The sequence below is a fragment of the Bidens hawaiensis genome, unplaced genomic scaffold (assembly GCF_021521415.1).
Source record: "Bidens hawaiensis isolate Kalapana, Puna unplaced genomic scaffold, B.hawaiensis_p1.1 tig00031864_1, whole genome shotgun sequence".
NCBI lineage: Eukaryota > Viridiplantae > Streptophyta > Magnoliopsida > Asterales > Asteraceae > Bidens > Bidens hawaiensis.
In genome coordinates, this window is record NW_027495398.1 from 56,365 (window position 1) to 128,453 (window position 72,089).

A 72,089-nucleotide genomic window follows, 5' to 3' on the forward strand; every position below is an offset into this window, starting at 1 on the left:
CTCTCATAATAATTCAGTAATGTCACCTGAAGAAGGAATGAGCAAAGCCGGGAACTCTCCCGCACAAAGCCGGGAGAACTCCCGCCCAAATGAGCCAGTCCGTACGATACTGGAGGATCTTTTGTACCGTACCTGATGAGGTATGGACAAAAGATCTGACCAAGGATACGACAGCTCACTGACAACACTATGACGAGCAGCACGCTCTTGTATAGTATCACTATTAGCCGCTGCCTACTCACCAACCTGTCGGAGGACGTGCATAGCCTGCAGTTGGTGGAACAGGAATAGTACACAGCCGGCCTGGTCACTATCAGCCGCTGCCTACCCACCAACTACCAGCATGGCATGTGCGTAGCCCACAGTTGGCAGAACAGGAACACTATTCAGCCGGCTGTACCTTCTTGGAAACCTACCTTCGGCTATAAATACTCCAACACCTTGGAATGGTATATCATCTTATCTCATCTTATCTTATATCATATACCTGATATCTGCTCTAGTCATTCTCTTAATATACACTTATATTCAAGAGCAATCTAGTCTGATTCTCACGCCGGAGGGTGGTCACAAGGAGGTACCCCCCCTTCTCAGTGACGAGCTCACGGTGTCTGTTTTGCAGGTTATCAGAAGAACCATCTTTTCCGGATCTAACCCCTCGTGGGAAACATCTATTTAACCCCCAGATTACCCGTAATCTGCCCGGGGTCCATTAGTGTTTCTTCATTAGCGCCATCCGTGCATAAAAGCTAGAACTTATTCTTTTTTCAGTTTTTTTTTCAAACTTCTGGAAAGATGATTAAAGAAACCCCGGTAACCACAACCCCAGCTACTGGGGGGAATACCGGCGACTACACAGTTTTTACGAACACTACCCCGGTTACCCAAGCCGGGGCAAGTGCAGTAAATTTTACGAACACTACCCCAGTTACCCGAGTTGGGGCAAGTGCAGTAAATAATCGCTCACTGGGATTCACCGATACCCAGTTAGAGAGACAGCGAACGAGGCTCCCCCGCCAAACACTCGATGAAGTTAAAGCGTGGGCGGAATCACGTCAAAAAGAATTCCAAGCTGAGTTGGATGAACGCTTACGTTCACTCCAACAGGCTGATGAATTCGTAGAGTACTCGGACGATGATTCGGAGGAATCCGATAGTGACGCAAACCCTCGTTATAGGGCGAAAGGAAAGCGTAAGGAAACGGACTCCCAACCGAGAAGGCATTTTAGAGAAACCTTCAAACCAAAAAACGCAGGTGGAAACCCACGTGACTTCTCCAAAACATTTACACCAACTGCTGCAAAGGCGGGAACGCCCAAATTTGCAAGGGACATTGCGGAAGCAATCGCCCCGAAAAGTGCCAAACAGATGTCCAACATCGGCACTTACGATGGTATATCTGATCCAGACGATTATTTGAACAGGTTCATTGCGGGGGCAACCGTCAGTAGTTGGACGGAACCTACGTGGTGTTACATGTTCCAAATGACGCTTATTGGGGCAGCTAGAGCGTGGTTCGATCGTCTACCGGTCCACAACATTTACGATTGGGCAGACTTCCAGCAGAAGTTTAGCCAACACTTCAGCTAACAAAGAAAGTATACCGAAGAGCAATGGACAATCCTCAATTGCATTCGAGAGGAAGATGAATCTTTGCCAGACTTCATCACTCGCTTCAACTCAAAGAAGCTAAGTCTGGGTAATATTAGCGAAGATCTTGTTCGCGCTGCTTTCATCCAAGCGCGAATGACCCAGAGCTCATCCGCACCTTAACGGGTAAAGATGGCATGCCATCCACATGGGATGCCATCATGACAGCAGCTAAACGCTTTGCGGAAACGGAGAAGCAACTGGGTAGAGATCTCCCCCAGAGCACAAACCTCTACACCCAGAAAACAATAGAAGACAACGTCCTTACCGCCCGACTAAACAAAAAGCGGAAGCTAGGCATTTGGCAGTCAAGGGTAAACTTTGACACCTCATCCGGCTTGCAACATCGGTTAGGCGAAAGGGATAACGTACAGTCGAACCAGAACTCCAGATGGACGCCACTCAACAAAAGCGTCACCGAGATATTCGCCACTGAGGAGCTCCCATGGCCAAAGGCTCCAATAATCCGACATCGTCACAATGCTGATCGGAGCAAATACTGTGACTTTCACAGGACAAAAGGCCACAACACTGAAGAATGAACAGACGTGAAGGACATCGTCGAAGCATTTGTCAGAGATGGGACGCTCGTGCACCTCGTGGTGTAACGAACGCTGAGCACGCTGATGCGTGTAGAACCCCAGTTGGGGAAAACACGAATAAAATTGCAGCTTCAATGTTGGAGACTACATACTGCGTAAACAACGAGATCCCGAACCAGGTGCATATCGGATCGATGGCACTCCCATCCAAACAACATGGAAGGGAGCTCAATTACACAGTTTGCATGTAGATCAATTCCAAACTTGTAAAGAAAAGGCCCAGAGCCACTTCTAATGGAAATGATTCTCCTTAGAACATTGATGCTGATGATCATACATTTATACTTATAAACTTTCCACACTGATATGCCGGTCTTCACCGCATACATAAGTGGGGAAGTCGTTGCTTGTGGAAGGCGGCAAAACCCGCATAAACACAAAAAACGGTAGACCTTCACGCAGGTCAGTCATAGGTAAAGTTTGGTGATCCCACTAAATGAAAGTGACGGTCCTACCCGCACAATAATGATAGAGGAAACTGAACACTAACCTATTGACAACCACGCGTCGAACGGTTAACCTATTCAAAATACTTAGAAAATTCCTAACGGAAGGATGAGGAAAACCTCCACGCAGGTCAGATATAGGTGAAGTTTAGCCATCCTACCAAGTGCAAGTGACGGTTTTACCTGCACAATCACGAAGGAGGAAGCAAAACTTCAACCTATTATCTACCACGTTCAAAGGTTAACTTATTCTAAACCCTTAGAAAATTTCTAACGAAAAGATGAGGAAAACCTCCACGCAGGTCAGATATAGGTAAAGTTTAGCCATCCTACTAAGTGCAAGTGACGGTCTTACCCGCACAATCACGAAGGAGAAAGCAAAACTTCAACCTATTATCTACCACGTTCAAAGGTTAACATATTCTAAACACTTGGAAAGTTGCTAATTTAAACTAAAGAATGCATGAGCAAGTCATCCAGTGAAAAAAAGATTTATATTTCATAATAATTCAAGTATTACAAGAATGGCCGGGTAACTACCCGCCTACAAGAATAAAAATCTATACAATGTAAACCTAGCCTAACAGTGGGAAGGGATCTTAAGGTTCAAGCTTCAGGACCACTCCCCCCAAACCCACTTGTACACGCACCATCAGTTGGCTGTGGCGGTTCAAGGAAGGTCTTTAGAATGGCTAGCCCATCATCAGCAGCAGCAACTTCGTTCACCTTCTCCACCACCGGATGCGGGAAGGCGGCATACTGGTTCACTGCTTGGTCATATAAAGCTTCAGTATCCACATCAAATAAAGGGAAGTTGGAAGGCGGGATGCCTTTCTCAACGAACCCTAGACCAAGCAGGAAGCCGGCCTTTTCCCCATCCTCATGAGAAGCGTTGAGGGCTGCGCTCATGGCATCGTCGTATGATGTGTCCGTGAAGACTCGATGCACAACCTACAAGAAAAAATACAAGTATCAAAACCTTTTCTATGTACAAAGAAAAGCGTAAAGATATTATGAAATTAAACATACCTGAGACAACGCTTCTCGAAGAAGCCATTCCTTGGCAACCAGAGCCTCCTGGAGGGCGGCTTGAGCTTCGTTACGGGCGCGTTCGGCTTCACTTTTGTTAAGGTTGGCGAGCAACACTTCCTTAGCAGCAGCCGCTTCAACGGCCGTTAGCTTCCGCTCAGTATGGTCAAGCATGCCCCTCTGGTCCAAGATCTCTTGGAGCTTCTTGGCGTCTTCCATAGCCAAGGCATCATGAGCCTGCTGGAGCCTCTCTAGCTTGGCTTTAAGCTCCTCGTTCTCAATGCATAGAGGCTCAACAACAGCTTCAGCCTTGGTGGCCCTCTCAGTTGCGTTCCGTGCAGTTTCCTTAGCCAGCCGAAGCTGTTCGTTAACAGCTTGGGCAGCCTTGGAACGGGCCTCGAGCCGGGCCTGAACTTCAACCTCGAGGGCCTTGAAGGCCTTCTCCTTTTCCGCAGCCACTGCGGTAAGCCTCTTGTTCTCCTCCCGGACAGCCCGCGCCTGAGCTACTTCTTGAATACGAGCTGTTTTTAACTTGTCGTTTTCACGACAAAGCAGCTCGACGCGCGGCTGCATCCGGGCTAGGAGAATCCGAAGCTCATTGGTAGCCTACCCTTCTAGTAGCTAGCCATTGCTTCCCCCAACGCACCACTAGGAGCTGCGTGACGAGCCCACTCCACGCACTCCACAAGCGTGCGAAGGGTTGTTCCTCGGCGGATGTTCCATCGTGGAACATACACTTCATTGGAATCCGACACTGCAAAAAACAAAAAGCAGTTAGGAAAAGATGATATATAAAAAAAAGGCCAAAAGAACCCTACGCACCTGTAGGGTCGACAACAGGCCGATAGCCGCCAAACCCATCACCTGAACCCAAGGGAAATCCATCCAAGAGGTCAGGCAGATGGGAAGGAGGCAGAGGTTGGCGAGAAGCCCCAAGCATACCTGACGGATCGGCCGTAGTTGCCGACGACGGAGGAGGCATGGTGGAGGCCACCGCGGTAGAAACCAACGTAGGTGAACTCACCGTAGGTGAACTCACAACCGTGGTCGCCGCTGCGGAGGTGCCCGCAGAAATAGTCACCGCCGGCTCAGTGAAAGATTCAGTAAATATGGCACTGACAGCCGGCGGAAAGGTTATCACAGTTAGAACAGTTGGCTCAACTGGGTGAGCAACTGAACCAACTGAAGCAGGCGCAGTCGCCTGGGTCATCGCCTCAGGTAGGTTGACCAAGCCTACCGTCATGGGTCCGGAGGTGCTCCTCCCCGCTCCACCCTGGAATGCGGTAGCATCCACGCCTGCACGAAGACGATATATAATAAGTATAATGGCGAAAAGATATGAAGTTAAAAGTAAAGGAAGTTTGTACTTACGGGTTTTCTTGAGCCTAAAGGTGCGAACAGGCGGGGACGAACCCGATGGAGCCGGCCTCTTCACGCCGCTCACCGTCGTCCTGGGCTGCTCGGAGGTGACAGTCTCAGCCTCCGGAGCAGTGGTCTTATCACCACCAGGGTTCCCCGCCACCTCCTCGCTTTCGGCCTCTGAATCAGACTGATTCACCGGATCGGCAGTAGAGGCAACCTTCGCCTTCCCCTTCCCGCCGGCAGCCGCAGCCTTCTTTTTCCGCACCAACGGAGGACCATCTGCGGATTCCTCATCAGAAGATGACAAGATTAGAGGAATTCCAGCAGAGGTTTCAGCATTTAGAGGTCGAGGGTTGAATAACTCCTTACCTGGCCGCGTGGCGCTCAGAATAGGGTGGCCTGGCTGGTAGACCTCCACAAACCGATCCCTCGTTTGCTCCAAGATGGGCAACTCGTTCTCATCGAGAGCACGAGTACCCATCCGAGCGGGACCATCAGCCTCCCGCAGCTGCAGGAGCGACTGCAAGTCATTCCCCTCTGAAATAAAAAAATAAACAGTTAGAAGAAAAACCTATATCAACAAAGAAGACAGAGCATACCATAAGGGACAGAGTTCAAACCGTATTAAAGGACGATGGGAACCTGTGACGCCTCCTTCCACACCCGGCTCATCCCAAGCATCACCATCCCAGACTCCGCAAAGCGGTACACCGGAGTCTGGATCCGGGAGATCTTGGCGAACCACTCCGCCTCCTGGTGGTTAAGGGCGTGAAGGACGGGGAGTGCTCTCCCATTCTTAAAGGTCATCGCAAGGGGGACGACGCGAGCGGAAATATAGAAAAATTCCCGCTTCCACGCCCGAAGACTGCGCTCGGTAGCGCAGATCTTCAACCCCTTGATCCGATTGACCAAGGTGTACCACCCCTGGATACACCTCCAGGAGTAGAAGGTCATCAACCGATCTACGTGGGGCTCCACGCCCAGAATGAGGCACACCCACTCAAAGTGGCGGATCTTGGCGATCGCCATCGGGTGTACCTCCGTCAGATGCACACCATGCCTCTCCAAGACACGGTATACAAACTTCGTCAATGGGAACCTGAGATTCCCATAAACGAAGAATGCAGCATACACCCCTATTTTGCCCTTGGGGGCATCGTACACCGTCTGGTGTGGTTCCGGAAACTCAGGCTCGAACGGCTCGAGCATGAACTTCCGGACGATGTACTGAAAAAGCTCGGCAGGAAGAGCGCACTGGCACTCGCCAGCAGTGCTCTTGTCATCCTTATCGGAAGTGGACGACGGATTCTCGACGAACACGTCAGACACCTCGGCAAAAGAAGACATTCTGGAAGGAAGAAAGGCAACGATTTCAAAGAATATTCGCCGGAAATCGCTTAGAAGGAGAAGATAGAAGTGAAAGTGTGGATTACAAAGGACCCTCTCCCCCTTTATATACTCATCGCAATTAATGCGATGAATTTAATGCGGAAGAGAGAGAAATCGCAGGTGCAATGAAACTATGACACGTGGCAAAGAGCAAGCTGGAAACAGCTGTTGAAAGGACGTGTGCCATTAATTTCGCGGCCACGCGCCCGAAAAATCGCGCCCACGCGCCTGAAAAAGCGCCTGGAATGACCATATACTGTCACGTCGCCATAACTTCCTGCACGTCCTGACACTGTCAGAAGAAACCGTCGGACGACGTTTCAACAGTTTGGACTGTTCTTATCCTTTCACCAACTCTTCGAATTTCAAAAAGATTCAAAAGTAAGCGGGAAAATACCCCTTACCTTGGCAACCAAGAAACTATAAGACAGGTGTGAGTACAGTGTTAAGGCAAAACCCTTCACATACTTAGCACCTGCAGGGAATTGAAGCCAAGAATACCTCGGCAACCAAGTAACCATAAGACGGGTGCGAGTACAGTGTCAAGGCAAAACCCTTCACATACTTAGCACCCGCAGGGAATTGAAGCCAGGAATACCTTGGAAGTAAAGTAACTATAAGACGAGTGCGGGTACAGTGTCAAGGCGAAACCCTTCACATACCTAGCACTCCGCTGGGAATTGAAACCAAGAAGGATCTTCTGGGCAGTGCTTGCGGAAACGTGAATAACATCCCCGCATAGCGGGAACATCGAGAACTAGATTGTTTGAACCTCCAAGATGGAATTGGTTGTTTAAGCATAATTGATCACTATGTTCAAAACTACCAAAACCTCATGGAGAATCTACACAAGTGGAACTCAACGTTCCTGACTTGCGAGGAGGTTACAGACCTACCCGCATCACACCCAAAGATCAAGCAGAAAAGTCGGGAATTTCTGCACGTGACATTAGGACTTCCCCGGGAAGAATCCCCATGGAAAACCTTAAAACTAAAACCTTTTCAAAACCCCTTGTTTAAGTCCAAAAGTTCACCTCACTTATTAACAATTCATGAGAAGAACATTGGACTGGGGGGACTTGAAGAGGTAGGTCCCAGCAGAGCCCAGTTGGACCCGCAAGACTCACCTTGAAAAGGGACGTCTGCGCAGTTGAACCCGCATGACTCCTTAACGGACGTCTGCGCGGTTGAACCCGCAAGACTTAACTTAAAAGGGACGTCTGCGCAGAGACCAACTGGATCCGCAGGACCCACCATGCTCAGAGACGTGACGTCCTTACGCGCAGTACGCAAGCTGTTCCCGCAGGAAAAGCCTCCCAATGGTGAAGTACTCTGCCTGTTCCCGCAGCTGCGGATACAAGCCATCAGGGAAGGCTACCTGCGCAGCAAAGCTACACGCACAAGGCACTTAGCTCTCATAATAATTCAGTAATGTCACCTGAAGAAGGAATGACCAAAGCCGGGAACTCTCCCGCACAAAGCCGGGAGAACTCCTACCCAAATGAGCCAGTCCGTACGATACTGGAGGATCTTTTGTACTGTACCTGACGAGGTATGGACAAAAGATGTGACCAAGGATACGACAGCTCACTGACAACAGTATGACGAGCAGCACGCTCTTGTACTGTATCACTATTAGCCGCTGCCTACTCACCAACCTGTCGGAGGACGTGCATAGCCTGCAGTTGGTGGAACAGGAATAGTACACAGCCGGCCTGGTCACTATCAGCCGCTTCCTACCCACCAACTACCAGCATGGCATGTGCGTAGCCCACAGTTGGCAGAACAGGAACACTATTCAGCCGGCTGTACCTTCTTGGAAACCTACCTTCGGCTATAAATACTCCAACACCTTGGAATGGTATATCATCTTATCTCATCTTATCTTATATCATATACCTGATATCTGCTCTAGTCATTCTCTTAATATACACTTATATTCAAGAGCAATCTAGTCTGATTCTCACGCCGGAGGGTGGTCACAAGGAGGTACCCCCCCCCTTCTCAGTGACGAGCTCACGGTGTCTGTTTTGCAGGTTATCAGAAGAACCATCTTTGCCGGATCTAACCCCTCGTGGGAAACATCTATTTAACCCCCAGATTACCCGTAATCTGCCCGGGGTCCATTAGTGTTTCTTCAATCAATGCCAAGATTCAAGCACACCTGCAAGATTCATGTAAGTACTAAACTAATATACCATCACCATAGATGGCAACACACAACTAATAATATGAGCATGATTCATGATCTTTCCCAAAGAAACATGGGGGTTTTATTTAAACACTCCTAACATCAAATAGGCTAACTTTCATTTTTAATCCTATGTACTTAAGTAGTAGTATGCATAGCTATTGGTGTTCACTTGGTTACATTTGATTTAACCAAACTGAACTCACACCGACTAAACTGAACCAAATTTTTTCTGTTTGGTTTCGAACCGTGATCTAAATTTGCTCAAACCGGTTAAATTGTAAATCGAATCGAACACGATAAAAATTGAACTACATTACAAATTTTGTTTTCGGGTTTGGTTTTGAACCGTAACCAGATTGGTAATTTAGTTTTGGGTTTAGTTTTCAGATTAATAACTCATGAATCTGTTCAAACAGAATAACTCGAATACGGTGAATAACTGAATAACTACAATTCCCTAAGGAAGTTCCTTGCCGTCACTCAAGTTTTGTCATGTAATCCAATCCAATTACAATTAAAATCTAATCGTATTTGTTTTAAACAAATTGACTGAAAGTAAAAACAAAGTAGACCGCGAAACCAAACCTGTGACCATTTTGGGCGGTTTCATGGTTTAAATTGAAGCGTGAACACTCCTATTTGTTGGAAAGAGCTAAATTTTTAAAACTTTATCAAACGATTGCGTTCATCTAATTAACTAATGAATTGATCTTCTTTGTAGGCTTTTAGGGTAGTGGTTGTTACAGTGGGTTTGTGTTGAAATAATGAAGCACAAATATGTGATGGTTCTGTTGTGTTTCAGTGGTGATCAGTTAAAAGTTTGTTTATTAAAACCGGTTCAATAAACGTTGTCAATAATAATTAATCTTATTAATTATAGTTATACGTAGTGGAATGTATTCAATTAATCAGCACCGAAACTAAACCAGACAGGATCCGGTTACAGACAATACGAGTATGGGTCAAAAACATTAAATACATAATTATAAACTAACAATCTATTTAAGTTTACCTCGGTTAATAAATAACCACTTGAGACACCGAAGGCTAACGAACCGAGCTAGGTGACACAACGAGATCAAAGACCAACGCTGGCGATGCACGACAGCAACGGCAGCGGACAGCGGCAGGCGGCGGACAGGCAGCGGTGGCACCGGAAGACGGTGGTGGACAGGCGGCGGTGGCTGGTCAGGCGCCGGCGGTGATGGCGGCGGTGAAGCAGGTGGCCGGCTACTATAATGGAGGAAGAGAGAAGATGAACTTGTTAATTGGCTTAGGGTTAAGGTTATGTCAATAACATCATGTATTTATATAATCTTTAGAGTTAAGTGCCATTTTGGTACTTGTGTTTTGATCAACTATGCAACTTTAGTACCTATATTTTATTTTATGCAAATGACTACCCCAGTTTCAAAAAACTTGCATTTTTAGTACTTTTTTTAACTCCGTCTATTTTATCAGCTAAGTCAAGGGTACTTTGGTAATTTTGTAATTTTCATAATTTTTTCTTTTCTTTAAATGCTTTACCCCAGTCCCCTCTTTTAAATGCCGGCGACATTCACCCCCACCGGAAGTCCACTACCGGAAACTACATCAGCTCGTCAGTGAATGCACCACGTTTGCGGAAATGTTCGTGAACTCCATCGTCGTCGTCGATTCGTACTGAACCATCATAAGCCTAATCCGTCGCTGCTCGTTCTTCTCCACCATTGTCGGATTGTCACACCCCGACTAGCACAATGCGGAAGCGTAAAACGGGAATGTAACAGACACCTCTGGTATCAACACATTGTTTATAAAGAAACATTACAAACTAATTTACAATATATTACATTTCATTGTTCTACCATTGTTTTACAGTCTAGGTGATACAAACCAAATTAGTTCGTTAACTATACGATCTTACTACTCATATCTTTGCTTCTATTCACATAGCATCAACCACACACCTTTGGGCAAGTAACAGATCACCAAATCATTCCGATTTAGGTATACCTGAAAAGCAGTTTAAAATGGGTCAACTACTAGAGTTGGTGAGTTTCACGAGTTTCAAGAAAACAGTAATGAGTATTCACAAGTTAACACTTGTAATCATGAAATAAGTATGTATGTATGTAAATGATGTAATTATGCTAAGCTACAGTGAAGCCTTGACTGTATGTGCTGCGTGAGTCCATTTCCCACGCTCAATCAACCACTGTGGCCCCTTTCCGTCCACAACATGCCCCAAGTAGCTATGTCTAACACTACATAGCCTGTTGTATTGTTGGTACATGATGTCAGTAGTTCAGTGTCTAGTGTCTGTAATCGAGTTAGTTGGATTTGTATTTTGTATTAAGCAAAGTTCTCACAAGTTCGCTGATATAGGCGAACTTGTGGAACAAGCGAAGTTAGGGACAACTTCGCCTAAACATGCTAGGCGAAGTTGTCGTGCTTTATAAGCGGCTAGGTTACGGCTTAGTTGTTTAACGAGTTATCATTAGTTTACAAGTTGTTCAGAGCTGTGTGTAATCGGTGATCAGTGAATCACGTGTTTCAAGTTGCAATACAACGTGTCTTTGTTTATTGTAACGTGTGTTTGATCGTGTTAACGTGTATCGTCTTCTACGCTCGTATCGTCTTACGTAGGGATTCCGCACCTACGTAGAACGAGATATTCCGTGTAGATCCGGCTGAGAACCTACAATTGGTATCAGAGCTTTTGCTCGTGATTGTGTGGTTCGGGATTATCACGCGGGTGTAGAAATCGTTCCGTTCGACTATTCGCGGGACGAGTTTACCGAGTTTTTGTGTCCTACTCACCTCCCACCATCAAAAACAACCCATTACACCTTCGCATACATCGCAAAACATCAAAATTAAACCTGAAAAATCATCGTGTTCATCAGGCGAAGTTGCCGCTACTGTTTGTAGGGTTTAGGCGAAGATATAAGGTTAAGCGAAGTTATCCACAACTTCGCCTACCTCTCAAGTTCGCTTATCTCAAGCGAAGTTATCCACAACTTCACCTACCTCTCAAGTTCACTTAACTTAAGCGAAGTTATCCACAACTTCACCAAATCAGGCGAATTTAAAAAGGGAGAGCGAAGTTACGAATTCAAGCAAAGATAAGACTTAAGCGAAGTTAACTTTAACTTCGCCTACAGTACTGTTAAGAATAAAATTTTTATTTTTCGGGTTTCTTTGTCTTTTCGTTTCGTAAAAGATGACTTCTATAAATATTACGGAACTGGTGAAGATGGAAGTGGAAGCGGGTTCAGCTACTAAGGCACCGAAAATGCTTAAGGGTACCGATTTCGTGGCGTGGAAAGATCGGTTTGAGCAGTATGTTAAATATCAAGATGCTAAGATGTGGGTGTGCATTCAAGATGGATACATTCCACCAACTACTTTGTATGAGGGTCGTGAACAGATTAAGAAATACAACAAGATGGAAGAGGAAGAAAAGAAGATGTATGAGGCTGAAAGCAAAGCTCATGCTGCGATAACAATGGCTCTTCCACAAGAGATTCTTCACACCTTCAGGAAGTATAAAACCGCCAGAGAGCTATGGGAAGCACTTGAAAACCGATTTGAAGGTAATGTGGGGATACGTGCATCCAAGATTAAACTACTCAAAACCCAATTCTCGGTGTTCAAGTACTTGAAGAATGAATCACTTGATGATATCATCACGAGATATTATCATCTGATGACCGAACTCAGCAATTATTCCATTGCTTACAAAGAAGAGGAAATCGTAGAAAAGCCTCTTGATGCTCTCCCACCGAAATGGGAGATGTACACTGTCTTGATGAGAGAAGATAAAGAGTTTGCCGACTATGACTTGGAAACAGCAGTCAACAAACTACAAACTTTTGAACTTAACATGGTTCGAAAAGAGACACCAACTGATCAGGTTCAGGATCCGGGAATGTATGGTGCGAAAGTTAATTCAAGTTCAAGTTCGAAGTTTGAATCATCTGCTTACTACTCAAAGGGAGACTCGGGCGCTAACTCAACACATGAAGGTCATGTAACTCTCAACATGGATGGTGATGTGTGTTTTGTAGCTGGTGGAACAAATGCTTCTAAACCTCAAGCAACCAAGGGTAGTTTTTCCTCAAGTGTTCCGAACAACAACTACTTTAAGATGCCCATGAGTTTTTAATCTGCTGAACAGCAGTTTGCTCTCTATGCATCTTTCATTGCTTCGTACGAAAATTACATTAAAGGTAAGATTGTTGACCCTGCAACTTTAGACGAAGACTATGATCAGATCGATGCTGATGATCTGGAAGAGATGGATCTGCAGTGGCAGATGGCGATGATTGTAAGAAGGGTTAAAAGGTTTATGAAGAAGACTGGTTGAAAGTTTGTTGGTGAAAGACCAGGTTTTGATAAGTCAAAGGTGCGGTGTTATAACTATCAACAGAATGGACACTTTGCTAAAGAGTGCACAAATGAACGTGTAGAACGCAGTCAAAACAGGTCTACACAACAGAGTGGGGGTGGTAATGAGAATAGGGCCATGATATCCAGACAGAACGGGGAATACAATTGGAATCTGCATGTTTAGGAAGTGTTCGAACAGGCCAATTTGGCGAACATCGAAACTGCAGAAACTGAGAAACTAACTGGAGAAAATCAAGCTTACATGGCAGAAGTGACAGATCAGCTCTCCGAGGTAAGTACTAAACTCCCTTGTACGAAATGTGAAAATCTGTCTGAACAATTGTCAACAATAACTGATCAGTTTGTTAGTTTGGATGCTCAATTTAAAACATTAAAAGAGGATCATCATTACACTAAAGCTAGAGAAAATAGTCACAAGGTAAAAATAAAAGCTAGTGAGAAAGATATCAGAAGTCTTAAAGCCAGTCTAGCTGAAAAAATACAAGTAATTGATCTTAGCTATGAAGTGTTAGAAGAGAAAACCAAACTAATAGCTGAAAGGGATAAACAGATAGCTGATCACCAGGTAAAAGTGGTGGAACTAAACAGAAAACTTGAGCAATTTAGAAATTCCTCTGCTATACTTGATCACCTCGTTAGTGATCAACGTTCCCCAGTTAGAAGGGGAGGAATTGGATATAATGAAGTTCCACCACCTTATAATCATAATTATACTTATGATCCTAGTAATCAGAAATCTGTTGATGTTGAAATTGGTCAGACAGTTCCTGTTAAGGTTACGATTAAAGATCCAGAAGTTAGTAAAGGCGAAACGAGTAAGCCTGTTTCTAATGTTAAGATTTCTGTTCCTAGTCCTGTCTCATCAAATTCGGACAAGACATCCGAGTCGAGTGAAACAAAAGTAGAGGAAGTGTTACTAAAACGTGGAGAGGAAAATAAAACAACTGAAAAGAATTCTCCACTAAACCCGTATGTCCCACCATATGTTAGACAAACGGGCAGTAATGCAGCCTCAACATCTAGAACAACTGTTGATACGAAAGTTGAACACAGAAGTTGTTTCAGATGCAATCAATTAGGACACCTGATTGCTGATTGCCCTCTTAAGCAGAGATTCAGAGGTATGAGGCCTTCGAAAACTGAGAATAGAACTAACAGTAAGTACAATAATGGTAAAAATGAAAACTCATCAAAGTTCAGAAATTGGACTAATCCAGGTTTTCAAAGAAATCGATTTCAGTTTTTCCCTGTTAACAACCAAATCATGAGAAATAATTCATTTAATTCACGAAGGTTTGGATGGCCGCATAGTCAATCTACAAGAAGGTATCCTTTTAGGACTTACAGAAATCATACTAATACTAACTTTGGACAGCCAAAGTACGGGATGTATCGACCCAAGACCAATAGGTCTTGGGTCCCCAGATTTTAATCCTCTGCTTTAATCGTGCAGGAACAGTTGAACAGGGCTGCAAACAATCTATGGGTTGTGGATAGCGGCTGTTCCCGGCACATGACGGGTAACAAGAATTTGTTACACGAATGGAAACCTGTTCAGGGAGGAAGAATAAGTTTTGCTGGAGAGAGTGGTGGAAGGATTACTGGAATTGGGACGGTGACTAATGGTAAAATGACGTTAGAGAAAGTGAATTTCGTTGAAGAACTGAAGCATAATCTGCTGAGTGTATCGCAGATCTGTGACAAAGATTACACTGTGCACTTTACCAAGAATGAAGCGATCGTACTGTATTCTGGTTTCAAGATACCAGAGGATTGGATAGTAATGAAGGCTCCAAGGGAAAAGAATACGTATGTTATGGACATGAGGTCGACTGAGATGGCAACAGAAGAATCTTGTCTTCTGTCAAAAGCAACTGAATCGGAGTCCGAGTTATGGCATCGAAGAATGGGGCATATTCATCTTCGAAAAATGAACTACATTGTCAAGAATGGGCTGGTGCTGGGTGTTCCCTTGAAGAATTTCAACTTTGAAGACCAATGCTTATCGTGCAAAAAGGGAAAGCAACACAAGAAATCCCATCACACCAAGAAGGTTAATTCAATAGTCAGTACCCTAGACCTACTTCACATGGATCTCTTCGGTCCCGTGAATGTAAAAAGCCTAGGTGGAACATCATACTGCTTGGTGATAACTGATGATTTCTCTCGATATTCTTGGGTATATTTCCTGAAGTCAAAGGATGAAACGGTTCAGATGGTAATAAATTTGATTACCAAGGTTGAGAATATTATGGGGAAAAAGGTTAAATACATCAGGAGTGACAATGGGACAGAGTTCAAAAACTATCAGATGGAGATCTTCTGCTTACAGAAAGGGATAGACCACCAGTACAGCGCTCCGTATACTCCGCAACAAAATGGGGTGGCTGAGAGGAAGAACAGAACGCTAATTGAGGGAGCCAAAACCATGTTGGCTGATTTGAAACTTCCTGTGGTGTTCTGTGCTGAAACTGTTGCTACAGCCTGTTATATCCTTAATAGAGTTTTAACTGTTAAAAGATTGAATAAAACATGTTATGAACTTATGCATGGTAGAAAGCCTAACTTGAGTGGTCTTGAACCATTCGGGTCCCCGTGTTCGATATTAAAGACGAATTCAAAATTTGGTGAAATAGCCGACGAAGGTATTTTAGTCGGATATGTTGTTGGGACTCCCAACAGCCGAGTCTTTAATACATCGACCAGCAAGGTTGAGGTGGTGTGTAACACTGATATCACAAGTTACAAATCACTAAAACCAAGCACGGGACCCGCTGGGGCTTTCGACTATGATAGGCTTTTTAAATCTTTTAACATGCCTTACTTGGATTGTGCAGAAGTTGATGAGAGAATAGCTTCGAAGATGCTTTATGATGAGGAAGAAAATTATGTGCAACGACCGTAGTATGATGAATGTCAACCTTCCTCGTCAAATGCTGTCGATACCCCTGCTGCCTCTACAGAAGAGGAATTCTACAATCCGTTTCACTCTCAACAACAATCACCCATTGATGAGCTACCTTCGAACCTGGAAGACAATCTGCAAGTCAGTTCGGTTCCGACTACGAGAGTTCACAAAAATCACCCTTTGGAGAATGTGATAGGTGATCTGTCTGACGGTGTACAAACAAGACAAAGCTTGAATGAGCACACCTGTGTTTACACAAGCATTAAAGATACAGGCATCATTAACGAATGCTTGTACACCTGCTTCATCAGCCAGATTGAACCAAAGAACTATCAAATGGCTCTCAAGGACGGCTCGTGGGTCGAAGCCATGCAAGAAGAGTTAGCCCAGTTCAAGAAAATGGAAGTATGGAATTTGGTTGCAAAACCGAAGGATGTGCATGCGATTGGCACAAAATGGGTTTTCAAATGCAAGAGAGATGAGAAAGGGATAATTATCAGGAACAAGGCGAGGCTGGTTGTAAAAGGTTTTAATCAGCAAGAGGGGATCGACTACAATGAAGTGTTTGCTCCTGTGGCGAGATTGGAAGCGATTCGATTGTTTTTGGCATTTGCTGCACACAAGGAGATGAAGGTGTTCCAGTTAGACGTGAAGAGTGCGTTTCTTAACGGTAAAGTCGATGAGGTTGTATACGTTGAGCAACCTCCGGGTTTTCCTGACCCAGACTTTCCTGATCACGTGTACAAGCTAAGTAAACGCTGTACGGGCTACATCAGGCCCCTCGTGCCTGGTACTCAACACTATCCGATTACTTGCTTGAGAATGAATTTGAAAGGGGAAAGATCGATAGCACACTGTTCTTTAAGAGAAAAGGAAACGACTTTCTTCTGGTGCAAGTCTACGTGGACGACATCATCTTTGCTGCATCAAAAGTCGCCATGTGTCAGGAATTTGAGGCCGTCATGAAAAAGAGGTTTGAAATGATTGCTATGGGTGAACTAACTTTTTTTTAGGATTGCAGGTTGATCAGAAGAAAGATGGGATGTTCATTCATCAGACTAAGTATGTCCAAGACGTTCTCAAACGCTTCAAGATGGAGGACAGTACTCCATTTGATACTCCAGTTTGCGTCAACCATAAATTGGGTGCTGATTCAGACAGCGATGCAGACGTGGACCCCACCCAATATCGGGCAATCATAGGTTCTTTAATGTACTTAACTGCTTCTAGACCTGATATTATGTTTGCAGTTTGTCTTTGTGCACGCTTTCAGGCAAACCCAAAGGAATCTCACTTGAAGGGTGTGAAGAGCATATTGCGATATCTCAAAGGCAAGCCTAAGCTAGGGTTGTGGTACACGAAAGGAGGAGACTTGGAGTTAGTCGCCTACACGGATTCTAATTATGGAGGACGCAATCAGAATCGGAAGTCAACAACAGGTGGATGTCAGTTTCTTGGAGGCAGATTAGTGTCATGGCAGTGCAAGAAGCAGACCTCAGTCGCCATTTCTACCTGTGAAGCAGAATACATGGCAGCATCGAACTACTGCTCACAGGTTCTTTGGATACAACAGCAATTGCGCGATTATGGTCTGAATTTCACTCATACTCCTATTTGCATAGATAACACTGCTGCTATCTCAGTAACTAACAATCCCGTAAAGCATAGCAAAACTAACATACGTCATCATTTTATACGGGATTGTGCTGAGAAGAAATTGATTGTGCTCGAAAAGGTTGATACGTTAGATAATTTCGCTGATTTGTTCACTAAAGCGTTTGACAAAACTCGTTTTCAAAACCTTGTTGAGCTGAATGGGATGATCAATCCCGAGTAACCATGTTTTTCGTTTTTGTTTAAAAAAAAAACGTCACTATCGCTTAGAATTATGTCGGTTGCCTCAGTTTGAAGGACAGATCTTCGGATATGTTTGGTCCTCATTTCTACTTGTAGAATATGAGGATAGCCATTAACCAGATGACTGAAAGTGACCGGGGCGGTTTATGATGTGTTTTTATTCTTTCGCTGAAAATTAGTCGTTCATACTTAGTTAGAAGGACACATACTCGTATGTGGTCGGTCCAGCTGATCCATTGGATCTTCAGGATAGCCGTTTACCTGAAGACTATGACTTGATCGGGGCGATAGAAGTTAAAAATTTTCCTATGGGAGATGAAATTATTTTTCAAGTCTACTACTTCGTAAGAAGTTCCTTTACTATGTTTAACAGAAAATTGATCCAACCTTGGAAAGTGATAGATATACTGATTCTGTGTGCTTAACTAGTGAAGTTATTAGGCCTAAAAGACTTTAGAACAGTCATTGTATGTCATGGTAGCTTTTTATGGTGCGTAAAAGTAGAAGTGATACTAACTAAATCTACTCGATGTTACGTGGAAAGTCCTTAAGAGTTGTGCATGTCTCCATATATATCTTTCCGTATGATAGGCAGAAAAGCGATTACCCAGTCATACAAGAGCCCGTGAGTGTTCTGATTCCCATGAAGATAGCGTGTCAAGAAACTGCAGTGATCCAGATTCGGGACTTGCAGTTATTTACTACTCTGAAAATGTGCAAATATTTATAAAAAAACAAAATGTGTTATTGAGATATTCTAGAGCTTATAATGTTAATTCTTATCAATCAAGATGCAAGAAAGACAATGGGAAGAAGAGTCTAAAGATCGAAGAGTACTTACTATTTAATCAGACACTACTGGTCGAGGTCAACTCGGGGTGACTTGGGGAAAGCCAAATACGCTTTGAGAATAGATAGGAGGCATCATAATCTCTGAGTTGTTGCCCATTTATATTTTGAGCTTAATTGAACCTAACCCGTATCACAGAAGCGATGAAAACCATTTTAAGTTATTTACCTGCTTACAACCTGTTTCTTTATGTCATAATACAGCTGAACATGGATCTGTGTGACAGTCACTTAATTAGTATGATTCCTGTTCGGATCTTTTCTAAAACATGGTAGTCCCTGTCGAGACTGAAATTTGATCCCGTGTACATTATTTCTAAGTTTTTTCAACTTATGTAGTTGTATGATTTTATACCTAGTTACTTGGTCTTGATCGTATCATTTAACTCTTTAAAGGATGTTTTAAAACTTAATTGCAAATTGTTCAAATTATAGGGGTTTGTTGTGTAAATTTTCATATCAGCGAAGTTATGCCTGCAATAGGCGAAGTTATCCATAACTTCGCCTGTATAACTCTGACCCTATATAAAGAAGTTTTTGGTCAAACCTAAGTTATTATTTTCTACTAACAGCGAACTTATACTCAGTAACCCTAAGCGAAGTTATCTCGAATCAAATCTGTGTTGATTTTCTCGATTACTATTCCGATTAAAGGTGTGTAGGGTTGTTGTATCGTATATTCACTGACAATGGCGTTAATCATCGGTCGTTTCGACCCGATTCGCGACCCCGTTTAGTCGAAAACTCAACACCCGATTTTCAAACCTGTTATTACGTGGTCGTAATCAACTTGATCGTCTTAAAAACATGTTTTACGAGATCCGCAATCTCCAAATTGACCGAAATCACTTCGTATTGAACGTCTAACTGTTGCCGATTCATATTCAGGCGAACTTACAGTTTAGGCGAAGTTATTCTTAACTTCGCCTGATAATTAATTATGTAACAGTATATGAGGCGAAGTTGTGGTTAGGCGAAGTTATCATTAACTTCGCCTGGCCCTTTTAATTTTTATTAACTGTTAACAGGCGAAGTTCAAGTTGAGGCGAAGTTGTTCCCAACTTCGCCCCACCTCTAACTTCGCCTATACAGAATAAATCATAACTTAGCTCATGCTAACAGGCGAACTTGTGATTTGCCTCGACGATTCTCTAACTTAGACTGTTTGTTGCAGAAATGGCTGTTGTAGCTGGAGCAGGCGGTGCAGGTGGTGACGAAGGAGGAGATAACCAACGACAGTTTTTCCCGGGCCATAACATGTACATCACATTGGACCCGGATGCGAGCGGTGTTAATGATTTCCGCGAGATCATCACGTTTCTACTTCGCTCGCGTATTTTCCACGCAATTACTACAACACTGACGATATCTTTGCCAAACATAGAGGATTTCTGGCAGACAGTGGAATATGACTGTCGAGTCGAGGCCCCGGTTATGCGTGCAACGGTCAACAATCAGATAGTACAGTTCTCATCTGAACAGATCAGGGTGGCTTTGCGATTTGGGGATGAAACGAGAGACGATCTGACAGACTTTGTAGCTCCATTCCGAGATGGTGCTTTTCTGAGAATGGGATATTATGGTCCCTTGGGGGATACTCAGAGACGCAAGGGGTTCTTGCTAGACCAATGGCGCTTTCTCATGCACGTGATGATCGTGTGTATGTCGGGGAGAAAGGCTGGTACAGATGGAATGGGTGCGACCATGCAGTCGGCGATGACTGCACTGACTTACAATAAGCGTTAAAGCTTTAGTCAGATGGTATTCTACGAGATAGATCGTCAAAGACGAGCGGTGGCGCGTGAGAGATTTCTTATGTATCCAAGATTCCTTTAAATGATCTTGAATCATGTTGCTCCCACGTTACCTCAGCGCCGCCTAATAAGATATGTGGAAAGTGTAAGCAAGCGGATCTTCGCTCAGTGTAGATCATCGAGTGCAAGAAGCAAGCCTGAGCTCCGTCCTCGACATACTCCATTATTCGGGCACTTGATCAACCCAAAGTATGTTCCAGCTCGTGGGGACGAGTTTCGGGATCCGGCACCACAACAGGCTGGAGCACCTCAACCACCACTTGAGGTACAACAAGCTATACCTGCTGCAGCGTTTGGTGGTCAAGGATTTTTTGATATGGAGCGTGTTGATCCTGAAGAAAATGTACAAGTCTCGGCTGCACGGGTTTCTAGTGTGAATGTTGCTAGGGCAGCTACGACGGTGGCTGGTTCAGATTCTTCAGATGATGATGTGGCTGAAGCGAGACGGATTTTAGTAACACAAGAAAGGATTCATGGGAAGAGGAAAAGAGACAACGATGACAGTGAGTCAGATTTTGAGGAAGATTTACATCAGTTGGTCCATAGATCAAGAACGGAGAGGACAGGTGCAGGTTCAGGAGCTGGTGAGAGCTCAAGGGTGGTTCGTTTCACTCCACCCGCACTGTCCGGTATGACTATAGTTCCTTCATCATTGCCAGTTACAAGGCCAAGCGCCACGGATGTTCCCGTGGTGGCTACCTCATCCTCATTCGGCCTCCCACCCACTACATTCCAGCCATCGACTCCGGAGATTGTATCTTTGCCACCTCCAACTCTTACTCCAACGGAGGTCGTGACAAGATTTATTGAGTCGACAGTTGTGGCTACTGTAGGGTATTCGGTTACGATACCACCTGCGGTTACGTTTACACCTACTTCTGAGGTGCCGGTTACATTGGAAATCCCTCCTCCGTACACTCAAAACATATCACATCTGAGGTTTGATTTCGATGCAACCTTATCCGACTCGGAACGAATAGCAGCGCTTGAAAGGGTCGTGGCAGAACAATCAAGGGTAAATCTTATCCAGACCCATGCTATTCAGCGCCTCGTTGCAGAGAATCAGATTCAGTCGTCCCTGCTGATCGAACATGGTAAAATAATTGATGCTTTGAAACAGTTCTTGGCATCTCAGGGGGAGACGAGCTGTAAGGGTGATGAGCTGAGGACTAAGAAGCGTAATGATCGAAACTATGATCCCAATGCATCGAAAGGTGCAGGTGGAGAGTTGCCAAGAACTGAACAAGCTCTTGGGACTTCCACATCTCAGGGGGAGTCAACGAGTGCAGCTGGCGGCTCAGGTGATGATGTGGTGGTTGTGGATGCTGAGGAGATGATGGATGATGAGTTTATAGGTGATGACGATGTGTTACCGGTTGAAGAGATAGAGAAGATTGGGGATGAGATTGTTATTGATAGTGAGATTGAAGAGGGAGAGATTGTAGAAGAGAATGTTGAGCACGAGATTCCGGATGTTGATAAGGCAGATATGGGTCAAGATATGGGAAGCGATGAGACGGAATGGGAAGAGCAGCCAAGATGGAAAGAAGGCTACGCTCAGTGGTTCGTAAAAACTAAGAAACCGGCGGTCCCTACTATGTTCAAGAAAAGTTACAACATCAGGGGTTATGCTGAATCGAAAAAGGGGATTATATGCTGGTTATATGATGAGCAGTTGAGGCTCTTTGTGATTAAAAGGTATGATGGGATTCAGTACTTCAAGAGGCTGTTGAGATCGTTGAATACATTGCCTGAGTGTGAAGTGAAGGACTTAGCCAGATTGGGGTTGATAAACAGGAGTGATGATAACATGGCTAGGGTCATTGGGAAGATAGTATGGAATGAAAGTATAAAGGAGAAAAAGTTTGAGCTGTTGAAACCACAGAAAGGAAAGATCGTTGAAGACAAAGATAGGGGAATGAGAGCAGATGGCAAGCCTTGGATGATCATGAAGTATAAGCCGATCCGGTGTTTAAAAGAAGTGCCGATGAAACAAATGCCCAAGGATGTGCTCAAAAATCTGAAGTGGTGGTACGTTGATTGTGAAACAGCTAAAGCAGTAATGGAGGATGAAGATGAACAAGAGAGAGTGTATGATCCAATGCACTTGGTGAATTTGTCTCAAGCTGATCTGCAGGTGCTGAACGAGAAGAAGATATTTTATATTCCTGCTTGGAAAGAAGAAGCGAAGAAATATCAAAGAGTTGTTTCGGTTTGTGTACGAGAAGGAGTTCATTCTTGAAGATGAAAGATACAAGATTGTTGAAGATTACAAGACACGTGCTTGAAGATGAAAGATACAAGATTGTTGAAGATTACAAGACACGTGCTTGAAGATAGAGATATGAAGCTACTGCCAAGGGGGAGTCTGTTGGTACATGATGTCAGTAGTTCAGTGTCTAGTGTCTGTAATCGAGTTAGTTGGATTTGTATTTTGTATTAAGCGAAGTTCTCACAAGTTCGCTGATATAGGCGAACTTGTGGAACAAGCGAAGTTAGGGACAACTTCGCCTAAACATGCTAGGCGAAGTTGTCGTGCTTTATAAGCAGCTAGGTTACGGCTTAGTTGTTTAACGAGTTATCATTAGTTTACGAGTTGTTCAGAGCTGTGTGTAATCGGTGATCAGTGAATCACGTGTTTCCAGTTGCAATACAAAGTGTCTTTGTTTATTTTAACGTGTGTTTGATCGTGTTAACGTGTATCGTCTTCTACGCTCGTATCGTCTTACGTAGGGATTCCGCACCTACGTAGAACGAGATATTCCGTGTAGATCCGGCTGGGAACCTACATGTATAATTATGGTCATGTGCAAAACGCGGTATAGTCTCAGCAGTACATGCCGGCTCCGTTTGGGTTTGTCAAACCAATAGTACTATTCACAAGCCACCGGCTCGAAGTTAATCACTGTGTTAGTGGGGACTTTCGTGTGTTAGCACTTAGATAATTCACATCAATACATGTTTCAGGTATGTATATGTAATCAAACATGCTTTTCACCACAAAAGTTCGTAAAACTGTTTAAAGAGTGAGGTCATGAAACTCACGGTTTAGTAGATAATCAGTACTGTATCAGCTCGTGGTTTGTTCGGTCCGCTATCAGTAGTTCCTGTAATCAATATTATAATAATATTAATATTATTATAATCTCAATACTAAACTGGGCTGTATAACTAATCTGGGTGTAGCTGGAACGCCTAGAAAGTGGCAATAGGCTTAGGTTGTGATGTTGTTCAATGTCTAATACTTAGAACTGAACTTGGCTCAGATTTCCGTTTTCCCAGCTGGGCCAAGTTGTTCGTTTACGCGTTTAGAAAAAAGTTATGGGAAAACAAGCTTGGGTAAATGTATTGGTTAATAAAATGATTAAGTTATACAGAAGGATCACATACTGGGGTTCCGGATTAGCCACGGGGCCCATTTCAGTTTATTTAGTTTGATTTGAGAAGAAACGCGCACAATCCACCCGGATTGTCCAGGTTTCTCATAGAAAAGTTCGTTTTTACTTAATTAGTCCAAAAATATTATTTTTGATTACTCTTGGTATTTTGATATTTCCGCAGGTTCGTTAATCGCGAACTTGCCGGTTTTTATAAAAACTGAATTTGTTTAATATTCAAATTAGCATAATTAATTAACCATTAATCATTAAATTATGAAAATTTAGCAACTTATCAATTAAAATATATAGATTTTTATAAAAATATTTCTGGAATTATTTACTGATTTATTAATTTATAAAAATTCATTTTATCAGCTATATTTTGCCTGAAAATCGTCCGTTTACCCCAAAAAATTTCCAAAAATTCCACAAAATTTCCTGAATACTCAAATCATGTCCCAAAACAACCTGTATCAATTTCGAAATGTAAAAAGCTTGTGCGATATTCTTTTCGGCCCAAATTCGGCTATAAAAATTCACACAAACGCATATACACAAAACACCTTTAGACTTCCCCAAATGATCCAAAAATTCATATGGGATCAAAATACATCAAATCTAAGTTCCCATAAAAATTTCATAATTTTTAAAGTATTTTAGCTATTTTTCCCAAATAAACGTCCCAATTCGGTAATAAATTCGCCAAATATTCTCGGATGATCGAAAAATTACCAAATTTAAACAGGGACTCAATGACATGGTCCCTGATGTTCCTGAAAACTTTCAAGGCCTAAAAATATGCACATCACAACCATAACCTAAACAGCCCGTAAGCGAGTGTTTCGGCATTACCTTAGCGGGTTTGGCTTGTTTCCGACTTTCTAATCAAGTTTTCAGGTTCTTGTGCTTCTATGCAAGCTAGATACAAGTCCTATATCACAAACTAAGCAGGTTTCATCAATAGAACAGCCCTTTAACCTAGGGTTTTGGCTAGTGCACAAAAACGAACTTCTGAACCTTAAAAACGCCGTTTCAACCCTTTAATCCGTGTTTATGGCCAAAAAAACTATCAAAACAAGTTCCTTACCATGTGTATGATCAAAAAATGTTTATGGACCATTTTTTGGATTTTTACTTGGTTAGGAATGATTTTTAGTAATCAAGACATGTTTATATGTTGTTAAACGAGTTTAAACGAATCAAAAATCGATTAATCATAAGGTTTTTACCTAGTTTTCTTGCTGGTTTTGGCTGTAGAACAAGGATTCCAGAATTCTTTTGTGGAAATATGTGTGAAAATATCAAAACTAGTTTATATGTGAAAGGAAAAAAAAAAGAGGGTGGGGGGTGGCGGCGGTGACCGGAAGTCCATGGGCCCACTTTGAGCCCATTTTGGCCCAAGTTTCTGATTTCTCAAGGCCAAATACGAAAAGCCCAGTCCAAATTTAGTTCGGGTTCGGTTTTTGGCGCGAAAAACTTATCGGGTGAGTTAAACAGCGTGAAAACGAGTGTTTTTCGCCTAGTTTTGAGTAAAATTATAAAAATTTACTATATGTTTGGAAAAATTAAAAATATTTTCACGGATCGCTTAAAAAATTTCAAATAAGTGTTTGGTAAGTCTTTTTCGGTTTAACGGATGATACAATGCTTGGTTTGTAACTATCTTTCGCGTTTAAATCTATAGCGGGTAGTTAAACGAGCATATTTTCGTTTAACTTGTTTGCTATAGAACTAAGGCCATATTACTAATATTTTAGCTTGTATAGATCGTATATAACTTATAGATGGCCCCTCGAGATATCTGGGTCATAACCCGACCCGTTCGTTTGTTACGCAAAAGGCGTTTATTTGCTTAATCTGTAAATACGTACTGAGATGTACCTTGTTTTGGCTCAAATGTCACACGGATACTGTGGCGGAACCCTATCCTCTATAGTCATCGCCAACATCATCATCATCGCCATCAATAGAACAAGATTGTCGCCGCAGCTGCTGCTACTGCCGGAGATTTGGCAGTAGCCATCAACCTTCCTAACCTCCATCACCGGTAACCTTGGAAAAAAGAGCAGCGACGGATTAGGCTTATGATGGTTTAGTACAAAGCGACGACGACGATGGAGTTCACGAACATTTCAAGCAAACTTAGTGCGTTCGCTGATGAACTGAAGTAGGTTTCGACCGTGGACTTCCGGTGGGGGTGAATGTCGCCGGCATTTAAAAGGGGGGGATTGGGGGAAGGCATTTAAAAGAAAAGAAAAAATTAAGAAAATTACAAAATTACCAAAGTACCCTTGACTTAACTGATAAAATAGACGGATTTAAAAATAATACTAAAAATGCAAGTTTTTTGAAACTGGGGTAGTCATTTGCATAAAATAAAATATAGGTACTAAAGTTGCATAGTTGATCAAACCATAAGTACCAAAATGGCACTTAACTCTAAAGGTATATAAATACATAATGTTATTGATATAACCTTAGCCCTAAGCCAATTAACAAGTTCATCTTCTCTCTTCCTCCATCATCGTAGGCGGCGAAGCAGGCGGCGGTGGCTGGTCAGCTACTATGATGGAGGAAGAGAGAAGATGAACTTGTTAATTGGCTTAGGGTTAAGGTTATGTCAATAACATCATGTATTTATATAACCTTTAATTAGGTTTAACTAATCTAGTTAGTTATAACCCAATGGGCCAACAAGTCCACCTCTTGCTCCAAATCCCGTTCCATGTAATTATATCTCGTTAAAGTATCTAACCCGGTTAACTAACTTAAGCGGGTAAATGGTTCGTTACCTCACAGTGTAACTCTCACGGGTCATAGCCCGGTTGGCCGTATTAACTTACCCTAACCGTCCATAATTCCAACAGTCTCCCACTTGGACGGTTTATGGTTAAGTCACTCAATACTGACAGCAAACGGTGTTCTAGCTACACATGGCTACCCCCAACAGGTTATAACATTTTAAATTCATTAACCAAAATAATCTTGGAATACGCTATTGCAAGATAAACGAATTTATGGTAATCTTTGTCATCTATCCTTTCTATATAAGACATCAATTGAACAATGAGACATGGATCAGGTTCAATCGCATGGCGTTCAATCATTATAGTTCTCGATCAAGAATCAAAGTGGTCCAATCAAATACACGGTTAGTTTGGGTGAGGCCTCACACTTTACCAGTTTGAATCAACGAGGGCACCAACATGTCTAACTGTTACATATCATGTAAGAGTACAGAATCTCATCTTGATTACATACAACTCCCACTGAACTTCAGATCATTCCCAACCAATGCCTTTATAGCTGGCAGTTACGCGACAGTGGTTGACACTGATCAAAGAATAACCTTTAGTAAACGAAAGTTCTAATATGTATCTCAGGTCGGAGGATACTAAATTAGTATAACAGTATCAAAACATCTTATGACTAAGATCCATGAAGATGATTTGATGCGAGTTACATCCAACGTCATTCATAATGAGGTCTGTGAGTTTGGAAGTCAACTCCTTGATTCCAAAGTCAGAATAGTCTTAATTCAGAGTCATTCCCACGAGTCTGACTGACTACGAATAATTTAGAATACAATATTCACGGATTAAACGTATTAAAACCGAACACAGTTATATTATTCAACATTTGCATTTAACCATTAAATCAAAAGAGAACTTAAAAGTATAACTGTTTAAATGTTCACACATCCAAATACTAAATCAAAACAAACTACTATCTAATCTAAGACCGATAGCATCTCTGTGATAATCGTGCTTGTCTTGAGTCATCGGTTTAGTGAACGGGACAGCTAGGTTTTGATCTGTGTCTACTTTGCTTACTATGATGTCTCCTCATTCCAGTATATCTTATGTATATTGGAACTTACTTAGATTGTGCTTGGCCCTGTGATGACATCTGAGCTCTTTGGCTTGAGAAATGGCTCCTGTGTTGTCACAGATTACATCGATCGGTTTCAGAAAACTTGGAACCAGATCGAGGTGGGCTATGAATTTCTTCATCCAAGCAGATTGTGAGCGAGAAACATCTTGGTCATTCTGGAAGCTAGCATCAGTGTAATACCTTACAGTGATCTCTTCTTCCACTCCTCCAAACACTAAGAAAATGTCCTTGGTCCTTTTCAGGTACCTTAGAATGTTCTTTACAGCAGTCCAGTGTGCAATGCCAGGGTTCTGCTAAAAACGAATAGTCATGCTCAGCAAATACGAGACGTCAGGTCTAGTATATAACATAGCATACATGATAGAACTAATCGCTGAAGCATATGTAATCTCTTGCATGTGCTTAGTTTCAATGTCCGTTGCCGGAGATTGCGATTTGTTTAAGACGGTTCATTTAGCCATGGGAAGAGCTCCTTTCTTGGAGTTATCCATAGAGAAGCATGCCATTACTTTGTCTATGTATGTACTTTGACTCAGCCCTAGAAGTCGCTTAGACCTATCTCGGTAGATCTTAATTCCTAGAATATAAGCAGCTTCACCAAGATCTTTCATTGCGAAACAAGAGCCCAACCAGTTCTTAAGCATTGGGATGTTGTTACCAATTATGATCAGTATATCATCCACATACAAGATGAGGAACGATATAGTGCTCCCACTAGCCTTTCTGTAAACACAAGGCTCATCTTCATTTTTGATAAAACCAAACTCTTTGATTTTCTCATCAAAATAAAGATTCCAGCTGCGAGATGCATGTTTAAGTCCATAAATGGACTTATTCAATTTGCACACCCTGTTATATTTAGGATAGACAAAACCTTCAGGCTGAACCATATAGACATCTTTAGAAAGATGCCCATTAAGAAAAGCAGTTTTTGCATCCATTTGCCATATCTCGTAGTCATAGTACGCGGCTATGGTAAGTAATATCCTTATCAACTTATTCATAGCAACGGGCGAGAAGGTTTCATCATAGTCAATACCCGGAGTTTAAGTAAAACCTTTCACGACTAGCCGTGCTTTATAAGTCTGCACATTTCCATGCATGTCGGTTTTCTTCTTGAAAATCCACTTGCTCCCTACTGCCCGACACTCGGGGGGTAGCTCAACCAAGTTCCAGACTTGATTGTCACGCATAGATTGCATCTTGGAATTCGTGGCCTCTTGCCATTTCTCAGATTCCGGATCTAAGATAGCAGATTTGTAATTAGTAGGTTCGTCGCTTGACTCGGCTACTAAGAGAACCTCGGGACCATCTAGATGCCATAGGTATTTAGAGTTTGGTACGCGAGTCCTATTACAACTGTGAACGCTTGTGTTCATGTCCGATGTATCAGCAACAACTTGTTTATCAGACGTTCCAACTTCCTCAGCGGTAGTTTGTAGTTCTTGAATTTCTTCAAGATCGACAATATTATCTCCAGTTCCTCGATCGAGAATTTCCTTCTCGAGAAAGTGGCCCTTCCTTTTGATAGAAATCACATTTGTATCAGGATGGAAAAAAATAATATCTGCTTTGGTTATAGTATCCGACAAAAACAACTTTTACGCCGCGAGGATTGAGCTTATCGTCAGAATCACTAGTGACATAAACATCACATCCCCATACTCTAAGGAAAGACAAATTCGGTTTTCGCCCATGCCATATCTCATATGGGGTTTTGCTTACCTTTTTAATTGGAGCCAGATTGACAATGCAGGCGGCGGTCGAAAGGGCAAAACTCCAAAAGGAGTGAGGCAAGTTAGTTCTACACATCATCGATCGGACCATGTTTAGAAAGGTTCGATTTCTCCTCTTGCTCACGCCATTGTGTTGGGGTGTGCCAGGTGGAGTGAGCTATCAAACAATTCCACGCTCTTTCAGATGATGTATGAATTCTGAGCTGAGATACTCTCCGCCTCGATCTGATCGAAACATTTTAATAGTTTTCCCGAGTTAGTTTTCCACTTCGTTTTGAAACTCTTTGAACTTTTCAAAGGTTTCATGGTTGTGTTTTCTGAGATGCACATAGGCATATCGACTGTAATCGTCAATAAAAGAACGAAGTATCTCTCATGATTCCTAGACATGGTTCTGAAAGGACCGTATACATCAGTATGTAGGGATTCCCAGCAGATCCTTTGCTCGTTCATTCTTATGAGTGAAGGAGCCTTTAGTGAGTTTGCCAGCTAAACAAGATTCGCAGTCATCAAAAGAGTTCGGTCCTGTGGATTCAAGAATCCCTTCGGATTGGAGTCTCTTAACTCGTGCCTTGCTTATGTGGCCAAGTCGGCAATGCCATAGAAATGTATCATTGATGCCAGATCTGATACGTTTAGAAAGATTATATACATTATTGTTTATTTGAGCATCAACCTCATAAATACCATTTCGAGGTTTAGCCTCAAAATAAAATATGTCATTCAAGTAGGCAGAAATAGCAATGCTATTAAAAACGTACTTAAATCCTTGTTCAAATAGTAAAGAAACTGAAATAATGTTTATGGTCAAACCAGGTGCAAACAAACAGTTATTCAAAGTAACTACAACGCCAGACTGACAAGCAAAACGATATGTGCCAGTTGCAAGAACTGGGACTCTCTTCCCATCACCAACGATGAGTTCCATGCTGCCTTGTTTCAGCTTCTTCCAGTTTTCAGGCTCCTACAAGACATTAACGATGTGGTAACCACATCTGGTATCAAATACCCATGTGTTGCTAGAGACAGTGAAAAGTTCAATAACGTAAATAGAAATACCTTTAGAGGAGCTTTCACCATTGGTCCTCTGCGTTTTCAGCTCAGCAAGGTAGTCGGGACAGTTACATTTCCAATGTCCCATTTTGTTGCACTTGTAGCACCGGCGCTTCTCAAGAGGCGGCGGTGGTACCTTTGCAACACCTTTGTTAGTGTTGGTGGCAGACCTGGCAGCAACAGTAACCTTCTTCTTGCCTTTACCTTTATGACCTACTTCTTCTTAGGTTTAGGATGAAATCCGCTGCCATTTCATCTGACAGAGGATAATCAAGTTTCCTTAGTTGTTCAATATACCCTTTCATTTTGATGACATGCGCACTAACAGGTGATCCCTGTTCCATTCTGCAGCTGATAAGCTGCTTCATGGTGTTATAGTGTTCTTGACGGGCTTGTTTCTGGAACATGCCCTTGAGTTGCTCAAGCATCTCATAGGCACCAAAATCTTCCAAGCCTTTTGCAAGCTCATAAGACTTGGTGGCTAGCATGATACAAGTGACTTCAGCCGATTCATCCATATGTTTGTCAAGAACCCTCTTGGCATCAGCAGTATTGTTTTCAAGCTCGGTTGGAACAGGTCCATCGAGAACATAGTGCTTATTTGCCATCTTGAGAACAAGTCCCAAGTTGAGTGCCACTCAAGAAAGTTGGTGTCATTCAACTTTTCTTTCTCAAGGATAGCCTTGAGGGTGAATAAGGAGTTATTATCAGTAGACATCTGTTTAAATAAGCAAAAGTAAATTTTATTAGTATTATCGATGTTTTAATCCTATTATTAATGACCCAATAACATTAGTAAATAGGAACTTGAGAATCTGGCTTCCAGTTACTAATGGCAGCTTTAGCACACAATATTAGTAAGTGGTTAGGCAGACAAACAACGATTGCCAATTGTGAATAGAGCACAACTCTCGTTTATGAGGCCTATTAAGACAACATTTGCCTAAGTAGATACGTTTAGCCTCATCTATGCCCACCTTAGTCTCCAGATAGTTGTATCACGTAACAAGAGAATAAAGTAATAGTCGCCCTAGTATAGTCACTTGTGAAATAGCCGAATGTGTCAACGAAACCCTTTCACCTTGAAGGAATAGGCTAGAAATCAAGTGCGGTGCTGTAGCTCCAAACACTTGAATATTCGCAGTATGCCTCAAGTGTGACTTATAGTAGGATGGCATAGACTATTGATTTAAATTGGGATTAATTTTAAATATTACCGAATAGAGTAAAAGTCCAGTTTTACTTTATTGATCGAGACAACTTGATGTACCCTTTCATCTCTCAGGACACTTAGTTTTAAATAATCTATTAAAACTAAGTTTTTTGCGATAATACCAATCAATTTTAAGTTAATAGTTTTACCTATTAAGTTATTAGTTATGGAAAATTAAATTAGTTTAATTTTGCAAAACATGATTGGTTAATTTATTTTAATGTATTTGGTATTAGGTTGGTGGTATTATAACCTATTATAATTAAGCAAGCAACCACAATATCAAATAAGAACATGTAAATCTTAAATGTCAAAGATTAGTGATTGATTTGCTAGAGCCTATTAGCAAGATCAATCGGGTCAGGGGGTCACAACACAAAACAACCACAAGGATGGACTCTTGGTGCATCCCGTCATCTTTGGTAACTCCCACTGACTTCAAGAACTCCATGAGCTCGTCCTCGGTTTTCCTTCGGGTCTTCTTCATTACAAAATTACACTAATACAAGTAATGAAAAACTAAACCCTATCTATTACAATTTGGAACCATCAAGGTGGCCAAAAATCATAAAATAAAACCGAAAACTAAATACAACTTTTGAGCCATCCATATGGCCAAAATAAAATCATTCAACTAAACAAACAAGGTCGGGCCAGATTTACATATTCAACGAAAAATAAGTCGGCAAATATTTTGGTCAAATAAAATAAATAAAATTTTAACCAAACTAAAATTGCCCTAATATTTTATCTAAATCAAAAACGTCAACTACCTTGAAGTTTATGATGTAAAACCGGTGAAAATATCGGATTCGACTCGTATGTTGTAACCAAGGCTCTGATACCACTATTGTGTTTCATTGGTGATCAGTTAAATTTTTTTTTATTAAAACCGGTTCAATAAACGTTGTTAATAATAATTAATATTATTAATTATAGTTATACGCAGCGGAATGTGTTCAATTAATCAGCACCGAAACTTAACCCAACAGGATCCGGTTACAGACAATACGAGTACGAGTCAAAAACATTAAATATATAATTATAAACTAACAATATATTTAAGTTTACCTCGGTTAATAAATAACCGGTTTAGACACCGAAGGCTAACGAACCGAGCTAGGTGACACAAAGAGATCAATGACCAACGGTGGCGGTGCACAACGGCAACGACAGCGGTGGTGGTATCCGGACAGCAGCGGACAGTGGCGGCCGGCGGCGGCAGGCGGCGGACAAGCGGCGGACAGGCAGCGATGGCACCAGCAGGCGGTGGTGGACAGGAGGCGGTGGCTGGTCAAGCGCCGGCGAAGCAGGTGGCCGGCTACTTGTTAATTGGCTTAGGGTTAAGGTTATGTCAATAACATCATGTATTTATATAACCTTCAATTAGGTTTAACTAATCTAGTTAGTTATAAACCCAAAGGGCCAACAAGTCCACCTCTTGCTCCAAAGCCCGTTCCATGTAATTATATCTCGTTAAAGTGTCTAGACCTGTTAACTAACTTAAGCGGGTTAATGGTTCGTTACCTCACGGTGTAATTCTCACGGGTCATAACCCGGTTGGCCGTATTGACTTACCCGAACCGATCCATAATTCCAACAGGTTCACTGTTAGGTACGTTGAAATTTAACCATGCTAATGAATTTCCAGGTGAGATATCTCATTTCAAAGTTGATAAATTTTATTAAAATTTTCTAGATCCATTTTAAATTAATTTTGATTGATTTTTTCTGCCTTGTGTTTGAATTTCATAACATGTTGAATGCAATGGGAATGGCAGTAACAATGGCTTCGTTTAAGATTGAAAAGTTTGCACTTTGGCATACCTGCAGTTGCTTGCATGCTTTTTCAACAATAACCCAATTTGCGGTTTACTACAAACCAAGGTATGATACACAACATTAATTATTGCTTGAAATTTAATAGGAGTTTCAGCCTTTAAGCAATGGGCCAAGTTGTTACCACTTTGTATACAAATCATATCAACTAAACTGTTGTGTAATAAACCAATTATAAGATTTAGAAATTAGCCTTGAATTTATCTTAATCTTTGGCGTAAACAACTATGTTGTACCCGTTGATTTCTAACTAGCTGTTTGTTTATCTTTATTTATTATGTTTTAATTAATTTATTTATTTGTGAATGTATATTTGAATATTCTACTGTGCATTTCCAGGTGTTGCTAAAGAAGAGCTTTTATAGTCACACACACCATTTTTTATTTTCAAGATGCCGAAAGATCAAGACCATGAAATGAGTTCGAATTTCAATTAAATTGTGAGGTATTTATTTTATTACTCTTTGAATTCATGTACAATGCTTTTGATTAATGATAGATATCTATATTAGGGATGGACAAATTCGGTACCAATTTTGTACCGTGGGTACCAAATCGGTGTCAAAGTTTTGAGTTTCGGTATCGGGACTAGGACTGGTACCGGTATTTCCCGAATTTTTTACCTTTGGTACCGGTACCAAAAATTTTCGAGTTTCGGGACCGGGACCATTCGGTACCGATCTCATCCCTAATCTACATGTATTACATCCTATTCAAATCAAAATACTTGGCTATAAGGGGATGGGTCAGATGAAAGTAGACCACAGCAAAATTAGCTATTGCAATTACTAAAATTAGCAGTAAGGTTTGGACATTGAACATTGATATATAGCAAAGCACTAAAAGTGAAAGTTTTTTGTTTAGGAGAATTTGGATAATTTAAGCCTATCCACTAGCTTGTAGTCTTTTTTTTTTTTTGCTTTTTTTTTTTGCTTTTTTTTTTTGTAGCTGCACATTGTTTGTTTGTTTATGAAACACTCCCTAGAAGTCTTGTAGGTGGAACCAGCCTTAAACTTCCAAGAAACAGGGCCTCAGATGATGTTACCTTCACAAACTCCATATTGTCAATTATAACATTCTTATGTATTTGTTTGTGTGTTGTCACTAATCCAATGGTTAAAGATGAACCGAAGGATAGCACATGACAAAGATTTATCAAATATAACATGAATAACCAGGTTAAAATATTTTGTTCAACTGCATTGTATACAAATGATAGTAATGTAATGTATGGTAAGTGTATGTATACATGATGTCTGTAGTAGTATAGATAATATGATTTATGAGCACATATTTTGAATCCACGTATTTTTTTTGCTGCACGATTATTGGCTTCAGTTTTTAGTAGCCATAGGTTTTTTAGCAGCCCATTCATAACTTGAATACCAATGAACTGAAAACCGATTAAACCGATCTTATTTAGGTTGGTATTTGATTGAAGTTTCATACCCCAAAAATTGGGAAGGCCGGGTTGTGTAAGGGTCAAATGGGTATTTTGTGTTTATTTTATAAATATTAAAGCCAACGCTGGTATTTTGTGTTTATTGATTCTTTCATTGCAGTTTTACTTGTGTTTATGTTTAATTATCTTTCATATCAATGTATAAGTTTCATTACACTACTCATGTTTGATGACTATATACTAACTTGTTTGTAAATCAGATTAGTGGCAAGTACGTACTATACAATATATCATGAGAGGACTGATAAACTATCAAAAACGACTATCGGGATGCAAATTGTTGTCGCCGCGGCATCGCGTGGGTTTCTACTAGTGTGTGTGTATATATATATAGGGTAAGGTTAAAATGAAAACTCGCTTGAGTTGTGAAAACCTTATGTAACATCTTTTTTTTTTGTTACATGTAATATATGTTAGTAACATTTAATACAAAACATCGAAACATCAAAAAAAAATGTTTTGCTATTTTTTAATATTTTTTTACTAATTTTTATATATGCTTTCAAGAGACAGAAAAAGTTATATTTATATTTACATTTTTTATTCACTTTAATTGTGAACCACAAGATTTAAACATTAATTAAAAACATGTGGTTAAGAATGAGTTTCTAGAGTTTTCACACCTTAAGTGGGTTTTTATTTTATACTTACTCTATATATATATATATATATATATATATATATATATATGTCGAAATGCCTTAAGAACATGTTCAACTTTTACACCCATGAACTACATATATAACATATTTTTGTCACTGCGTGCCGTAACTTAAAATACATATTATAAGACCTTCCATGCTTTGCCTCCATTCTTATTGAATTTCTTTTGCCTACCAAACATCATAACGATGATTAGAACGAGTTTCCCCTCGTCACTACACTTCCCTGAGAACCCATACCACTTGTTTTGACAATCTCCATCTTGCTTCAAACGACGGTCACAATTGTATCCTGTTGAGAATCCAACGTTTCCATATGCACTGCAATACATTATGGTTACAGTCTCGGATTATTCTCTAAGTCTTTTTAAGACATTTAAGTAACTATACGTCACCGCACATATATCCATTATCAAGAGAAATCGAGTTCTAATGGTCTATTAGTCTTATGGCAAACAACTCGACGAATGTGAAACCTTTTATCTATTTGATGCACATGATTAAGAATATTATGCTATAGTGGATGCTGAATTCTGGTTGTCCTATTCTCTGTGATTTATTGACTAAACATAGATATATATACGAACAATATATACTTGTACCCGTTATATCCATTCAGAATATTAGGTGACAACAATAATCATTTTGAGGATCGGATATGCGAATGTATTCATTGCGTCAATTAATGTTTTACTTTTTAGCTTTTACATTAAAAAATATATATTAGTTCTTGACAAAAATGAATCGAAATAAAGGATAAAAACACGCGCGCACATGTATTTGTAAAGATGTCATTTACCCTACAAAGTGAATTTTGTAAGTGAAATATACGAAGGATCCATAATACTACCTGATATTTTTAAGAAGAGGAGATATCTGTTTGTATAAAAGCGCTCTTGTAATTGTAATTTGGACACATGATTATGTCTGCATACTTTGATCATACGTCAGCCTTTTAAAACTTTGACGTAACAACGTAATTAGTTTGAAAACACGGTTGTAACCAGTTAAAGAGACGTCGTAATTTAGAAAACTTAATTAGCTACATTATGTCACTTCTCATCTAGACAAACTACATAGTTGAGTGCCCTAGCATATAAAAACATCTTTTTGGATATATAGAAATATTATACTTATTATAAAAATAATAGTTATCTTTAATCTTCATTTAATATGGTTATGAAAAAATTGTTAACTTTAATTGTTAAATAATATTGTCATGGTTTAAAAAAGAGTGTTTTTCAGATGACACGTAGAATGTTTACTATAGCAATGCATCATCATAATCATCGTATTCAGTAAATCTCATTAATAGCAAAGGTATGGTAGGGTCTGAGTATGGTAAGATGTAGACAGTCTTACCTTTACCTCGTAAAAATAAAGAGGCTGCTTCCGGTGAGACCCCCGGCTCGATAGTAGTTTTGTATCAAGCTTTGGACAAAAGTCACATAACACTCAACCATTCGGACACCAGTTGATTGGTGCATGTACCTTTGTCTTTCGACCATCAACGCCACCATAAGATGCCTGATTAACTTTCCACCACTTTTAACGTTATTTTCACGAAATTAGTAAAATAACGTCAAAATTAGTGCAATTTCCCTTTTGCCCACCCGAGGACTCACACATATATACATTATATACGCGCACCGCAACCAGGGCGTTGTTTATAGCAATGCCTCTAAATTAATTATAACTAGGCGTCTAAGTTATCTAATATCAAATGTAAGTGTAAACTAATTACAAAACATGTTTAAATAAGTTATAACAGTACGTCAAAGTTATCATGATTTTACCTAACAACCTCAACCACAATGTTCAAAACATTGAAGTTACGGGGATCATCAACCATCTGTTTGCTCTCAGTTATGCAAACAAGTGTAATGAAGATGACCAAATATATCTGTTGTGAGAAGATCATATTCTCCATGATTCTCCTAACCCTTTTGCTCCCTTGTTCACTGCTCTCCTCAGATATAGGTAGAAATGAGGTATATGGTGGAAGATACCTGCAAAATTTCAATTTGATATCAAAATTGCACCATGTTAATAACATTAGTTAGGAGGGATCAGAAAGAGAGACTAACATCATTAGGACAAACAACACCAATACAGCACTACTAACGGTGGAGAGGTTGACGATTGATTCACCGCTATGCCTTGTGTTTACCGTCTGAAACAAAATCCCAACAAGCTTTTGATACACATTCATGCCACTTAATGATTCTGAACTCCACTCCATTGATGAAAACAAAATAAATTGCACCATGATAAAGACTAAGACAGTGATCAAAAGAAGGGAAGAGTTTAGGTAAGAATGAAGGTGATCATACTCCATGCCTTTGGAGTTTTTTAACAAGTACCTAGTTTCGGATTTCTTAACAAATTTTCCTATGGCCCAAATCGAAAATCGTAAAGCAAGAGGGTACAATGTATTGCCTAATAGAATTTGAACGATGAGGATTAACAACAAACCCGAGTTTGTTCTGAAGACCAACATGTTTTCATTGGTTGGAACAAACCCGCAATTTGCAAAGGTTGAAACTATTGTGAACATGGAGAAAGTGAGAGAGTGTAGACCCTTGAGTTTAAGTATATTTTTAGCACTTGATATGACATTTAGGTAAATCAAAACAGAGACCACACCTAAAAAGTGGACAAATACTAGGTAAAACAAGACAACACCACCCAAAAACTTTAAGGATTTGCACTTCAAATCTATATCACTATAGAAATTGGCAGATTTTGAATTTCCAAATTCAAGGATGTTTATGTCCTTGAGCTCGATTTTATCCGAGAAATTGCATTGTGTATCGCAATCATGAACTTTATTATGGCCTGCTGGAGACACGTTTATAAAGAACGTACGGATATAGTGTGTAACCATGGAAGTGAACACCTCACCACCGAGGAACATCATAATTGTCATAATGATAAGTTGGGCGTTAGAAAAAACCTCCATTTCAACGGTGGACATGCTTGAAACGGTGGCGGCAGAGACAGAGGTGAAGAATAGGTCCAAGTTCCTCGGGGTGAAAGTGGTCGTTTTTCCATCTAGTGAATGGAGGATAAGAAACCCTAGGTACGATATAAACAGAAAATATAACAACTCGAATGAAAATTGGTTTCCACGTAAATGAAACCATGTGAATAGACAAGAACGTGAACTAGGAAGTCGTTCAAGTTTCTTTGCAATATAGGAAATCATTTTCATAGTGCTTGGTGTAGTTAAGGGGGAGAACCTATTTGTATTTGTGGTGATGGAAGATTGAGTGTGTGAGGTTTATATAACTATATATGAGCAACGTGAAGAAATCTTTTTCAGTGTGGTCGCAGGTCACTAGTAAACCTTTCAAAATAATATAAAAGTCTGCCAATTTTTTAATATTATTACATTCGCTAGTGGACAAAGAATTCTTTTTAGTAGTCATTTTTTTTGTTTAGGAGGTCTTTTATCCAATGACTTCTAAACCACACATCACATTGATACGTACCTCTTACCGGGTTACAAATCGAACTAGGTCAAAGTTTGGACCGGATGTTAAAACCGGATAACGTCAAAAACAGTGTATGTGTACGTGTGTGTATATATATATAACATGAAACTAAAAAACATAACATAATTTGTTTTTAGTAAAGAAGAAAAAAAAATGGAAAGAAAACACACACATATAATTTGGTTAAAATGAACAAAATCATTCAAGTTTAAACCCAATGAAAATAAACATATGGCTCGCTATCTTATGATAACTTTCTTGTGTTAATACATGAAGACCTGAGTTTGAAACATGGCATCCACATTAATTTATTTTTCAACCCAAGCATCAATACGCTACAAATCATGTCTCTCACATATATCCGGTTCAAAGGCTCTGTCGGTCCTAGGTTCAACCCGATTCTATCTGAAACCGCCCAGTTCAACCACAGACGGTTCAAAGGCTTTGCCGGTCCTATGAATTTCATATTTACGTCCCATCATTCACACTTTGTAGCATGTCTTCTCGTTTTCCTCGACGTTGCCCTCGATACTCAACTTACAAAACGACAACCCATATCATCAAGCAATTGACCGTCATAATCCCGACCATGATACTCCAAAATTCATCACTAACCACAACAATACATTCGAACCCCAAAGCTATGCCCAAGTCAACAAACTCAACACAACTCTTGGACACCCAAACCTAATCCAACAAAAGCCTTGCATGGGAACACACCCTTTGTGCAACACGTGTAATTCCACCACTCTACTACCGCAATGTCGAAATGCTTCAAATTGTGATTGTTCAGGCCAACTCATCAACCCTTGCTAAGAATCTATAGATACTCAACACCACTCTTTATTCCCACGACCTGTTACTCAACCCTTTGTCCCAATCGTATGCTTAACATCTGCTCGTGCTTCAAGTCTGCTACCATTGTAGAGATCCAAGTACACCCGCAACATTCGAATGACCTAACTTGTTTCCGTCATGCAATACCTTACCCCGCGTTCGCACTAAAAAGTTTATTCATTTTCGGGCATCAATGCTTAATCTTTCCAAACTCATCAACCATGCCTAAATTTTAAATAAATAAATTTTTCATGCATACTATCCCACGTATATTTCTTTTATAAACACCTTTTATTTGAAATTTCAAATCTTGATTGTTTTAAATAGTCAATTAATAAATATATATATGTTCATACATTCACAAAATATTCTGTTATACGAAGTATATTCAAGTTAATTTTCTCCAAAAGAAATTTCATTTTAACCAAATGGGTAATTACCAATGTTGTTGTTGTTATTATTATTATTATAGAATCTTTAAAATAAAATAAAATAGTTTGCTTTAAACAATTCCAAAGCCCGTGAGACCATTATATTATTATCATAAGAGTTTTATTATCACGAGGCGTTTTATTCGGCGACTCTCTATTTCTAGGGCATCGGCTAACAGAAAACTTTTCATATTAAAATTTTCAAAACTTTAGCGCTAGCTAAGGATATTTTTTATCATGCAAATTATTATTATTACCATTTTCCTTGAGTTATAAAAACATCGCGTTTTTACAATCGTTTTTCACAAACTTAAAGAATATCAACAATCATTTCCTTTCCCTAATTTGTCAACGCCAACAAGTTTCGGGTTAATAAATCATACCACCGCCCCATAATAACTTTCATACCACAACCCATCTTCGAGAAGACATTGGACATGATCGAAATAATTTTACCGAATTCTTTCTAAGGTTGTATACAACGTTTATATTCAGTTTGGTTATTGGTTGACTAGCCAGCTATTTTCATACATCATTCATAGTTGCATTATTGAATCGATTTATTTTTGTTATATCAATTTTGCGGTCTATAACCGAATTCCCATAAACATAATCGTTTAGCGGAGGTTGGGACCTTATACATGTTGAGTTTATTATGAATTGTTTTGGGTTATTTTGTTTGGTCCTATTTCCGCTCAGTATGTTATTCGAATCATTTTGTTATTTTTGTTTCATCAAATTGAGAATAATATCTTACTTTGATCTCGAATTTTCAATTATTTATTTTGTTCTTGATTTCAATTAATTATTTATTTTGTTCTTGATTTCAATGTTTTATCAATTTGAGTTGGTCTTGAATTTTCAGTTATTCATTTGATATTTCTAATCTCACTGTTGCCTTTATTCACATTGATATTTTATTGGAAATTTCAATTGTTTAACGTATCATTATTGACTCCAAAAACTTACTCTATTTATAATCTCACTGTTGCCTTTGCACTCAGGACCGTCGTGTAATGAGTGGAAAAGGGACCCCCGATCCGAGTATGTTGGTTGTTACCAGCTGGAAAGGACCCTTGCATGCATTTATCTGAGTACGTTGTTTGTTACCAACTGGGAGGACCTTGCGTGCGTTGTATGCATATTCATAGAATTTCATGATTTTCTTTACGTATTTATATCAAACTGTGTGATTCTCGCCAACTACTTGTTGGTTGACCTTTTATCTTATATACATGCTACAGTTACAATTATTAGAGGTTAAAGCGATGAAGACACTAGTTTTAGGTTATCAAAAATAATAGACAAGTTAATTCAGTTGTTTTCTTTTATTGAATGTATTTCTTTGTTTAAACTTATGTACTTAAAGTATGAATGAATTAATGATAGTATTGTCATTTGTGTTTGAACAATCTTTATGTCACACTCGGGCGTTTTCGCTTAAGACAGGGTGTTACAGATTGGTATCAAAGCCGTGACTATAAGATAGGACATTAGACGTAGTGCCCTAGTTAGTTCAAACCCCAAATCTCTGCCCAATCTAATCCAAACCCAACACAACTTTTGGACATTTAAACCTAACCCACAGAAAGCCTTACATGGAAACACACCTTTGTGTAATGCGTGTAATTATGCCACACTACTACCACAATGTCGAAATGCTCCACATTGTGATAGTTTTAGCTACCACCTCTTGCCAAGAACCTATACATACTCACTACCACCCATTTATTCCCATGACCTGTTACCCAACCATTTTATCACAACCATATGCTCGTGCTTCAAACCTGCTACATCGTAGTGAACCTAGTACACCCGCAATACTCAGAAAGGTCTAACTTGTTTCCGCCATGCAATACCTTGCCTCGCATCCCTTGTCCATTTAAATTTTATTATTCTCCGACATCAATACTAGTCTCTTCAAACTCATCAATCATGCCTATATTTTTTTAAATAATAAATAATAAATAAATTTTTCATGCATACTTTTTCACATTTATTTCTTTTATGAGCACCTTTTACGTGAAATTTCAAATCTCCATTATTTTTAAATAGTCAATTAATAAATATATATATGTTAATAAAATATTTTGTTATACGAAGTATATTCAAGCTAATTTTCTTCAAAAGAAATTTCTAACCAATGGGTTATAACAATTCTACCACCACCACCACTCCTCTTCCTCCTTTTATAATATTTTTCTAAGGTTAAATGAAATCTTCAAATAAAGTAAAATCTTTCACTACAAACGAGTTCTAAGCCCGTCGCTATAATAGTTCTATCAAAACTAGTCATTTTATCTAGCGACCTCTATTTCGCCGCCTAACAGAAATCCTGTTACATTAAACTTCATTAAGTTTCGCAAACTTTAGCGCTAGCTAAGGATTTTTTTTCATGCAAATTATTATTATTGTAATTTTCCTTGAGTTATAAAAGCATCACGTTTTGCAATCTATTTTCACAAACTTAAATGAATATCAAAAATCATTTTTTTTTCCTTCTTTGTCAACGCCAACGAGTTTCGGATTAATAAATCATGGCACCGCCCTCATAATAGCTTTCATACCACAACCCATCTTCGAGAAGACAAGTATCGTAAGCTACCTTTTGTTTTTCTTTCTTTTTTCTTCATGTATATATATATATATATTGTTTGGACATAATTGAAATAATTTTATGCCTCTAATTCTTACGAAGGTTGTTTACAAACTTTATATTGAGTTTGGTTATTCGTTGATTATTGAGCTATTTTCGTATGTATTTACTCTCAAGTGCGAAGCGCAAATACATACATCATTCTTATTTACATTTTTGAATCGGCTTACTTTTGTTATCTCAATCTCACGGTCTATAACCGATTTCCCATAAATGTAATCGGTTAGTGGAAATTGGGACTATGACTACGTTTATGTACATATTTATCTAATAGAAACCGTATTACTACATTGACTATCTATGATTTGTTACCCTGAAATAATTCGGGGCTAGGTTTATAGCTACCTAATAGAAGTCACATGTACATGTTGAGTTTATAATTATTTTACACGAATTGTTTTGGTTATTTGTTTGGTTCTCTTTCCGCTCAATGTTTCACCGAATCATTTTGTTATTGTTGTTTCATCAAATTGAGACTAATATCTTACTTTGATCTCAAAATTTCAATTAATTATTCTGTTCTTGATCTCAATGTTTTATCAATTTGATACCAATGTTTTACTTTGATCTCGAAGTTACAATTATTTATTTTGTTATTCTTAATCTCAATGTTGCCTTTATTCACATTGAAAATTTTCAATTGTTTAACAAGTCATTATTGACTCCAAGAACTTAATCTATTCTGATATTTTGATATTAAAGTTTCGTTTATCTAACTTATTCTCGAACCCAACACTTTATCGACTTACGTGTTTATATTTTGTTAGCTCAATGACACATTTATTTACCCTGTTATTCTCAACTCCAATGTTTCGTTTATGTATATTGATGTTCATGACCATAAAGTTGTCATTCATTATTCTTATTATTTTAAGTTACTTTAGAATCTTGCTTATTTCATTTAAAACTTTAATAACATCGTTTATTTAGTTTAAACTACAATGGTTTCTTTTTTTATTTTGGCCTAATATTTTCGCTTATCCTTGACCTCAATGACTTGTTTATATATTTTTGTTATTTTTAATCATTATAGTTTATGTTCTTGAAATAAGAATTTATTTTATCTTAAAACCCACACAATGGGACTGATTATGTGGACCATCCGACAATAAAGGTAATTATGGGTAGACACGTAATTACACAAGTCCTCGCATGGAAGACATAATAAGTACGGTTATGTGCAATAACTCAAAGCCTGGAATAATCTTGGAAAAATGGGACAAATGCAGTATGATAAGGTCATGGTGGATACGCCGCTGGTATATCATATATATAAGTGTATTTGCCATATTCCCATTTGTGACGTCTTTCGGGCCATTCGAAGATCGATGTTATTTAAATTTATTTAATTATGTATATATAAAATTGTTAAAACTTTTAAACAATTCCATGTAGTAGTTATTTTCTCGAAATTTCTAAAAGTTGTGAATCCTCTAACGTTCATTAATTTTCAAACCTGAAAACCCGACCCATTTTGAAATTTCAGTTTTGTATATATATATGTGTGTGTGTGTGTGTGTGTGTGTGTTATAATGTTATTAATTAATATTCGTTGCACGTATTCTATGTGTCATTCGTCATTTTTATTTGTATTTGTATTCGCATTCGTTAAACCGACCCGCTTCGTCGTTTCATTGTATACGTGTTTAACGTTCATCGTTAATATAATATTCACAAGGATTTAAGTTATTGTTCGTTCGTTTTCTTATTCATTTTTATCGATTATCGAAACTCAGAGGTTTAGTGTTTTAAAGGTTAAGCGAAACCGGGTCAGCGTATTTTTTTTAGTTTATTTTTTTTAAATCATTTTCTTACATATTATAAACTAATTAAATTATTAACAATTATTATAAAATAAATAAAATTATTTAAACTACATAAAATTATTTATAAATTAAATTTTATCATTTTTTTCACCTAAAAACTAAATTCCATATTCGTTAAACCGTTAATATTATTCCATTTCATTAACTTTATAATCCGTTAACATAAATGCTTTTTGAGATAAAATTCCATTGAAATCTGAGCTTCTCAAATATCATAATTCTTTTATTAGTGTTAAGTTATTAATCAAATAATATTAAAATAATAAAAATCGTTAACGTTTTTGTTAAGCTTAAAATAATATTAAAATAATCAAATGCCATAAAATAGTAAAAGATATAATAAAATAGTGCATATTCCAAAAAATTAAATTATTTAAACTTTAATAGTCCCGTTAGTTAGTCTTTAAATATTTTGTATTTTTATTTATATTTCGTGAGGTTCAACCATTCCGATTTGTTTGACGCGTTTTTTTGCTTTATTTCTATTTCCGCTTCAATTTCAAGGTGAGTTTCTCGCACACCCTTTTTAACGCTTTTACATTTTGGGGGTAACATATATATCCTACAAATTCAAATCGTTTACTATTTCGTTTACAAACTATAATTCATAACATGGACTTGTGTATTTACTTGATTAGTTGCTCAAATTACTTGCACGTGGTATTCTCAATAAGTATGATCATATGCCTCCCTTTGCACTCAGGACCATTTTGTTATGAGAGGAAAAGGGACCCCCGACCTGAGTACGTTGGTTGTTACCAAATGAAAAGGATCTTGATTGCTCGATTATCTAAGTACGTTGGTTGTTACCAACCGGAAAGGACCTTGCTTGCACGATTATTACACTTATTCATGGATTTGTATGGCTTTTATGTATTTATATCAAACTTGTGTGAACTCACCACCTATTCAGTTAGTTGACTTTATTTTATATATATATGCTACAGAAACGGTTATTAGAGGATGATGGTATGATGAAGACACTAGACTTAATGATTTGAATGTTTCTTTTATTAAATGTAATTTCTTTGCTTTGAACTTGTGTACATGAAGTTTGAATAAATTAATGATAATATTGTCATTTGATAGTGTCACATCTGTTTTGAGCAATCTGTACGTCACACTCAGTTGCTTCCGTTTAAGTAGGGGTGTTACATTTGTATTAATGAACTGGTAGTTAGGTAGACTAAGTTCAGTTGTGTCAATTTATCGGATTATGTTATGTGAATCAACATGATCAAACTATTGTGCCGGGTAATTATATATCAGTCTTAACTTACGAATCATGTCTATGTGATTATCTAATTGTTATGAATCATAGTTGTTTAGTTTAGTGCATAACTCGAACTTGAAGTGTTGCCACCCTTCTCTTGAATCGTTTACAACTAAAAGATAATCGTGTTTTCGTTAAACAAATCATCATTCAAACTGCATGGCATCGTCTGTCCAACCTAGTATAATTGATTAATTGGTGAACAATGAACTTGATTAGCACTTTCCATTGATTCCTTATGGATTCGACACCTTACTTGCTCTAGCTAGTGTATGTAATTTTTATAAATGTTTTTAATTGGCATATCGACATCGATCACCCGTCTGCCCCTTTATTGTTTAAAGCTAATCATTATATACAAGAATTTATAAATAATAAATCAAACTTGGCCAATGAGATCCTTGTTAGGATATGTGAAGGCTTAGAGATCTTGGGCTCGGTTGTGGCCCATGTTAGGTTTCTTGGGACCCACGCTGAAAACTCTAATATATTCTCTATATAAACCAATATGATGTAATTGTAATCTTTGCACCTCAATCAATGATATAACCTAGCTGCTGCCCGTGGATGTAGGTCCCCCGCTGGGACCAAACTACGTAAAATTCTTGTGTCGTGTTTATTGTATATTGTTATTATTTTCTGTTTACTGCGTGTATAATCGTGTGTGCTTGTTCGTGTGTTGTTCCGCTACACAGCTTTGTTCCTAACAAGTGGTATCAGAGCTTTGGCTCGTTGAGCACACGGTGTTTCGCACTAAAGGAACGATTCACAGAAGTTAGTTAATTCCCATTCGAGCATCAGAAGTTGATTAGGGTTTGGGTTTTCGGCTGGATTTTTTCGACTGAATAGCCAAATAATCCTCAGCGGGTCTGATTGTAGACGTGGACGATCAGAATTGTCGCCCCTCATTTGCAAGTTATCGGCGGTCTTTCCGATTGGAAGCTCGTGACGCCAGAAATTCGTAGGCCAATGTTGAGCAAAAAGTTTGTTGGCCGAGGTGTATTTCAAATTCACAAATCACAGTTGCATGGTCAAAAGGTAGCGGTCGTTGGAGTTTGGATTTGATCTCGATTATGATTGGTGGTTGGTGTTGATAAAAGTTACCAACATATTTCACGGAGACCTTGGAGTTGCCGGAATATTGATACAGATTGTGAGGTGGCTGGCAAGATATTGCTAGTGTTGGCCGAAGAATGTTGAGTGGCGGAAGGGATATGTTTTGACCAGGAAAGTTTTTTTTATTCTTATACACCAAAAAAAGGAAACCTAAATTGTGTGCATGAGTCTTGTAACAAGAGAACCAGGTTTTTTTTTGTCCCTTCGTTTTGATTTTTTTTTTTCTAATTTGGGCCTCAATTTGCTATTTCTTTAGGCTATGTTGATTGGGTTTATTGGGCTGATTAAAATTAATTATTTGGGTTGGTTGGAGTTTCTTGTTAGTAGGCTTGTTTGCATTGGCTTGGGTTTAGTTATTTCTGAGTTCGGGTTTGACTGTGATTATCAACTTTGATTATTTTAACCGGGTTTTATGAAGATCGGATGAGTTTGGGTTCAGGTTTGGATTTGTCTACAAGGGATAGTCTGAGGTAACTATTTATAGCTTGTTTACAGTTACTTGATTTATCGGATATTGTAAAAGCAAATCATTTATTTGGCAGTGTTCAGTAGAGCAGCTATCAAGTTTAGGCCCTTGCCATTGTTGTGTCTATTCACTGTTTTTCGATTTGTTCTTGTTTGTTACTATTACAACTGAAGACAAGATGGTTATGATCGGAATGTTAGACGGTTTGGATTCTGGTTGATTGGTTTGTCACGAGAACTTGGATGTGGTACTGGTGATGGATAAACCTTGAGAAAATGGAACCAGTGAGTGCGCTAGTAACAACATAGGTGAAAAAATTAGTGGCAAGTCATGTGATATTTATTGTTTGTTTGGATAATCTTTTAGTTAGGGTTTGCGTTAACTGATCGTGTGTACAGTCAAAGAACTCTTGGTACCGCTTGCTTTCCATTGAAAGCTCGACTGCTGTTATAACCGTTTGCCTATTAGTTGGTCTGGAACTGTGAAGCTACTCTTGTTCGGTGGTGATCAGTGGTTTGACATTTAAGGGGGGTCTTTTGTACTGGTACTAGGTGAAGGTTTTCGCTAGGGAACTACAAGTGGAGAGTCGACTCAGGAGTGTTGTTTTGGTATTGGTTAGGATAACAGAGACAGTAGGAGTTGGGCATAGTTTGACTTAGTGGTGTTGCATGAAGGTGTCGAGCATTCTTTAGAGTCGATGTCCATAAATGATAAATTCTGCTTCTGAGAGTGTGTCGGTGGTGATGCATTGGGGCTCAGTGAAACGCTGTGAAGACTCTTGTGTTTGAGATTTTGTTTTGCTTCATTTTCTTGTTACCTACTTCAATGAAGCATCGATGAATCTATTATTGAAGACTTTTCTGTAGTTTTAAAAGTCTTGTCTCGCTACATCGGGTAGAGCTAAGTGGGTTCATATTGCAAGCATGAATCCTGGAGCCACAAGGATGTCAGCTTGAGCGTATTCGGAGGTTTAAAATTTGATGGGGATTCGGTAACAGTGGGAACATGGAGGTGTTCATGTACAGTTACACAGTGAAGATGGGGTTTTGAGACCAAAATTCCGAATGAAAATTCTCTTCTTGGTGCTTGCTGTATTAGGAGAGTGTTATTTCTTCTGAAAGTCTGTGGAGCCGGTTGTGCAAGTAAGTATGTACTGTTTGAGATTGAAGATGAGTTATTGGCTAGTTTTGCCATGACTGGGTCTATGACGACCGTATTCGAGCTGGGGCGCTTCAATGTGCCTTTTGGGTAACTGATGCAAAGGCCGGCCGCTGCAACTAGTTGGATTGGATTGTTGAAATATTAGCTTGTTCATGGGAAACTGAATGCTTGAAGAACTTCTGTTGTTGAAGTTTTAGCTTGTTATTGGAACTGGAGGCTTGGTGGATTTCTGTTATTAAAGATTACTGAAGTTACTAGGTACATGGTTTGTTTGGAAGGTTGTTGCGGTTGTGCAAAGCCTTCAAGTGGGAGATTGTTAGGATATGCGAAGGCTTAGAGATCTTGGGCTCGGTTTTGGCCCATGTTAGGTTTCTTGGGGTCCAAGCTGAAAACTCTAATCTATTATCTATATAAACCAGTATGATGTAATTCTAATATTTGCACCTCAATCAATGATATAACCTAGTTGCAGCCCGTGGATGTAGGTCCCCCGCTGGGACCGAACCACGTAAATTCTTGTGTCGTGTTTATCATATATCATTATTATTTTCTGTTTACTGCGTGTATAATCGTGTGTGCTTGTTCGTGTGTTGTTCCGCTGAGCCTCTTTGTTCCTAACAACTATATCGTGTTTTATTACCAATTAGAGCACCAGCGACGCTAGATCTCCACAAACTATCACATTAGCGCTACATCATATTCCAACTTTTCTCAAAAACTCTTACTTTTTTCTATAACACCAAACCTTCATAAACCCATTAAAAATATTAAAACAATATATATCATTTGTGTGTATGTATGTGTGTGTGTGAGAGAGAGAGAGTGGGCCCTCACTTCCTCGTCTGCAACGTCAAACCCACTCCAGCCGGACATCACTCCTCAACACCACCCATATGCCCGCCCAATTGCTGTCTTGTCCAAACCTTGGGAAGATGCCTATATTATGTGTGCGCTCTTATATGTAATCTTTTTAGGATAATTTATAAAACCAAAATCAACAAACGGTTTGTTCCCTTACCCACAAAGTTTGAGTCACGGGCTCGATACTTGCCTCTCCTCCTATCTTTTTTTAATCATCTTACCATTAATGTTGTTTCACTTTTAAATTGTATTACTATTTTTTTTCTTATTATTATTATAGTTATAATTATTGTTGTTGTTAGTATTAATACTACTTTAATATTACACCACCCCTGCCCCCAAAGTCGGTTTTAAGCCTTAGATTTTGCATTTATGTTTTGCTTTTTTATTTATTAGTTAAGGTGTGTTTTGCTTTTTTTTATTAGTTAAAGTGTGAAATAGAAGATTAAGAGTTCAAACCCTCTGTAATGCAGCATTTAGTTGTTATAAAAAAAGAAATTTATAACACTTCGTTGTTCAAAAAAAAATTATAACAGTGATCATTAAATAAGTTATTAAATGGCGTTTGAAATTTGATTCCACAATGTATAAGTTTTATAAATCTGTACACTTTTTCAAAATACTCTTTATGACTTAATAAGTATTAGGAAAGAAATTAAAAGTTAGATAAAATTCTAAAAGCGTATATTAAGATAGTAAAAACTCTCTACTCTTTCTAGATAACTACATATAATAATGGTTCAGCATCTTTTTATGGATTCAAGTTATTCTATAAATAAATGGATTCAAGTTATTCTATAAATAAAGACAAAAATAACAATAAGAAACATTTGTAATCATACAAAAAACCCTTAAAATATAAAAAATAATAAAAAAAATCGTAACTCAAAATTTAATAAAAAAAAAGTAAAAACACAAAAATGTTTTCACCGTCTTTCTCGTTCTAAAAAAAACACAATGTTGAGTGAAAAACATCAGTATGTCTTTTTGTTTATCATTGTGTTTTTGTGTTTATTTTCGTCATTGATTGCGCCCTTTTTCCTTGAAATTGTGTGTTTTTTTCTTGATATTGTGTTATATTATTCAACATTGTGTTATACTTTTTTCGACATTGTGTTTAATTTTGTGATCTATTGTGTCTTTTGTTCATTTTTGCCATTGTGTCTTTGATCTTGGCATTGTGTCCTTCTCACACCCTTTATTTTTGTCTCTACTATTTTAACTTTACCCCTTTTTATAATGTTTAGGCTGTTGTAGGTTAACTAAAAAACGCATAATGTCTCGCCACGTAGATAATAAGATTTAACTGACTTCCCTTTAGATAACCAACTAGTGGCGGACCTAGTATATGACTAGGGGTAGCCTCCGTTGCCTCTTAATTTTTCGCCGGTAGTACAATTTTATAAGTTTTGGTTGGTTTTTGTATTTCACTACCCTTTAAAAAAATATAACGTTACCCTTGTTTGTTTAAAGCCCAACCAAATTAAAAGCTGAAACCAATTAAAGCCAACCAAATTTAAGCACAAACTAAATAAAACCATCTGTTTGGTTTTCTTTTATGCTTAAACGCTTAAACGTTTGATTTAGGTCGGACATCAACATTCAACAAAACAAAGTTTCATTCAGTTGTGGCTTTCACCCCACACTACCCCAACCCCCAGCATGTTGCAACCAAGTAGCCAACGGTCGATACTCCTTCAGTCCCTCACTCACTTGTCCACGGTTTGAATTCTACCTTTTCAATTTAGGTAGTCTTCTATTTCTACTTAAAATTGTAATTATTTATATAAATTGTTAATTTGAAATTGTTTATGGACAAATAAATGATTTTATTTAATAGTAAACTTCTTTTAATTTTTGTTGTCTTTAGGATTTGAACTCAAAACCTTCTCTCCAAACCCAGGTGTTAAAAAGGCTTTGCCTTTAGCAATAGAGCACCACCCCATTGATAGCAATTGACTAATTGATTATGGTTTGTTGGATATACGAATATTATAAATTGGAAATTGTAATTGATTAAGGATTTAGGGTTTATGTGTATTTTGAAATTGATTATAGATTTATGGTTTAAATTTTATTCCTTTTAAAATTAGGGAACTTGGAAGATGAAACAACAAAGTCTTATTAGAATCTTTTTAAACAAAAATTACAAGAAATGATTATATCGGTTTAAAGACAAGTTAAAAAAAAAAACAAAAAACTATTGTATGAAATATCGTAAAAAAAAATTCGGTTATTATATGAAATACGGTAAAAAAAAAATTTTGGATGTTACCCCTGAGATTATAGTCTAGATCCGCCTTTGTAACTAACTATATATAACTCTATATCAATCCCATTAGTTTTTTTATTTTATCTTTTTTTCTAAAATCCATATCCCACTTTATTATATCACTAGATTTTATCCCCCATATTACAGGGGGTTGTTTTACATTATTCGTTTTAATATTTATAAATGTATATTTGGATTTTAATTTTATTTATTATAAGAAAGTTAATAATTAATGTACTTGAGGTTTGATGATGAAATGGTTTCACAAATAAATGATATGTTATAATCGGTTTTAAAAGCTATCTGGGTTTGGTGATACCCATTACCCGTTTATTTTCTTTATTATAAAATTGTTTCTTAATTATAAATAATATCTTTTTAAAAATAAAATAGGATATTAATTTTTAGTATATTCCTATTTTATAGGATTTTCATATCAAATATTTGATGAGATTATTTTTTAATATAATGAGATGTTATAACCCGTTTAAGAGCTATCTGGGTTTGCTGAGACTTTTACCCGTGAATTTGGGTCAAATGCGTGAGAAACCTTCATTTACAAATAAAGCAATCGGATGGCTTGAGAGAATGATTATTTTACATTTTTCGTTTTTTAATATTTATTTTTTGGATTTTTGTTTTTCTTTATTGTAAGAAAGTTAATAATATACTTAGGGTTTGATGATGAAAGAGTTTCATAAATAAATGATATGTTATAACCCGTTTAAAAGCTATCTGGATTTTGTGACCCATGACCCGCTTATATTTTTTTACTATAAAATTGTTTATTAATTATAAATAATATCTTTTTCTTTTTAAATTGGATATTAAATTTTAGTATATTCCTATTTTATAGGATTTTCATATCAAATATTTGATAAGATTAATTTTTAATTTAATGAGATGTTATAACCCATTTAAGAGCTATCTGATTTTGGTAAGACTCATACCCATGAATTTGGGTTAAATCAATGAGAGGCCTCCATTTAAAAATCAAGAAATCTTGTGGATTCCATAAAAGGAGGGAGCGACCACATCGCGACACATAGGATTTTAGGGTTTTCTTTTATATATATTATAGATTTAAATTATAATATTACTCTCGGGTAACTATTGAACGAGTGAGCTTTCTTATCTTGTACAATTTTATAATCGTGTCACATAAAATAGCATTATCTCCATTCCCAATTAGGAATAGAATCCCAAATTTTTTAACTTTTTTTATTAAATAATCATATCACTTCCGAACCAATAGAATTTCCTTGAGCCCAATTAGCCTAAAGGCTGCAGCCTTTAAAAAGTAAAATCTAAGCAACACAAACCCTAGGGGTCAAACAAAGTCTAGCCACAAATCCAAGAACACGTGCCTTATTCATAGTAAATTAGTTGTCTTACCATACCCAACGAGTTGGGTAGACCGGTGTTTTTCCTTTTATTAAATATTAAGAAGAGAAAATTACTCTTTGTCTTCCTGTGCTTTATGACCGGAAGACTTTTGCAGGTCCAGGTCCGAAATTTTAGGTATTGAGCCTCTTTGTTTTTGGACGGGCTCAGTCTACCCCAGCCGTTAGTTAACTTTGGTTTGATCCGCTAAAAAATATTGAAATTACCTTTTTACCCCTCTATCTTCGTCTTCATCTTCATCATCTACATTCAAGCTTAGTGAAGAACCCTAAAATATAAACCCAAAAATTTGTCCATGTTCATCTCCATCTTCACCATTTATCATAAAACTCAATGTAACTAAATCCAAACCGGCACATCTTCACCAAATAATTAAACCCATAAATCCAAACATAGCATATACACAAGTGCAAAATCTAAATTCAATAATGCAAAATAGCTATAACAAAACTGAAAAATAAAAGACAGACAATTTATCTAAACCCGAAAATCTAAGCCACCGTCTTCGAGCAACATCACCAAAGTATTCGAGTACCACCACCACCACTGTTTTTCCCTTTATAAATTCTAAGCTATTTTCATCTCGTCTCCTTCTCCAATCAAGAACCCTAGAAACTGACCCAATTTCATATCAAAAATTCGAGTTTGACAAACACAATTTGCAAACGAAACCTTAGGGCTTTGATTCGGACAATAAGAATAGGCATAATGATAAAAAATTACCTCGAACGATGCTCGAATTGACTATGAGAGACCTCACCGGAACCCTAATTTGGTTGCCAGAAAATTCATTTTTGCCGGAATACAGTGAGCAAGGAGGCGGATATCATATTTGAACACCAAAAAGCCAAATTTTTTTCTCTGTGACAATAACACAAACACCTTGTATGCAAAAACAACATCTCAAATTTGAAACCCTAAATCACAATTTCTCATGCAATCAATCTCAAAGGCTCACAGTGGTGATGGTGACGGGGACGGGGATGTTGTCCGGGGATGAGGGAGACGGTGTTTAGGGATTTGGTGGTGTCAGTGACGGGGATGTGGTGGTGACGGTACCGGCGGTCTTGTTCAGATCGTGATAGAAGATGAAGATGAAGATGAAGATGAAGATGAATGATGGTAAAAGGAAACTTTTGTTGTTTGTTCAGATCGTGATGAAGATGAGTCGGGATTTGATGATGAGATTTAGTGGAAGGGATTTGAGATGATGATGACGACGACGACGATGAGATCCAAAATACATAGATCTGTTCTAAAGTACCCTTGCCATTAAACAGTCAACTGATGGTCAACTAACGACAACGGCTCATATCGGACATGGACCTGCAAAGGTCTCAATACCCGAAATTTCGGACTTGGACCTGCAAAGGTCTCCCGGCCATAAAGCACAGGGAGGCAAATAGTAATTTTCTTTTTTAAGAATCAACATGAAATCAGATGAAATTGACAATGTATGCACTAAATCGTGAAAAAGATAAAAATGTGTTGCGGTGGTGAATCTTTACGAATTCAGTTGGTATTGGGTTACAAAACCGAAAATAAAGCAAAAAAAAAAAATTGGCCACATTAAAATGCAACAAATTATTATATATAACAAAGAAGAAGTTTGGTGCCGCTAGACCACGATTGGTCTATGACATTCATCATTTTTAAAAACCTGAAAACCTAACCCATTTTAAAACTTTGATACTTTTCGGATCATCAATTATTAATAAAAATCTTCACATTTATTGAGTATTTGATTGTGTTATTTAATTGTTTATAATTATTGGTGTCCTTCAAGACGGGTCAACCGCCTTCTTCTCATCCTCTCTAAATTCCCGTCCTTTGACTCGTTTTTGCAAGTCTTGGATGAATCTAGACTATTTTTTTATTGATCGATAACTAATTTCCTCCTTCACCAAATTGGGTCAAAACTCATTAATTTGATGATTAATACTGCTTAATACTAGCCTTATGACTAGCTTATGCAATTAATCACGTCAACCTTGTTAATAATGATTTGAAGCCTATATAAAGGCTCTCATACTTCTACAAATCATTTATCACAACACTTACACTTTCAATTGTATTCTTGCTTTTCAAATGATGCTAAAATCCAAGTTTCAAGTTCTTCTTTCTTCATTGATATTCCATCCTCGGGTAATTATTATCTTACTTCTTTACAACATATCATGTGATCATCATTATGTTGTCACTCTAGATTAACAACCGTGGTTGTGTTTTCGCTATCGCTCGTCGGCACGTTAATGTTCGGTTAAAAAAAACAGTTTTCTGTTAAAAACTAACTTTTGCAAAACTAATGAACACGACTAAGATTTTCCAACAAGTCACGCCATCTTATCATTTCAAGCATGCTAGACATAAATCCGAATCAAACCAAGTTCATGTCCAACCAAAAACATGAACCATTCGTTAAACTTGTTTTGTTAAATAATATTCGGCTCGGAAACGAACCAAAACAATTTAAATTAACTAATAATTATTATAACCTACTATTTTCGAAAGGCTAAAATAAATCAACTTAAAACTAAAGAATTAACCTTTTTCTTTCAACTAATAAAAATAAAATAAAATAAAAATATATTTTTAACAAACTTTTTCGTCTAATAATTTTAAACGGAACATGTCGGCCACCTTTTTCTTATTTTCTTCAACCACATTTTGATCCTAGTTATTTATTTATCCAGGGTCGCTCGTTGAACCGAACTTTGCTGGTTCACTCACTCAAAGCTATTTTCGCTTATTTGCTTGTCTCGCTTATTTAACGGGTGAGTTTTTCATAACCCTTTTTAACGCTTTTAATATTTTTGGGGTGTAGCATATCACAAGTTTTTATTTCGTAAGTTATGCGCTTGTTTACAAACCGATTCACACTTATCGTACATGTTAATATTATTCTTGCATATTGTTTATGATTATACGTGAATTATGTGCATCGTGTTTACTGTTTTTATGGTGGAAGTTACGCAAACGAAAACGCATACACATAGTGGGAGGGTCCGATGGGACGTACCTGCGCCGTCTAACGTTACGAATTCGGTTATTTACGTAAGGTGGTTCTCATTTCCCCGACTTCTACGGCTTCGGCTAAACAAACGGGAGGACGACACTATTTGATTTCATTTGCAAATGTTTGAATATTTATTGTATGACGATCGTTGAATCGCACATTTTATATATATTCATATACGCAAAAACATATGAAAACTCACCAACATGTGTTGTCGACAAAATATATTATTTTAAACGTGCTGCAGGTTGATACGATAAAGTGCCAGGACAAGAAAACTAGTTATACCTCAGGATTATTTCAATGAATAATATTTGTTTTATTTAGATGTAATGTTGTTTGTCTCATTATCAAATTATTTGTGTACTTGCGAAATTATGGAATAAAATAAATATATTGTCACTACTAATAGTGCTACGAGCATATGAGTGATCTGTACGTTGCACCTGGGCGTATTCCTCTTATAGTCGGGGTGTTACAGATTGGTATCAGAGCCGTAATTATAAGATAGTTTGTTAGACGTATCGGCCTAGTATAGTTATAGTTTATTTTAGGGCCCAAACTGCATGTTTACTCTATGTGCTATGTGGCTGCACTTATATTAAAAGTTCACTCGTACGCTTGAATTATAATATTTTATAACGTCGCCTGTACACATATTCACACACAAACTCCAAGGCTTAGGCCTAAAACAAATATTTTCAAAACATTTTTCAATTGATTTTATTTCGGTTTTCCGATGTTTCCACTTTTTAAAGATGGTTCTACGTGCCGGTATGTAGTAAACTGTAAGGGGGACATGCTTGTTTTCGGAACTCTTGACATCAAGATTATTGAAACCTAAGGATAAGCAATGCGTACAAATCCAATCAGACGCGGACCCGGTTGCTTACCTGGAGAGTTCGGAAAGGGCATGAAACCTATTAAGCCAAAGCATATCACACCAAACGCCATATGAATCACAACTTTATGCTTTCAAACGTGACCATGTTATCTTTGCGAAAAGAATATGGTTACACTCCTAAGGATGTCACGCAAGTCATGGTGGTTCATGCGATGTGTGACTCCGACCCTCAATGTTTTACAATGTATTTTAACTAAAAGTCTGAAAAGTCGTGGTGATACACGAATAACCAGCTTTTGGTTCAGTTTGATTACGCATTTTGATTTGTGTGTTTCAATTGAAAGTCTGTCAAGTTGTGGTGATACACGAATACCCAACTTTCGGTTCGTTTTGATTACGCATTTTTATTTTTATTGGAACATACAAGTTATGATAATTCATACAACGTGTGATTCCAAAGACTCAATTGTTTATACTATGATTTTAATTTAAAATTCGAAAAGTCATGGTGATACATGAATAGTCGAGTTTTCAATTCGTTTTCTTTTTAGTTATATATCCATTTATTATTATGGTTTTAATTGAAAATTCGAAAAGGTCATGGTGATACATGAATAGTCGAGTTTTCAATTCGTTTTCTTTTTAGTTATATATTCATTTATTATTATGATTTTAATTGAAAATTCGAAAGGTTATGGCGATATATGAATGGTCGAGCTTTCAATTCATTTTCTTTAGTTACATATTCACTTATTATTATGGTTTTAATTAAAAACCGAAAAGTCATGGTGATACATGAATAGTCGAGCTTTCAATTCATTTTCTTTAGTTACATATTCATTTATTATTTTGGTTTTAATTGAAAATTCAAAAAGTCATGGTGATATATGAATAGCCGAGTTTTCAGTTCATTTTTTTAGTTATATATTCATTTATTATTATGGTTTTAATTGAAAATTTGAAAAGTCAGGGTGATACATGAATAGTCTAGTTTTCAATTTGTTTTCTTTCGTTATGTATTCATTTATTATTATGGATTTAATTAGAAATTCAAAAATTCATGGTGATACATGAATAATCGTGTTTCAGTCCGTTTTCCTTATTCAGATATTCGATAATTATTTTGGTTTAATTGAAAATTCAAAAAGTCATGGTGATACATGAAAACTCGATTTTCAATTGGATTTTAGTGTTTATATTAAGTTTGTATTCAGATACGAAAATCCATGGTGCTTCATGGATATTCTGATTTCAAATTTGATATAGTTTTCATTTGATTAGTTATGAAATTCTTATTAAAATCCAAAAACCCATGGTGGGTCATGGACATTTGAATCTCGAATTCAAATTTTGCTTAGTGCGATTTTATTTAATAATTTATATAGAGTAATTTTGATTTCAGGAATGTTTCATGTAGTGTTTCTATTGGTTGGTAATTCGAATTTTCATATTTACGTCCTATGTCACATGAATCATTTCCGCTTCGTTTTCCCTCGACGTCGCCCTCAAAACTCAACCCGCAAAGTGACAACCCATATTTTCAAACAATAGGCCGTCGTGATCCAGACCATGCTGACCCAAATGCATCAAAACTCATCAACACCAACCACAACAACAAGCGCAAACACCAAATCGATGCCCTAACCAATCTAAAACCCAACACAAACCCAAGATACCCAAAGCCAACCCAACCATTAAAAAAAAGCCCTACACGGAAACACAACGTTTGTGTGGCTCGTTTATACGTCACCACTCAATCGCCTCACAATATCGAAATGCTTCCCACGACCCATTAATCTACCATTTACCACACCTTATGTTTTACCATTTGCTCATGTTGCAAGCCTAGTACCATTGTAGTGACCCAAACACATTAACTATGCTCAAGAGACCTAACTTGTTTTAGCCATACAATACCCTAAACTGCGTTCCCTGGCCACTGAAGCTCACTTTTAGCCTTGCACCAATACATAGTCCCTTCATACTCGTCAAACATACCTATTTTTTTTAAACCATGCATGTTTCTCCGCATTCATTTTTTTTGAACACCTTACATTTGTAATTTTAAATCCTCGATTATTTTAAATAGCTAATTAACAAGTATTTAATTAAGTTGATTTTCTTCAAAAAAAACTTTAAGTCAAATCAAATGGTTTATTATTATTATTATTATTATTATTATTATTAATGTTATTATTTATTATTATCACCACTATTATTATTATTATTATTATTATATTTTTCCAAGGTTAAATAAAATCTTTTGTTTCAAACAAGTCCCAAGCCCATTAGGCAATTATATTATTTCTATCAAAATGAGTCATTTTATTTGACGATCCTCTCAAAAGTTTTTATAGTACGCCACCAAAAGGGAAACCTTTATTTTACATCAAAAAAAATTTCACAAAGTTTCTCAAGCCTTAGCACTAATTCAGAACTTTCATTTATCATAAAGAAAAAAAAATTAAATTATAAATCATCACGTTTTGCAACCGATTTTCACAAATAAAAATAATCTTAAAAATCATCCCCCCCCCCCCTTCATCAACACCAACGAGTTTCAGTTAAGAAATCTTGGCACCGTCCTCACCCTAGCCTCCATACCTCAAACCCACCTACCTTCGAGAAGACAAGTATCGCAAGCTGCATTTTGTTTTTCTTTAACTTCTTCTTCATGTATTTTTTTTTTTAAATTCGGATATGATCGAAATAATCCTATGTATCTAATTTCTTCAAAAGTTGTTATGAAATTTATATTTGAGTTTGGTTATTTGTCAATTGTTGACCTATTTTCGTTCATGTTTACTCTCAAGCATGAAACACAAAAATACATGCGTCATTTATAATACATAGTCGTATTGTTGAATTGGTTAACTTTTGTACCTCAATCTCACGGTCTATGACTTATTTCCCATGAACGTAATCGTTTAGTGGAAGTTGGGACTATGAACATGGTTGTGTGCACAGTTATCTAATAGAAACCGTATTTCTATCTTTGGCTATCTATTACCAGTTACCGCTAAAGGGATTAGTTTATTTATAACCAGGAATTTGATAGCTATCTAGTATAAGACACATGTTCATTTTATATTTACTTTACATGAATTGTTTTGGTTATTTGTTTGGTTCTTTTCTCCCTCAATGTTTCATCGAACCATCTCATTATTCTTGATTTTAACGTTTAATCAATTTGAGTCCAATGTTTTACCTTGTAACTCTCAATCTTGAAGTTTCAACTATTCAGTTTGTTATTCTTAATCTCAATGTTACCTTATTCATGTTGATACTTTATTTTATATAAATTTTTCACTTGTTTAACGTGCATTATTGACCACAAAAACTTAATCTATTTTGATATTTTGACAACAAAGTGTCGTTTATGTATTTTATTCTTGAACTCAAGGCTGTATCCACTTACTTGGCTATATTTTGTTAATTAAAATCACCAAGCTATTCTCAACCCCACAATATTCCATTTATTTATTGCGACGTTCATGACCTTAATGTTTTCATTTATTATTTTTATTATTTTGTATTACTCTAGAGTTTCGCTTATTTCATTTTAACTTCAATAGTTTCATTTATTTCGTTTTAAACCTCAATAACACCATTTATCGTTTCAACCTTAATAATATAGTTTATTTCGTTTTAAACCCCAATAACATCGTTTATTTTGTTTAAACTTCAATAGTTTAATTTATTTATTTTTACCTAAGATGTTCGCATAATCCTTGATCTCAAGGATCTGTTTATATTTTTGTAAGTTTTTATCCGTTTGGTTTATTGTTCTTGATTTTCAAGTTTTCATATAAGAATTATTGGTTTATCTTAAAACCCACACAATGGGACGGATTATGTAGACCATCCGACGATAAAGGTAATTACGGGTCGACACGTAATTATCAAAGTCCTCGCATGGAAAACATAATAAGTACGGTTGTGTGGAATAACTCGGAACTTGTAATGATTTTGGGAAACGGGACAAATGCAGTATGATAAGGACATGGTGGATACGCCGCTGGTACATCTTATATATAAGTGCCCATGTCATACATCCCACTTGTGGCGTTTTCAGGTCATTCAAATATCAGTGTTATTAATTTTATTAGTTATCGATTTTATTTTTCATAGGTATATAAAATTTGTTAAAACTTTTAACAACTCCATGTAGTAGCTGTTTTCTTTTTTTTAATTTGTTTTTAAATTAATTTCGGGACGAAATTTTTAAACGTTGTGAATCCTATGGCATTCGTCATTTTTAAAAACCCGAAAACCTGACCCATTTTAAAATTTTGATACTTTTCGGATCATCAATTATTAATAAAATCTTCACATTTATTGAGTATTTGATTGTGTTATTTAATTGTTTATAATTATTGGTTTCCTTCAAGACGGGTCAACCGCCTTTTTCTCATCCTCTCTAAATTCCCGTCCTTTGACTCGTTTTTGCAAGTCTTGGATGAATCTAGACTATTTTTTTTATTGATCGATAACTAATTTCCTCCTTCACCAAATTGGGTCAAAACTCATTAATTTGATTATTAATACTGCTTAATACTAGCCTTATGACTAGCTTATGCAATTAATCACTTCAACTCTGTTATTATTGATTTGAAGCCTATATAAAGGCTCTCATACTTCTACAAATCATTTATCACAACACTTTACGCTTTCAATTGTATTCTTGCTTTTCAAATGGTGCTAAAATCCAAGTTTCAAGTTCTTCTTTCTTCTTTGATATTCCATCCTCGGGTAATTATTGTCTTATTTCTTTACAACATATCATGTGATCATCATTATGTTGTCACTCTAGATTAACAACCGTGATTGTGTTTTCGCTATCGCTCGTCGGCACGTTAATGTTCGGTTAAAAAAACAGTTTTCTGTTAAAAACTAACTTTTGCAAAACTAATGAACAAGACTAAGATTTTCCAACAAGTCACGCCATCTTATCATTTCAAGCATGCTAGCATAAATCCGAATCAAACCGAGTTCATGTTCAACCAAAAACATGAACCATTCGTTAAACTTGTTTTGTTAAATAATATTCGGCTCGAAAACGAACCAAAACCATTTAAATTAACTAATAATTATTATAACCTACTCTTTTCCTAAGGCTAAAATAAATCAACTTAAAACCAAAGAATTAACTTTTTTCTTTCAACTATTAAAAATAAAGTAAAATAAAAATATATTTTTAACAAACTTTTTCGTCTAATAATTTTAAACAGAACAAGTCGGCCACCTTTTTCTTATTTTCTTCAACCTCATTTTGATCCTAGTTATTTATTATCTAAGGTCACTCATTGAACCGAACTTTGCCGGTTCACTCACTTAAAGCTATTTTCGCTTATTTGCTCGTCTCGCTTATTTAACGGGTGAGTTTTTCATAACCCCTTTTTATCGCTTTTAATATTTTTGGGGTGTAGCATGTCACAAGTTTTTATTTCATAAGTTATGCGATTGTTTACAAACCGATTCACACTTATTGTATATGTTAATATTATTCTTGCATATTTTATGATTATACGTGAATTATGTGCAACGTGTTTACTGTTTTTATGATGGAAGTTACGCAAACGAAAACGCATACACATAATGGGAGGGTCCGATGGGACGTACCTGCGCTGTCTAACCTTATGACTTCGGTTGTTTACGTAAGGTGTGTCTCATTTTCCCGACCTCTACGGCTTCGGCTAAATGAACGGAAGGACGACACTATTTGATTTCATTTACATATGTTTGAATATTTATTAGGGGTGAGCAAGAAACCGAATTAACCTAACCGAAACCGAATTAACCGAATAAACTGAACCGAAAAAACCGAACCGAAGCATTAACCGACAGTTAATTTTTTGTTTTTTTGAAACACCGAATTTTCGGTTTCGGTTCCATTTTTAAAAAACCGAAAAAACCGAACCGAACCGATATGTGTTTTTACTTAAATATTAATAAAATTATATGTGTTTTTTTAGATGTTATGGCCGAAACAAAACACCAAAAGAATCTCCCATTGATGGTGATGAAGATTAAGAAGATGATGAAGATTGAGAGTAAACTTTGAAGGTGAATAAGATGAAGAATGAAGATTGGAACTAAAATTTTAGTGTTTTTTGATTAAGAACTTTGTTGAATTTTAAACTCTATTACTCTTGCAAGTTTGTATTCGTTTGGTTCCACTAAACAAATGCCTATTTTTGTGTTTTGAATATAATATGCATTTTCATTTTTTGAAATTTTTTTGCAATGCCTACACACAAAAAAAAACCGATTGTAACCGAAAAAAACCGAAAAACTGAGAACCGAAAAACCGACAAACCGAAAACCGAATGGTTTTTGTATTTGAAAAACCGACTTTTAGGTTTCCGTTTCACCTAAAAACTGAACCGAACCGTGCATAGCCCTAATATTTATTGCATGACGATCGTTGAATCACGCATTTTATATATTTTTATCTACGCAAAAACTTATGAAGACTCACCAACATTTGTTGTTGACAAAATACATTATTTTAAACATACTGAGAAAACTAGTTATACCTTAGGATTATTTCAATGAATAATATTTGTTTTATTTAGGTGTAATGTTGTTTGTCTCATTATCAAAATATTTGTGTACTTGCGAAATAATGGAATAAAATATATATATTGTCACTATTAATAGTGCTACGAGCTTATGAGTGATCTGTATGTTGCACCCGGGCGTATTCTGCTTAAAGCCGGGGTGTTACATGGTCTACTTGGCAGCCTCTAATTGGGCCATATAATTTATATTGTTTTTTTTTTTTTGGTTTTTTGTTTTAGTTTGATATGTTTTTTTGTTATAATTAAATGATTATTTGCGTCTCCTCACCATTCGGGACTGATAAAACTCCGGCTTTACCGAATCACCATCGCAACAACCGGGATGACAAAGTTCGGGTTTTACCAATGACCTGATTTATAGACAATTTTGTTTTAGTACCAATACCATAATGAGCGTCAACGAAACCGACCGAATTCACGTCAACTCACCGCCACAACCCCCATGACCGACAACGCTCGGGTTTTACCAACATCCGGGTTTTATCGACTCACCGCCCCAATGTCCGGCTCCTACAACGCTCGGGTTTTACCGATGCCCCGATTTTACTGACCGAATAAACGTCATTTTAAATATTTTAGTTGTTTATAAGTTAATTTGAAGAACTTATTTATTAGGTTTTAACACTTGTGTTTTACCAACATTGCTTATACCGTAACAAATGTAATTAATATTGGCCGAATTTGTGTCGACCCGCTATCATAACGCGATTGGTACATAAACAGATATGGCCTTGCGCCTGGTAAAAAACTAGTTAAAATATATAAATAAAAAACCGCAGCGAACCAAAAAAAAAACGCATGGGTGCTGCGTCTAAGAAATAACGCGAACTCGTCTAACATTGACGGAAACAAAAAGTTTGTAGCGGCTGCAAGTTTACGTGAATTCCGCTAGAATCATTAGACGGTATCGACAATAACAAAAACCAATGTTTTGCTGCTGCCGAAACGATACGAATTCGGTTAGTACCAATGACGTTAGCACTAAATCATATGTGGACCAATCAAAACCACCATGACATCAACCCATGGCCATTGGCGGACCTATGTAGTGTGAAAGGGGTCGGTCAACCCTTGTGACATTTTTTTAGTGGTATATATGTGTTAAAATCTCGTCCGACCCCTGTGAATATTTGACACCGACTCCTGAGGATTTTAGAGAACGACAGAACGACCCCGTGAAATTTTGAGAACGACCCATTAAATTTCGAGACTAGCCCGAATAAAAATAAACTTACATATTTACGGTTATAAATATATAAATGCATTTTTTTATCCAATTAAATTTGAGTTTACAGGAATAATTTTAATACAAATTTAAGCCTAAATGCCTAATCAATCTATAGCGAACTTTTAATCCCAAGTCCCAAACTCTTAACTGAATCTACATTTTACCAAGTTATAAAAAAAAAGGTTATGATGACGTAATTATAAAAAAATTTGACACCGACCCATGTGGATTTTAGAGAACGACAAAACGACCCCGTGAAATTTTGAGAACGACCCCATTAAATTTCGAGACCGGCATGAATAAAAATAAACTTACATATTTACGGTTATAAATATATAAATGCATTTTTTTATCCAATTAAATTTTAGTTTATAGGAATAATTTTAATACAAATTTAAGCCTAAATGCCTAATCAATCTATAGCGAACTTTTAAGCCCAAGTCCCAAACTCTTAACTCAATCTACATTTTACCAAATTATAAAAAAAGGTTATGATGACGCAACTAATATGTTGGGTGAATTAAATGGATTAAAAACTTAGTCTTAAAATAAAATGTTTTGCTTTCTATATATAGCGTTGTGTTCACCAACTTCATTTGCATTAGCGTATTGTTTATTGAAGTTAGCTCTCGTATTACCCATTATAACCGCAAGTGTTGAAATATGTTTTTCTTTGATGAAATACATGAAGTATGATTTGCATAATTGGATGTGTGATGAGAATTTAAACGATAAATTTGTTTTATTAAGAAAGAGTTGCTTATGAATGTCAAACTACATGATGTTTGGTTAGAATTTAAAAACTGAAAACCCGTAATTTCAATTATTAATTTCTAATGAAGTTTCAACATATTTTTTTTAGTTTACATGATATTTTGGTTGATTATCTTTTTTTATATATCATGCGACCGGAATGGCCGAAAGAAACCAAAATAATTATATACCGATTACCGGCCCTAAACAGTCGAACAACACCAAAAAAGATTTATATAGCAATAGTCAACTGAGAAAAATTTCCAAACCTTTTGAGAAAATTTCCTAAATCCGTCACTACCCAGCTTTGAAATATATATAGTAATTTTGACATGACATATTAATGCGGTCTCAAACATCACCTAAAAAAGTAAAAATACCAAATGAATTAGTGGATACAAAGACTCATGGAGTATGCACACCCACAAACCAAATGCTAGTGGAATCATAGGAAATATATATAGTAATTTTGACATGACATAAATGCGGTCTTACTCAAACATCACCTAAAAAAGTAAAAATACCAAATGAATTAGTGGATACAAAGACTCATGGAGTATGCACACCCAAAAACCAAATGCTAGTGGAATCATAGGGTAAACCGTAAATTAAACACCTAACTCTTTCCTTATACCCAGGGGCAGATTTAGCATAGGTTGAACTTTGAAGAATAGCTTGCGCAGGCTATGCTATTCTTTAACTTTCTTAGCGAATTATATTTTTAGTGCAATTTTTATATCTTCTTCGTTTTATGTGTCGGTTACCTCTAACAAATAATTTTAAACTACGCTACCTTAACTTTATTTCTAGATTCGTCACTGATTATAATGGTGGCATCAGCATCTCCATATGCAGCAGGAAACAGTATAGTCAATCGTGGACCATTTAACGTTGTTAGCTTCAGCCTGTAGATGATATTCTTCACTGAACATCATCCATCACCTACTCAAGAAACGAAGAGGCAAGTGATGCTTCTTGACTTTTGAATAACATGTGTAGTAGTTTATATCCACATATATACGATGCGAACAATTAAAACAAAACGTGGAATCTATAATATATATAAACGAAAACCCAAAAATCCTATGTGTCATGATGTGGTCGCTCCCCCTTTTTATGGAAGTCATTAGATTTCTTGATTTTTAAATGGAGGCCTCTCATTGATTTAACCCAAATTCAAGGGTATGGGTCTTACCAAAACCAGATAGCTCTTAAACGGGTTATAACATCTCATTAAATTAAAAATTAATCTTACCAATTATTTGATATGAAAATCCTACAAAATAGGAATATACTAAAAATTTAATATCCAATTTAAAAAGAAAAAGATATTATTTATAATTAATAAACAATTTTATAGTAAAAAACATAAACGGGTCATGGGTCACCAAATCCAGATAGCTTTTAAATGGGTTATAACATATCATTTATTTATGAAACCATTTAATCATCAAACCCTAAGTATATTATTAACTTTCTTATAATAAAGAAAATTAAAATTCAAAAAATAAATATTAAAAAACAAAAAATTTAAAACAGTTTTTCTCTCAAGCCTTCAGATTACTTTATTTGAAAATGAAGGCTTCTCACGCATTTGACCTGAATTCACGGGTAAAGGTCTCACCAAACCCAGATAGCTCTTAAACGGGTTATAACATCTCATTATATTAAAAAAAATAATCTCATCAAATATTTGATATGAAAATCCTATAAAATATGAATATACTAAAAATTAATATCCTATTTTATTTTAAAAAAGATATTATTTATAATTAAGAAACAATTTTATAATAAAGAAAATAAACGGGTAATGGATATTACCAAACCCGGATAGCTTTTAAACCAAATTATAATATATCATTTATTTGTGAAACCATTTCATCATCAAACCTCAAGTATATTAATTATTAACTTTCTTACAATAAATAAAATTAAAATCCAAATATACATTTATAAATATTAAAAACGAATAATGTAAAACAACCCCCGTAATACGGGGGATAAAATCTAGTTTAGAATAAGTCATGACTATATATGATGCTATTTAAGAGTCAAATTAGATTTCGTATTCACTGCTAGAAAACTAGCCATTATTCATTAAAAAAAATTGCTAAAAATATCCAACACAAAATTGAAAATAAATAAATTATAACAAAAATAAAGCTTAATATTATAGAATTTTTTAATCGTAGTTTGCATTTGACGATTTTCTTTTGATCAAAGTTGTAAAGGTCTCAAAGTTGTAAAGGTCTCGATGGCTTGTAACATTGGTATCATGGGATGATTATGTTTGGGCTATCTCGAGCAGGTTCTCCAATGCCATGTTCGAGGATCCACTGGAAGAAATCGCTTCCATCACTCAAAAAGATCTCACTATTGAGGTGCTTCACGTCTACAACTCCTCGTTTGATTCGCTATTGAACAAGGTAAATTTGAGTGAAACACAAGCCGTTAGTCTTTATCTTAAAGGTCTTATGCAAGAAATCAGGGTCCCGGTTAAGATGTTTAAGCCGTGTACTCTACATGAAGCTTATGGGTTGGCTAGGATCCAAACAAATAACACTGAAACTTTGGAAGGAAAACTTAAAATAGTGAAGGGAAGTATAACAAATACAAGAAGCAATACTGATAGAAGGATTAACCCTCCCATAAATGCAACCAAATTACCTATTCTTCCCACCCCTAATAGGCCTGCCTTGATGGCTTCTAAACCAACCGGGGGGTCTCGTCGTCTGACAAGTAAGGGGTTGGAACAGAAACGGGCGAAAGGGGAGTGTTTTTGGTGTATGGAGAAATTTGTACCGGGGCATAAATGTGCCTGGAACAGAAACCAGGTGTACATCATCGAAGTCGATGATGAGGATGATGTATCGGTAGAGGAAACAGTAACCGAAGAGGAAGAAAAAGAACAACAGATCTCCATACACGCATTAATAGGTCTTCCTTCATACTCCACTATGCGAGTTCAGGGCTCGATGGGTACGCGCCAACTCCACATTCTCATTGATTCGGGGTCGACATATAACTTTATTGACGAAAGGTTGGCTAGAAAGCTCCAATGTGCAGTTAGAGATATCCCACCGATTAACGTAAGTGTGGCGAATGGTAAGAAACTTGTTTGCAACCAAGTTTGTTCGAACTTTTAATGGTCGATGCAAGGCCATTGGTTTAGCACGGAGGTGTTGCTTATTTCCTTAGAAAGCTATGACATGATTTTGGGTATCCAGTGGCTCCTACTCTTACACGACATCCTTTGGAACTTCCAAAAGTGACCATGCAGTTTCAAATCGATGGTAAACCTTGTGAATTTTGGGGCCTGCAAAATAACAAAGTTTCGGTTTACTCGGTAGAGAAGGTTAAGAGTTACTTAAGAAACATTCCAAGAATGGCTCCATTCAAATGTTTAGTCTTCAACTCACAGGTATTTCGGCCGAACCCATGTTTCAATCCAAGGTGGCATGTGATCAAGCTCAATACAAGAATGCATGCATGTGGCAGAAGGTGGTGCATGAGTTCTCTGATGTCTTCCAAATGCCAAAAACCTTGCCTCCGGAGCGCCCATTTGATGACAAGATTATGTTGGAAGAAGGTACCACACCTATAAGCCAACGATCATATAGATATCCCGCCATACAAAAAGACGTCATCGAGAAAACCACACGTGAGCTCCTAGATGCTAGGGTTATCTGTAACAGTCAAAGCTCATTCGCGGCTCCGGTAGTATTGGTTAAGAAAAAGGACGGGCAATGGCGAATGTGTATGGACTACCGCAAACTCAACGATGTGACAGTTAAGGACAAGTTTCCTATTCCGTTAATAGAAGAATTACAACACGAATTGGGGGGAGCTACATTGTTATCTAAATTGGATTTGCGTTCCGGGTACCACCAAGTTCGAATGGCTCTGGATAATATTCATAAAACTGCATTTCGCACCCATGAGGGGCATTATGAGTTCCTTGTTATGCCATTCGGACTAACAAACGCACCGGTAACGTTTCAAGCATTGATGAACCATGTCTTTCGAACTTTCCTAAGAAGAGAGGTCCTTGTATTTTTTGATGACATTTTAGTCTATAGCCGAGATGAAGAGCAACACATTCAACACCTACATCAGGTCCTGTCCACCATGCGGGAACATCAGTTATATGCTAAGGAGTCTAAATGTGTGTTCGGCGGTCGAGCGGTCGAGTATTTGGGTCACATCATATCTGGTGAAGGGGTCAAAACGGATCCATCTAAGATTGAGGCTATTCAACAGTGGGCGCCTCCCAAGTCTTTGAAACAACATCGCTGGTTCTTGGGGCTAGCCGGGTATTATCGTCGTTTTATAAGGTCTTTCGGGCTCATAGCGAAACCACTCACTGACCTGCTAAAAAAGGATGCTTTCCGATGGGGGAAGGATGCACATAACGCCTTCGAATAACTTAAGGGGGCTCATACATCGGCACCGGTACTTGCTCTACCAAATTTCTCTAAACAATTTGATGTGTTGTAAATATTATATTTTATGTGTTTTTATTTGATTTATATAGGTTTACATAGTTTTAATAATCATGTAGGTTTTGGGTGAAAGAAAGACGGAAACCAGGACTTTTCGAGGAGCTTACGAGCATTATACGCATACGATTCCAAGACAAGGCTCAAAGCCCGACCCATATGCACCATGGAGGCCCAAGTCTTACAATAACATTAAAATATAAAAATAAAAAGTAAAAAACCTAACCCTAATGAGAGCTGCCAATCGGAAATCACAGCCAAGGAACCAAGACCAAAATCTTTTTTTCGGCTTAGAGTTGGAGCTTGTGGCAGCTAGGGAAGGAAGAAGGAGTCAAGAACAAGCTTCGGGATCGTTTACCATCAGTTGTGGCAGCCGAGAACAACCCCATATTTGTCTTATATCCTTCCATTCATTACTTTGTTCAAACACTTTGATATTCTTGCTTAATTGTTAACTAGTTTTGCAATTGATTGAGAGATTGACTTGTTTATGATTAGTATTGGTCATTGAATGATTGTTATGATGATTGGAATGGTTTATTTGATGTTTTTATTAATCAATAGTTGCTGTCCAAATAATACGAGAGGCTAATCTTGTTAGTTCTACCTAGGAATGATGTTAATTGTTAGTGTTTGATGAGTGTTATGGATTGTTTGAGTAACAGACCTTAATTGCTATTGTAAAGTTTGATTTAGACATGAAATAGGTTGTGTTTAAGGGCTGAAAATTTTGGTACTTCATTGCATAAACCTCTTGTGTTGATTGATTAGTTTGGTATTGATTGATCGGTGCATTGTTTGATTCTAGACTTTGTGTTTAGGGTTTGTTTGCGGTAGGTACCACCGTAGGGTTTTGTTACATGATTTATTGGATTAAGTACAGCGATTAGACACCTTCTTTGAGACCGAGAGGAGATAGGAAGTTAGGGTTGTCTCATTGCCTTTGCATGCTAGAATAAGAATTGCACGAGAGCGAGTTTGTTTCTTGACATGTTTAGGTGTTTTGAGCGACTAGTTGATCTATTTTGGTTTAAGTTGAATTGTTCCTCTATCCTTGGTTGTGTAGTATTCATTTCCATTAGGGTCGAGTGTTGGTGAGACCGAGAGGTGATCCATCATTAGAACACGTTAGCAATTGTTTCCCGGTTTGGTCGTTTTAGCCGATTTTGAGTAGTTTAGGCTTGTTGAGTGAGACTGAGAGGTAATCCAATGAGCCCGAGCGATCCTTAGTCGTGTCATATTTAGGGACCGGTGTCTTGATATCATTCAATCCATTAGCTTGTTAGGCCTACAGTTTGATTCAGTCCTAGGTAGACGTTTTTCTCCATCCTAAGTTAACACAGTTAGTTCCTCGTTAAGTTTTCTATTTTTGGTAAGTTTTGTCAGTCAGTTTGGTTAGTTCAGTTAAGTAATTAAAAATCAAAAATCAATTAAATATTATTCTAAGGTAGGTTTTTTCTAGGTTTAGTAATCGTTAGCGTCTTACGTGTCCACGTGTTCGATACTTGGACTTCCAAGGTCTATACTACTTGCGATCGGTACACTTGCCAGTTGTGTGTGGTTTTAGGATTTTAGTTTTATATTTAAAGCTTAGTTGTGAGGGTCATTATTATAGGGTTATCCGACGCACA

General features: G+C 37.6%; 1 protein-coding gene across 1 annotated transcript; it reads right to left on the reverse strand.

Annotated features, from left to right (window-relative positions):
- Positions 1-35,849: 35,849 nt before the first annotated feature.
- On the reverse strand, positions 35,850-38,966 carry LOC143582731 (sodium transporter HKT1-like). The gene is made up of 3 exons (XM_077065218.1): positions 37,822-38,966; positions 37,531-37,743; positions 35,850-36,055 (listed from the first exon to the last, which is right to left on the reverse strand). Exons 1-3 carry the CDS (start codon positions 38,946-38,948, stop codon positions 35,857-35,859), a joined length of 1,539 nt encoding a protein of 512 aa, XP_076921333.1. The 5' UTR covers positions 38,949-38,966; the 3' UTR covers positions 35,850-35,856.
- Positions 38,967-72,089: the final 33,123 nt, after the last annotated feature.

Coding starts and splice junctions, on each gene's coding strand:
- LOC143582731 (XM_077065218.1), bottom strand. CDS start 38,948: ATGAAAATGATTTCCTATATTGCAAAGAAACTTGAACGACTTCCTAGT. Junction 37,744..37,821: donor GTGTTGTTTGTCCTAATGAT/GTTAGTCTCTCT, acceptor GAAATTTTGCAG/GTATCTTCCACCATATACCT. Junction 36,056..37,530: donor ATTGTGGTTGAGGTTGTTAG/GTAAAATCATGA, acceptor AATGTATTGCAG/TGCATATGGAAACGTTGGAT.